Below are 70,573 nucleotides of genomic sequence, written 5' to 3'. Positions count from 1 at the left end.
TCTGAAGCTTGCTCTTGGGGAGAGAGGTTTATTGGAGGATTCAGGAATGCCCAAGCCTCGTGCTCTCAGGCGTAGCACGTGGCTGGGCTTAGGAGGGCGGGGGAGGGGAGAGAGAAATGGAGGGTTTAGGAGAGGGGAAGCCCCAGGGAGGGAGGGAGTCCAAGAGGGGAGGAGGGAGGAAATCCAAGAGGCCGCATGGCTGCTCGGAGCCCCCTTATCAGGGGCTCCCAGGTGGGCTGGGACAAGGCATGGGCCAATGGGGTTACAGACTCTGTTTTAGGGGCAGGTACAGAGGTGCGGGATGAACCACAATCTCTTGCGGGGTGGGATGGAACAGTCCATTTCACTCCAGGATTTATCCAAGGGTAGAAGTGACATTCGGCTAGCTAAGATAACAATCATATCTATCTATCCTCTGCAACAGGTGGAAGATGGGTTTGCTTTACAATTGCTCTCAGGGATGGAGTCCAGGATTTGGTAAAAGAACAGATAGTAAACAAGACGACAAAGCAAGTACAGCAATCTAACCCCAGGTCAACCCCACCTGAAGATTTTTATACAAAACTCAAATGTCAATTGGAAAAGGAAATAGAAATCCCTAGACAAGGGAAAAACCTGTTTGTGAATTTGGGGAATGATTAAGTAAAGAACTAAATGTAACCAACTGCTGGGTTTGTGGGGGGGCCCATAACAATTAAGGAATGGCCATGGAAAGGCAGTAGCCTAGGCCCTGTTGAACTCCTTAAATGGAAACAAACAAATATAAGAGGGGACAACTGACCAGGAGGGTGGATCTTGAGTTCAACAGTGATAGGAGAAGAGTGCCTTTGGCACACTGGGAAAAGTTTTCCTAATAGAGTAGGAAGTACCCCCTGTAAGAGGTATAGTTAGTAATGGGACTTTTACATGGTGGATCCCCGAAGAACCAACAGTGTACTGGTCACAGAGAAAAACTAATAAAAACTGTGAATACAATAATGAAGCTGGACTTTTTCTATGTAATGATACAGGCAAGAATCCCTATTCTGAAATCCCAAAGATATCCACATTTTGGGAAAATATATATCAACAAAGTAACGATTATTGGAGAGCACTAGATGGCCTATTCTGGATATGTGGGAAAAGAACTTACTCAAAAGTCCCCCTCCCCCTGGTGGAAAGGGAGTTGTACAGAAGCAAGGGACTTCATATAAAATCGGGAAAGCTGGACAGGACAAACACAGATGCGAACCAATATGGTTAATCATACATTCTCCCTTTACTGTTTATAAGATGGCAGTTTATATACACTTCAATATAGTTTACAATTGTGAGCACACTCTCATTGGAAAGCAAACAATTTTTGTCTTTGTCTTAAGGTGAGTAAAGTTTCACACTGCAGACCTATACTAATTCACACTCAGAAAGCCCATTACACTGTGCTTACACCTTAACATAATTTCTAACTGCACCACAGACTAATTTCTAATTGTGTCATAGGCTTCAAAGGCCTTGCCAAGACCCGTATCTGAGGCCTAGATTGGGGTAGCTCAACCTTCACTCTAAATATAAATTGTGTCCTCTCTGTCTCAGAAATTCTGCTACATTGTACTCTGGGAGTTATATAGCCAGGGTTTTTCATTTTACCAGGGCAGGATGGGGATGACTTTCAGGTACCAGTTTATGAAGCCTTGAAAAAAAATAAAAGGGAATTAATTAAAGGATCTCAAAAATGGGGGAATGAGGAATGGCCTCCAGAACAAATATTGGAAATGTATTGGCTAGCCACATGGGCACAAGATGGGAGTTGGGAATACCGAACCTCAATTTATATGCTAAATCATACTATAAGACTCCAAGCAGTTGTAGAAATAATAACTAACAAAACTCCTCTAACACTGGTATAGGAATGTGCCCCCTGTTGACGAAGTGAAAAAATTACCCTTTGTCTCCTTAAGAAGGGAAAAAGCCCAGATGTTTCTCTCAATTTGGTTAAAAGACACCTCATAGGACCTTGGGGACTTCACCTCAAACTTAACGATAGCTAATTGGACAGAAGCCAAAAAGTCCTGCCTAAACAAGTCACTAGAAAAAGAAGAGAACAAAAGAAGTAATCACTTTTGTGAAGTGTTTTAGCAGGAGCAAGAACCTCTTGCCCTGGCTCAGGATTTTTTCTGTAAAGAGCTTTGTTATTTTGCCTTTTATTAAAACTTTTTTGTTTCCAACACTGTCACAGAAGCCATCCTGCTACTTTTATGCCATCTGAGCTATCTCGGGTGTGGTACTTTTCTCTGAGAGCTTATGAGACCTGGCTTGAAGACATAAGTAGCACACTGGAATTCATATCAAACCAACAAAGGCAAACAAGAACTGTAGTGCACCAGAATAGGTTGGCCTTAGACTACTTATTAGCAAAAAAAGGGGGTGTCTGTGGAAAATTTAATACATCTGACTGTTGTTTGAAAATAGATGGTGTTATAAATGAGAATTTATTTAGCCAGATTAAAAATAAAAATAATTTTATTAGCGGTCAAATTCTATCTAGACAGCCACACAGAAAGGACAGAGCCGAGCCCAGGAATCGGCCCTGGGTGGGCAACAAGGAGTCAGCTTCAGCAGAGGTTTTCCCCTATACCCACACCCCTCCATCCTGGCACAGGTGGTTTTTATAGGGAAAATTCCACCTGAGGCCAAGATTTTAGTAATCAGTCCTTTCTTCTATTCGGAGTCCATATGTTAATAAGAATTTCTTTTTTGGTGATGAGGAGAAATAATTCAATGTCTGGAGTAGGTAAATTCTTGTTGGGAGTTTACGGGAAGGCTCCATTCACATGGATCTGTCTGAGTATTTCCATGATATCCATCTCGGACGATCAGCACCAATGATGGCCCATCTCCCACCTGGCCGAGCCACATCCTTTTACTTGTAAATCAGTTTCCAATATACACTCAGTCTTGCCTGCAAAAGGGGGGGGGGGGGGGGAAACTAATACAACGGGCATGATTTAACAAGTATCCAATACTTCATATTTCATACAAGGAATGGTGCGAATTATATTTACTATACATAACAATCCCCCACCTTCTATATTAATTCATTAATTGGCACCCTAATTTCTACCTCTATTCATTCTCAAGGTAGTGTACTGACTACCTTGAGACTGGCTTTTAGTCTACATTTGGGATATCTTGATAATTTTTGTAGTTTTGTTATTTTCCCTTTATTCACCTTTCAAATTTTGCTAGAGCCTCAGCCGCCCTACTGTGAGGAATTTCTTCTCCCAGTGTCATTATTTTTGGTATTTGATTTGTTTTTCCAAGGGCAGCTTCTGGGTCTGTGGGTAAAGCTGCTATTTGCATCCCCTGTACTACTGAATGGATGAGTCTTATAAAACAGGGGATGAGACGGGGTAGGAATATGACTCCTGCTTTTGAACATAAAATGAAGAAAATTATTTTCTTCCACCAAGCCCCATCAAACAAATGATCCCACCGTGATGCCTGGAGAAGTGAGTTCCGGTTTTGTACTGGAACATGGGCTACTTGTTTAATTTTTGTGGTTAGATTTCTAATGGTTTCTCCATAATCATCTATTTCTACACAGCACTGAGCTTCGTTAAATTTTCCACACTCACATCTCCTTCTCCAGCTAGTAAGTAATCAAGGGCTATCCTATTTTGATATACAAAAGCCCTCATTTGAGAGTGTTGCTGGGATAATAATTCAAGAGCACCTGAGGTGTGATTGGAGACAATCTCCACTACAGCCTCCAACCTTATTAAGTGATTCAGTAAATAGATGGGGGTTCGGTATCCCCACGACCCATCCTGAGCCCATGTGGCAGGACCATAATATTCAATGATTCTTTCAGCAGGCCATTCATCCTCTCCCCATGTTTGTTTTCCTCCGATGAGAGGGAATTTTTCCTTTAAGCCCTTTTTTTCTCGGTTCAGGGATTCATATAAGGGGGCTCCCAGTGAACTACTCTCTGACCTGGGTAGGGTGAAGAAAACAGGTCTGATTAGTCCTACTGTGCAGGATCCTTTCCAGCGTCGAGGTAATTCACTGTAGGCTTTTTTCCCACAGATCCAGTGTAATCCATCAGGTGCTTTCCATCTGATTGTTATGCTCTCAGGCTCCTCCCAATACTTTCTTAGTTCGCTGATTGACCGATAGGGGTTAGCTCCGGGGTTTTTGTACCAGCAGAGCCCAATTTTGTCACTCCATTCACAGTTATCTTTTTTCTCCTGGCTCCAGTACCCAGTAGGGCTTTCAGGCTTCCAGACTTTGATGTGGCTGGTGGAATTTATAAATAGGGTGGAAACACATGGAGCGTATCCTACAATTTCTGAGTATAACCCTCCCTCTCTGCTAAGGCAGAATGTTCCAATTACTCGTTGGTCTAGTATCCACCCCTCCGGTCTCTGAATTATTTTGGGGGTCTCACCAGTTTCCCATTTTAGTAGTTGCTCAGGAGTCAAACCCTCACCCCTCCAAGGCCATTTTTCTGCGGATTTTAGCCCCCCACAGATCCAGCAATTAGACAACCTCAGCTCTGTGGAAATTTCCTGCATTAGATCCACAAAGAGATTCTGATCTGAGGTAGGCAATCCCCATTTTGTGTATTGTTTTTCTAATTGATCATACTGTTCGCTTAGGGATTTTAGCCTTTCTTGTTCTATTCTCTTTTTCCTCATCTCAGCTTCTGGTCTTTTTACCTCTTGTATTACCTGTTTTATTTTATTTTCTGGGTCTACCCCTTCTTCATCCTTGGTGAAACAAAACGTTTTGTCATACTGCAGACAGATTCTGTCATCCTGGTCCCCTAAGAGGTTCAGAATGATTGGCTCAGTTTCTAGAGGTATCTTATTTTCATATTTCAGATTATTCCCCACCCAGTATGTTTTTCCCCCCATTACACACATACCAATTTTATTCGGATTGTAACACACTGGGTTAGCTTGGAAATAAGCAACAAAGATAGACTCCTGTCTTCCCCCAACCCATACAGTACGGTTACATTCACTACAAACCAGAATTGAGATTTCCCCTGTGCTCCTTCGATGCAGTTGATGAGGTGACTGTCCGTTTTCACGGTATGTTTCTGATTTCCCCTTTAATTTGTATACCCCTTGTTGAGTGTTTGTCTCAAGACATGGTTTATCAGGCTTACCCCTGCTGCAGTTCCATGAGGTGAGGGATAACATCTCTGGGTATTTAGCCCCAAGTTCCCCCTTGAGGCACGTGGCTAGGCTCAGGCTCACCAGTGTGAAAAACTGCATTGACTTGTTTGTTATGAAAAAGTATGAAATTAGGATAAAAGGGTGGGGGGGGCGGGTCGGGGCATGGAATTTGCAGGCTTGGGCAAGGCTGGTAACCGCAAACAAAGATTGTGAAAGATCTTGCAGGACTTGCTGGAACTGATAACCGCAGCGGAAGGAGACCAATCACCCCCACTTGTGAAACCAATTGTTGCAAGCCTGGTACAACGCAGAGAAGATATGAAGAAAGAAAAAAAAATATGAAAAGGGACTGAAGAGAAGGAAGGTTGTCAGCTTTTGGTGGAGCACAGACTCCCCAGCTGCACCCAGCGCTGTTTGCTTGCTATCGCTTGCTGTAATTAATAAAATTATTAATTGATCTTAAAAGGCTGAATCAAATTATTCGCCTCAATTTATAACAAATTTGGTGCCGTGACTCGGATCGGAACACCTGGGGGGGGGGGTGCCTCGCTAAGGAGGTGCCCCACTGCTTTTGCTTTAACAGTGGCCTTGCGGGGACACTCCTCCCCGGACTCCGACCGACGAACCTAAAATCCGATAGCAAGCAAAGAATTGCTGGTAACCCCCTTACTCTTTGTGCACAAAGCCCGGGCGAAGACACCGGATGGTGTAAGTATTTTCCGAAGGACCTGGTGTCCGGAGGAGGCCTGTTCTGGGAGAACGGGACCGCTTGGTTGGGGGTTGGAGACCCTGGAGTGTGACGAGTGTGGTGTATGAGAGGGGAGCCGGCAGCTCAGAATCCCCAATCAAGTGCGGACCTCATAGTAGTGCGGTTCCCATATCCGGCAACGGACTGGGCCACGAATTGAGGGAAGCAAGTGTGTGTGTGTTAGAAGGCACTCCAGAAGATGGGTCAGAGGAAAAGCAAGCCTGCTGAACCCATGGGTGGGGGAATGTTCTGGTTTGAAAGTAAAACCAGTGAGAGACTCCAAGTCAGAAATACAATTCATTGTGAAAAGGGGAAAAGGACAAAAATACATGCAATAATACAAAGGGAAAGTGTACTGACAAAGTCAGAACAGGGTGATGGATAGATACTGGAAAGGCGGGAAGAGAGGACAAGGCAGGAAAACTGGGGATAAACCAAGTTGTACATGGGGGTACAAAGGAATAAACCAATACATAATACAGGGATAATAAAACATACAAATAACGCAACTCCACACTGGCCAGCGTGCTGGTAGCAGTCCGAATTGGAAGAGCTGCAGTCATCTTGGGATGGCAGATGTAGTTGCTGTGTCTTCTCGGAGAACCTGTGAAAAGGCTCTCCTCTGTCTAGAAATCTCCACTTTTATCCAGGTGGGAATGCCTAGCTCCTCCCCTTGGGCAGAGCATCTCACAATGGGTTATTATGAGTCACAAGGTGTGTCCTTAATCACCTCCTCCTCCTGGACAGTGTTATCTCTAAGTCATGTGGCCAGGCATTGATGGGGCCATTAACAGCAGAAAAGGAAAACTGCCCCAAGGCAACTCCTACTCAGATGGTAATTGGAAAACGTTTTTTTTTTAATCTTGGACATTATCCACCCCTTTTCCTATTTCCATCTTCGTCATGATGAAACCTTACACATAGTTCTCACTTAAGACTAAGTTTCCCTGTGGTACACAATGGGTTTGCCCATCCTTCTGCATTACCCACCAAGTATAACCGGGTCCTTGAGCAAAAACAATCCCACGGATGGGTTTGTCTTTGCCTGGGGTGGGATTAATCCAAACAGTCTTTCCTAAAATACCTTTCATATGTACCACAGGGACTTTATCTCCATCCACTGTCTGCAAGGGTTCAGATTGGGCAGGACCAGCTCGATTAATGAACCCTCGGGTGTTGACTATCCAGGTAGCTTTTGCCAAGTTCAGTTCCCAATTCCTGAAAGTTCCCCCACCGAGTGCCTTTAGGGTGGTCTTAAGCAGTCCATTGCATCGTTCAACTTTCCCGGCAGCTGGAGCATGATAGGGGATATGATATATCCACTCAATCCCATGTTCTCTGGCCCAGGTGTTGATGAGGCCATTCTTGAAATGTGTTCCATTGTCTGACTCAATTCTCTCAGGGGTGCCGTGTCTCCACAAGACCTGTTTTTCTAGGCCTAAGATGGTGTTTCGGGCAGTGGCACGAGGCACAGGGTAGGTTTCCAACCATCCTGTGGTTGCTTCCACCATGGTCAGTACATAGTGCTTGCCTTGTCGGGTTTGGGGAAGCGTGATGTAGTCAATTTGCCAAGCTTCCCCATACCTGTATTTCAACCATCACCCACCGTACCACAGAGGCTTCATCCGTTTGGCCTGTTTGATTGCAGCGCAGGTCTCACAGTTGTGCATGACCTGTGAGATGTTGTCCATAGTAAGGTCCACCCCTCGGTCTCGTGCCCATCGGTATGTTGCGTCTCTCCCCTGATGACCAGAAGCGTCATGGGCCCAACGAGCTAGGAATAGTTCTCCCTTATGCTGCCAATCTAGGTCTACTTGTGATATTTTCACTTTGGCAGCTCGGTCTACCTGTTCATTGTTGTGATGCTCCTCAGTAGCCCGACTCTTGGGTATGTGTGCATCCACGTGTCGAATCTTCACGGTCAGCTTCGCTACTCGGGAGGCAATGTCCTGCCAGATCTCGGCGGCCCAGATGGGTTTCCCTCTGCGCTGCCAGTTAGCCTTTTTCCAGCGACTTAGCCATCCCCAGAGAGCATTAGCTACCATCCACGAGTCGGTGTAGAGATAGAGCCTCGACCACTTCTCTCGCTCAGCAATATCCAAAGCCAGCTGGACAGCTTTAAGCTCTGCAAGCTGACTTGATCCACCTTGTCCCTCAGTAGCTTGTGCCACTTGTCGTGTGGGGCTCCACACTGCAGCTTTCCATTTCCAGCTAGTGCCTATGATTCGGCAGGAACCATCCGTAAAAAGGGCATATTGTCTTTCAGTTTCTGGTAGCTCATTATATGGTGGGGCCTCCTCAGCACGTGCCACTTGCTCCTCTTCTTCAGAAGACAATCCAAAAGTCTCCCCCTCAGGCCAGTTTGTTATAATTTCCAGAATCCCAGGGCGATTCGGATTTCCAATACGGGCGCACTGAGTGATGAGGGCAATCCATTTACTCCATGTGGCATCAGTGGCATGATGTGTAGAAGGAACCTTTCCTTTAAACATCCACCCCAGCACTGGTAGTCGGGGTGCCAGAAGCAGCTGTGTTTCAGTGCCAATTACTTCTGAGGCAGTTTGAACTCCTTCATAGGCAGCCAAGATTTCCTTCTCTGTGGGAGTGTAGTTTGCTTCAGAGCCTTTGTAGCTCCGGCTCCAAAATCCCAGTGGTCGACCCCGAGTCTCCCCAGGCACCTTCTGCCAAAGGCTCCAGGACAAACCATGGTTCCCGGCTGCAGAGTAGAGTACGTTCTTGACCTCTGGTCCTGTCCTAACTGGGCCAAGGGCTACAGCATGAGCGATCTCCTGCTTGATCTGAGTGAAGGCTTGTTGCTGCTCAGGGCCCCAGTGGAAATCATTCTTTTTTCGGGTGACCAGGTAGAGAGGGCTCACAATCTCGCTGTACTCGGGAATGTGCATCCTCCAAAAGCCTATGGCACCTAGGAAAGCTTGTGTCTCCTTCTTGTTGGTAGGTGGAGACATAGCGGTAATCTTGTTGATTATTTCTGTCGGGATCTGACGACGTCCATCTTGCCACTTGACTCCTAGAAACTGAATTTCTTGAGCTGGTCCCTTAACCTTGCTTCGTTTAATGGCAAAACCAGCTTTCAGTAAAATCTGGATAATTTTTTCTCCTTTATCGAAGACTTCCCCTGCTGTGCTCCCCCATACAATGATGTCATCGATATACTGTAGATGTTCGGGAGCCTCGTTCTTTTCCAGTGCAGCCTGGATCAGTCCATGTCAGATGGTGGGACTGTGTTTCCACCCCTGGGGCAGTCGGTTCCAGGTATACTGCACTCCCTTCCAGGTGAAGGCAAACTGAGGTCTGCATTCCGTTGCCAAAGGAATGGAGAAGAAGGCATTTGCAATATCAATGGTCGCATACCACTTTGCTGCCTTGGACTCCAGCTCGTACTGAAGCTCCAACATGTCTGGCACGGCAGCGCTCAGTGGTGGTGTAACCTCATTCAGGCCGCGGTAGTGCACCGTCAGTCTCCATTCCCCACTGGACTTGCGCACTGGCCATATAGGGCTGTTGAAAGGTGAATGGGCCTTGCTGACCCCCCCTTGGCTCTCCAATTTACGAATCATCTCATGGATGGGGGTCACAGAGTCTCTGCTGGTACGATATTGCCAACGGTGCACTGTTGTCATGGCAATTGGTACCTGCTGTTCTTCAACTCTCAGCAGTCCCACAACAGAAGGGTCATCTGAGAGACCAGGCAAGGTATTCAGTTTCCGGATGTCTTCTGTCTCTACAGCAGCTATCCCAAAAGCCCAGCGATGTCCTTTTGGGTCTTTGAAATATCCATTTCTGAGATAGTCTATGCCAAGGATGCATGGGGCCTCTGGGCCAGTCACGATGGGGTGTTTCTGCCACCCGTTCCCAGTTAAACTCACTTCAGCCTCTAATACAGTAAGCTGCTGGGATTCTCCTGTTACCCCAGAAATAGAAATGGATTCTTCTCCTACATATCTTGATGGCATCAGGGTACATTGGGCACCAGTGTCAACCAAAGCTGTATATTTTTGTGGTTCAGATGTGCCAGGCCATCGAATCCACACGGTCCAATAGATCCGATTGTCCCTGTCCTCTACCTGGCTAGAGGCAGGGCCCCTCTATTCCTGGTCATGATACACGTTGCTCTCTTCTGGTAAATAGGTTCTTGAGGTTCCTTCAAGAGGATCAGTTATATCATTATTCTTATATTGTCTGGAACTCTGTGTTTGAGATACTGGAGCAGCATTGACTCTTTTTGTGTTAGGTGTTCTTTTTAGTTCACGTACTCGGGCTGCTAAGGAAGAGGTGGGTTTTCCATCCCACTTCCTCATGTCTTCTCCATGCTCCTGAAGAAAAAAACAGAGGTTTCCTCGTGGAGTGTATCCTCTCTCCTTGGCTTGGGTGCGCTGGCTCCTAATGGCAGAGATTCTTCTTGGTTCTGGTGAAATATGGTAGCCTTCTTCCTTAAGTTCCTTTTTTAGTTTCTTATGACTCTCTTCAATCAAGTCCCGGACTTGCTCAGCCAACCTTGTTTCCACGGATGAGACATGGGTACGAAATAGGGCAGTGACCGTATCCTCGTAAATTCTTAATTTATTGGCTAAGACGCCCACCCTGTCCTCGCCTTCTCTCCACTGCAGTGTTGCCAGGTAACGAGAGTACATCTCTGGTCCAAGCCGTGCAAATCTCAACCACATTTGTGATGTACACTGGACACAGTATGGGCTCTTAGGAAATCTCTCGTCTTCTGCGAAAATTATTTCCAACACAGCCAATTCCTTCAGGCATCGGATACCTTGTTCCATGGTATTCCATTTTCCTTGGAGCACCTGGAGGTCTTCTTTACAAAGGTATCTGTCCCTCACACTTGCGAGCAGTCGCCGCCAGAGGCTGAGAGTTTCTTGGGTTCTCCCAATCCCCTGGTCAATGACCACATCCCGGGATAGTGATCCCAGTTGCCTGGCCTCACTTCCATCCAGAATGGTGTCATTGGCTGCAGCGTCCCAGATGCGGAGAAGCCAGGTCAGGATGGACTCATTTGTCTGGCGGGTGAATTCTCTCCGCAGGTCACATAGCTCACCCAGGGATAGAGAGCGAGTGATGATCTTTGGTTCTGTCTCTTCCGCTGGGTGCGAGGGTCCTGCAGTGTCCTCATCAGTCACTATGCGGACTGATTTGCTCCTCAATTTCTTCTTCTGAACAGGGGCAACTACTATGGGTTCAGGCTGCTCTGGTTTGGTGATGGTTTGTGTGGAGATGCTGATGGCGCTTTCGGTTCCTTCCTCCTCTGTGCCGGTCTGTGTAGACATAGACACTTTTGCTTTGCTTTTTGTTTTTTCCTCCATGATAGTCTGCGTAGACACGGACACTGTTGTTTTCCTTTTGGTTCCTTCTTTCTCTATGGCAGCCTGCGTTGACATGGATGCTGTTGTGGTATTCTGTACAGGCACGGACACTGCTGCTTTGCTTCTTGTTTCCTCTTCCTCAAGAAGACGATGCACCCCACTATGTAGTGTTTTGTTTCTAAGCATGTTGCAGACTGTGCAGAGAAGACAAAGAAGAACTAACAACAACATTATGCTGTCCTTGGCATCCAGAGGGAACTTAACATTTTCAAAAACTGCTGTGTCAATCCTGAAAGGTTTGAAAACATCAATCTTTACCCCTCCCCCCAGGGGCTGGGTGAGGTTGCCAAGGCCCCAGATGTAGCAGCCTAGATTAGGACAAGCAAACAGAATTGAGTACATATTCCAAATCATGTTCATTGCCTCAGAGGTCATAATGCAATAGAAATAGTAGACCAATAAAGCAATTCTTATACCATACCCTGGTCTACACATGAGCATTACAATTGCCAAATAATTCCCCACATTCGGGAAAATATAGAGAGCTAGGTATAACACCCAAAAAAGCATGTTAAGCATCATAGTGAATAGGTACCCTCTACAATACAAGATTGTATTTCTGACTTCTCTCAGTACTTTCTTGCCCCACGCTGGGCACCAAAAATATGTTGTGGTGTGAAAGTAAAACCAGTGAGAGACTCCAAATCAGAAATACAATTTATTGGGAAAAGGGGAAAAGGACAAAAATACATGCAATAATACAAAGGGAAAGTGTACTGACAAAGTCAGAATACAACCTGGCCAGCGTGCTGGTAGCAGTCCGAATTGGAAGAGCTGCAGTCATCTTGGGATGGCAGATGTAGTTGCTGTGTCTTCTCGGAGAACCTGTGAAAAGGCTCTCCTCTGTCTAGAAATCTCCACTTTTATCCAGGTGGGAATGCCTAGCTCCTCCCCTTGGGCAGAGCATCTCACAATGGGCTGAGTCACAAGGTGTGTCCTTAATCACCTCCTCCTCCTGGACAGTGTTATCTCTAAGTCATGTGGCCAGGCATTGATGGGGCCATTAACAGCAGATAAGGAAAACTGCCCCAAGGCAACTCCTACTCAGATGGTAATTGGAAAACGTTTTTTTTTTTTTCATCTTGGACAGGGAATCCCTGTAAAACTTCCCCATATTCCAGAGGATAGTCCATTAGGCTTAATGATTAAATATTGGAATGCCTTTCCTTCTAGAAAGGGAAAAGATAAAGTAAAAATGGGTCATTACTGCATGGAAGTTTGGGGGGGGGAGAACAAATAAGAGGGGATCAGTTATATTGGCCGGTATTTGGGTCTTTTGAGGACTGGATCTGTCAGGCCTTAAATATTAACGTTAATTCAAAAGAACCCTTTAATCTAGAAGAAAGTTAATATGCAGCCCTCTCGATAAGAGGAGAGAAAAGGGCAAAATTATTTGCTCTCAATATCGAGAGGAAGAAAAAGAGGTCAAAAGAAATTGAATTACCTCCAGGTATTCCCCCTCCCTGCATACCGCCATCACCCCCACCTCTTCCATTGCCACCTCCACCGCCACAACTTTTATACCCCCCCCTCCCGGAACCTTCGCTAATCGACCACCCAGGTCCCTCGGCACCCACCCAAGAATTATCGGAGGATGAGGGACCGGAAGGTGAAAGTTTGGAGGAAAATATCCCTGAGGGTTCTCGGCGAGTAACCCGAAGCCAGACCCGACAAAAGGGAAAGCAAGAATTGGGTATATTTCCCCTTAGAGAGCATGGAATGGGAATGGTGCCTAACCCAAATGCTGCGCAACCAGGACAGCCTGCCCAGATTCTGGGAATAGGGTACATATCCGTCCCATTAAACTCAGGAGATGTTAGGGAATTTAAAAAGGAAATGGGACATTTGTTAGAAGATCCTTTAGGGGTGGCGGAATGGTTGGATCAATTTCTGGGACCTAATATTTATACTTGGGAGGAGATGCAATCCATGTTAGGGATTTTGTTTTCTGCAGAAGAAAGGAGAATGATTAGGGAAACGGGCATGAGAATCTGGGATGATGAACATCAACAGGGACCATTAGCAGATATTAAACGGCCCCTACAGAATCCCCAGTGGAATAATCAAGACCCGTTACACCGTACCCATATGGGCGATTTGCGAAATATAATAATACAGGGAATAAGGAAGGCTGTCCCTTGTGGACAGAATGTACAAAAGGCATTCAAGGAACAACAAAAGAAGGATGAAGATCCAACTGAGTGGTTGCAGAGGCTGAGAAAAGCCTTTCAGTTATATTCAGGAGTGGACCCTAACACTCCTGAAGGAGAAACACTGTTGAAAGTTCATTTTGTGGTAAACTCGTGGGTGGATATTCGAAAGAAGTTGGAAAAGTTAGAAGGGTGGCAAGCAAGGGGGCTGGATGAGTTACTGCGGGAGGCTCAGAAGGTTTATGTTAGGAGGGAGGATGAGAACTACAAGAAGCAGTCTAAGATTATGTTAGCAGCTGTAAGGGAAGGACAGAGGCAATCTCCCCAAGGAAGGGGTGGTGGTCACCCAGGAGGTTTGAGGGGAGCTGGTCGACAGGTGCATGAAGGAAGACAAGGTGGAGGAGATAGGATAGTTTGCTTTTACTGTGGGACAAAGGGACATATGAAGCGGGAATGCCGACAAAGTATGGCTGATGAAGAGCAGTTTAAGGAAGATTAGGGGTGTGAGGGGCTCTATCTGCTGGGGACAAGAGAAAGAACAGAGCCCCTGGTAAAATTAAAAATAGGTCCCCAGCAGCAAGAATATGAGTTCCTTGTGGACTCAGGGGCAGAAAGATCGACCGTCCAGACCCTTCCCCAAGGGTGTAAGATTTCATCTGAAATAATACAGATGATTAGAGCCAAAGGGGAACCCTTTGGAGTACCTATAATCAAGGATGTACTCTTAGAAAGTAACTCCAAATTAGGAATTGGGTCATTTTTATTAGTACCAGAAGCAGATTATAATTTACTGGGAAGGGATTTGATGATTGAATTGGGGATAGGGATAGAGATTAGTAAGGGAGAACTGACAGTAAAATTGTGTCCTCTCCGGGCTGAGGATGAGAAAAATATTAATCCAGAGGTTTGGTACACCCCTGATAGTGTAGGAAAATTAAATATTGAACCCTTTAAAGTAACTATTAGGAACCCAGAGATACCTGTCAGAATTAGGCAATATCCTGTATCTAAGGAGGGGAGGCAAGGACTGAAACCAGAAATAGAAAGGCTTTTAGAAAAGGGACTTTTAGAACCATGTATGTCCCCTTTTAATACCCCCATTTTACCAGTAAAGAAACCCAATGGTAGTTATAGGTTAGTACATGATTTACGGGAAATTAACAAAAGAACCGTTGAAAGGTTCCCCGTGGTAGCTAACCCACATACCCTTTTAAGTCAACTTGGCCCAGAAAACCAGTGGTATAGTGTAATAGATCTCAAAGATGCCTTCTGGGCTTGTCCCCTTAAGGAAACTTCTAGACATTATTTTGCTTTTGAATGGGAAGATCCAGATACACATAGAAAACAACAATTGAGGTGGACAGTCCTTCCCCAGGGATTTACAGAATCCCAAAATCTGTTTGGATAAGCTTTGGAACAAATACTGGCAGGTTACTCTTTATGGGAAGGGACGGTGTTACTACAATATGTGGATGATTTATTAATTGCAGGGAAAGAGGAGAAAAAAGTAAGGGAAGAAAGTATAAAACTCCTAAATTATTTAGGCCTTAGGGGACTTAAAGTCTCTAAGTCAAAATTGCAGTTTGTAGAAGAAGAGGTCAAATATCTCAGGCATTGGTTAACAAGGGAAACCAAGAAATTGGACACTGATAGAATCCAAGGAATACTTTCCCTACAGGCCCCACGGAACAAAAGACAAGTCCGACAGTTACTGGGACACTTCGGGTATTGCCGACAATGGATCGAAAATTTTAGTGGAAAAGTTAAATTTTTATATGAAAAATTAACTAATGATGGGTTATTGAAATGGAGCACCAATGATGAAGATCAATTAGAAGCATTAAAAACTGAACTAGTCAATGCTCCAGTCCTTAGCATTCCAGATTTGAAGAGATCATTTTACTTATTTATTAGTGTAAATGAGGGAGTAGCATATGGCGTATTAGCTCAGGATTGGGCTGGAAAAAAGAAACCAGTGGCATATCTCTCCAAACTTCTGGATCCCATTAGCCGGGGGTGGCCCACATGCTTACAGGCTATAGTGGCTGCTGCTCTCCTGGTAGAGGAAGCTGGGAAGATAACCTTTGGAAGTGAGCTAAAAGTCTTATCTCCCCATAACATTCGTGGAGTTTTGCAACAGAAGGCTGACAAATGGATAACGGATGCCAGACTCCTAAAGTATGAAGGCATCCTAGTCTCCTCTCCTAAGTTAAGTATAGAAACAACGAGCCTGCAAAACCCAGCCCAGTTTTCATATGGAGAACCAATTACAGAACTAACACATGATTGCCTCCAACAGATAGAGGAACAAAAAAAATTAAGGCCGGATCTTGAGGAAGAAGAGCTAGAGGAAGGGACTCGATTGTATGTAGATGGGTCCTCTCGAGTTCTGGAAGGGAAAAGGAAATCCGGGTATGCTATAATAGATGGGAAAATATTTAAGACAGTAGAATCTGGTCCCCTTAGCCCCAGCTTGTCAGCCCAAGCATGCGAATTATATGCGGTGCTTAGGGCTCTAAAATTATTGGAAGGAAAAAGTGGGACTATTTTCACTGATTCTAAATATGCCTATGGAGTAGTTCATACTTTTGGAAAAATCTGGGAAGAAAGGGGACTTATTAACTCACAGGGAAAGGGGCTGGTACATAAAGAATTGATTCGGCAGGTATTACAAGCTTTGAGAGGGCCAGAGAAAATAGCCATTGTCCATGTAAAAGGATATCAAGCAGGGATTGGAAATTCGATACGAGGAAACAATTTGGCGGACCAGGAAGCGAAACGAGCAGCCCTGATGAATCTAAAGCCATGGACAGGGCTTGCCACAAGGAGATAGGATTGCTGCACTTGTGGAGCTGACTTAGAAGATCCACCGTGTTGGGTTTGCTGGAAATACTATGGGATAGACTCAATAAAATGTGCCTGTGATACCCCTCGAAAGAAACATTGCTGGTTTCATGGACCTATTGATTACATACTAGCCTTCACTGTGCAAGAAAAGGAGAAATTAGGCCAGATGGGGATAAGAAAGAAAGAGGAAGGCAAATGGGTATTGCCCGACGGGCGGGAAGTACTCCCAAAAAGGATGGCAATGAGTGTCCTACAAGCAATCCATGAGAAAACCCACTGGGGTACACAAGCCTTGGTTGATCAATTTGCTATAAAATATATGTGTATAGGACTCTATAACCTTGCAAAACAGGTAACTCAACAGTGTTTAACTTGTCAAAAAGTGAATAAACAACAACTGAGAGAAAGACCAATGGGCTGCAGGGAGCTAGCACAAAGACCCTTCTCACACATACAAGTAGATTTTACAGAATTGCCAAAAGTGGGGAGATATAAATATTTATTGGTACTGGTAGACCATTTGACCCATTACGTGGAAGCCTATCCTACTGCCCGAGCCACCTCAAATACCGTAGTAAAAGTATTACTAGAACAAATTATTCCCCGATATGGATTAATTGAATATTTGGACTCAGATAGGGGACCTCATTTCACTTCTAAGGTCGCAAAAAATGTTTTAACGGCCTTAGGAACCCAGTGGAAATATCACACTCCTTGGCATCCACAGAGCTCGGAGAGAGTGGAAAGGATGAACGGGGAAATAAAAAAACAACTGACAAAATTGATGCTAGAAACCAAGATGTCATGGGTCAAATGTTTGCCTCTGGCTTTATTAAATATTCGAACTCAACCCCGAACTGATGTAGGAATCTCCCCATTTGAAATGCTATTTGGAATGCCTTATGATATGGAAGCCCCTACAGACCATCTGTGCTTGAAGGATTCCCAGATTAAGCATTATATCATAGAAATTATGAGCCGAAGGCAGGAATTGAGGGAAAAAGGGATGTTGACACAGAGGCCACCTTTAGACATTACAATACATAAAATCAAACCAGGGGACAACGTGCTCATTAAATCCTGGAAAGAAAATTCTTTAACCCCACGTTGGGAAGGCCCCTTTGTTGTTCTGCTTACCACAGGAACTGCGATACGGACAGCTGAGAAGGGGGGGATGCATGCCAGTCAAGTTAAACGGCCAATCACCACAGATGACCAGTGGAAAGTGACCAGCCTGCCTGGGGAATTGAAGGTTACCATTAAGAAAAACCGATGAACTCTGTGTGCACCATTCAAGTTGATCAGAAAGGGGAACAAAAGGAGTATGATTACCTGCTTGTTAGTGATTATTTGATAATTTGTAATAAGGTAGATTGTGATTATTATCCTTTTGTGTGCTTTGCGTGTAAAGTTTGCCAAGAACGGTGGTGGGTCCATTGCCAAAAGGGGAGGCCGCCAACTGGGGTCTGTACAGAATGTTATAAGGCTGAACGAAAGTTAACCAAAATTGTGTTAAAATTAGGGGAATTGGAAAATCAGTGGGTTCGTTTTGAGTCTGAGGATTGGTGGAAAATATACACCAAAGGAGTGCATCCAGGAAACTTTTGTTTCCATACTAACGAACCCACTCCATTTGTTGCCCAAATTATAAAAGGGTGTTGTCGGAGGGAACTAAAGGGGGTCCCGTGCGACCCACCCCCAGTCAAGGATAAAAATTGGGAACAGTACAAGGTTAGGCAGGAACAGGGGAAGAGACGCCCAGGTGAGTACTGCTGCTGCTGAGAAGATGGTTCACCTCGCAGGTCGAAGCACCCGAGTCGGCGAGCGAGGCAGAGGGGAAAAAGTCAGGTCCCCCCCAAATGGAATAATGCTGAAATGCTCCAACTATTGCCAACCAAGTACTAGGCTCCCCCAGACGACCGGTCTGATTGCCTCTGAAACACCAGAAAGGCAACAAACCCAAAAAGGGAAAACAGGATATTATGCAGTAAAAACAAGGTCAGGACCCCACCCTTATTGGCAGATTATAAGTATTTTAATGCTTTGTATCATACATAAAGGGCGGGGCGGGGGGGGGGGATTCCCCGGCTCTGCACCAGCCCTTTAAGTGGACGCTAACTGGAATAGATGGCAGGGTAATTCGGAGTCAGATAACATACGGACCCCCTAGTTTTACCCCACAGTTATGCGAACTAGCCCCTGTAGAGCCCTGTTTTAATAACGCGGGATTTTACATGTGTCCAGCATCAAACCCAGGGAAAGGGTATTGCAATTACCCTGGAGAATATTTCTGTGGGTACTGGGGGTGTGAAACAATAGCCTCAGACTGGCAAGCAGCAGGAGATAAATTTCTTAAAGTATCATGGGGACCCTATGGGTGTACACCTCCACAAAAGGATTCTAGTGGCGCCTTCTTGGGCGGCTGGAAAGGGAGTTGCCAATTTGTGCATTTAAACATAACTGAGCCGATAGACCCAGGATGGATGGTGGGAAGATCATGGGGCTTTCGATATTGGGAACCTGGAAAAGACATAAGGGAGCGTATTTACCATTAAAAAAGGGCCTGTACCAGCAGACACACAGGCAGTGGGCCCTAATCCTGTAATAGTTGGGGATTTAACAGCTAGGAACCTGATAACGGATAACCAAACTACAACTCCTACAACACCGCCAAGTGGGGATTCCCGGTTTAACACTCTCTGGAAATTAATGGAGGGAGTATATAAAGTCTTAAATGCTACTCAGACAGAATTAACAGAACACTGTTTGCTCTGCTTTGATATTAGGCCTCCATTTTACGAAGCTGTAGGGATATCTGAAAAGGCGAGACGTCTTAATGGTAGCAATCCCCTGCAATGTAATTGGAAAGATTCCCGGGGTAAAGGAATAACTTTGGCTTCAATAACAGGAAGGGGACGATGTATTGGCAGAGTACCCACACACCTGGAATATTTATGTGAGACTCTTACTAAAGCTAAACGGGAAGATACTCCAGCTAAATGGCTAGTTCCCGCTAAAAACACTAAGTGGATCTGCTCAAAAGGAGGATTGACCCCCTGTATTTCCTTAGAAATATTTAACAAAACCTCTGACTATTGTATACAGGTAGCTGTGATTCCCAAAATTATCTATCACCCCAACGAATATATGTATAATGTACAAAACATCCCAGAACACCACATACAAAAATGAGAGCCTTTCACCGCACTTACAGTGGCAGTTTTAATGCTTGCAGGTGGAGCAGGTGTCGGTACAGGAGTAGCCTCCCTAGTAAAACAAACAAAGGAATTTAATTCCCTGAGGATTGCTGTAGACGAGGATTTGGAACGTATAGAACAATCAATATCAGCATTGGAAAAGTCAGTAAGGTCCTTATCGGAAGTAGTTCTGCAGAATAGAAGAGGACTAGATCTGCTATTCTTACAACAGGGAGGACTGTGTGCGGCTCTCCGGGAAGAATGTTGTGTGTAGGCAGATCACACTGGGGTGGTACGAGACACCATGACAAAACTAAAAGCAGGACTTGAGAAAAGGAAAAGGGAAAGAGAGGCCCAGCAGAGATGGTATGAGACCTGGTTTAATCACTGCCCTTGGTTAACTACCTTGCTATCTACAATTGCGGGTCCTTTAATATTATTAGTGTTAGGATTAACATTTGGCCCATGTATATTCAACAAGGTAAATGAAATAGTAAAAAGAAGATTGGAAGCAGCACACCTGATGCTAATCAATGCCAAATATGAAACTCGCCCTGGAGATCCTGAAGTAGAAGAGACTTTGATTCTAGCCCACCAAGAAATTAAACTATTTGATGAACAAAATGATAAAAGATAAAATGGGGGACTGTGAAAAACTGCATCGACTTGTTTGTTCATCAAAAGTATGAAATTAGGATAAAAGGGTGGGGGGGGGGGTCGGGGCATGGAATTTGCAGGCTTAGGCAAGGCTGGTAACAGCAAACAAAGATTGTGAAAGATCTTGCAGGACTTGCGGGAGCTGATAACCGCAGCGGAAGGAGACCCATCACCCCCAGTTGTGAAACCAATTGTTGCTGGAACTGATAACCGCAGCGGAAGGAGACCCATCACCCCCACTTGTAAAACCAATTGTTGCTGGAACTGATAACCACAGTGGTGTGAGAACCCTGGCCTTGCTCTGGGGTCTCATGTGGTGGTGAAATTCCTCCTCCAACCCGTGCTTCCAAAGAAAAACTCCGCAGGCTTTTGCTGTTCGGTCTCAAGGCAGTTTATTGCTAGTTATCTAACAGATTATGTTCTTGGACTGCGGCTATTTGATCAGCGGCCTGGGTAGAGGCACACACACACACTTGACATCCTCTCTATCTGCTGTCTTCTTTGTCTCTCTCCCCGCCCAGGGCTGCTGCTATCTTTTATAAGATATATTACATATAACATGTTTACAATTATTCCCCAATACCTACTACCTACGTTGCCAAGTGTTTTTCTACTCTAAACCAATCTGTGAGTGCCAACATCACCAAGAACATGGAGGTAAGGAAAAAGAAGGAGGAAGAACAGGATCAGCCCACTTTCCTCCATCTTAGAACTTCTGACCCCCATGTACAAAGTGAAAACCCCCCTGTACATGTGTTAAAACCCCCCTGTACAATACTAAAAAAAATTCCCCTCTGTTTTGTAACTACTTTTACTTCCTATCTAACCATTTGTGATTGCTTGTTCCACCTCCAAAGTTGGTAATTCATTCCATGGCTCAAACTCAAAATCACAGCTGTTTTTCAGTTGTCTGCCAGGGTCTAGAATGCCTCTGACCAAGGCCTGGAACCTCTAAAAATGTCTGAAAGACATTTTGAGTTCCCACACAGTGGAAGGAAACCCATCACCCCCACTTGTGAAACCAATTGTTGCAAGCCTGGTACAACGCAGAGAAGATACGAAGAAAGAAAAACAAGTATGAAAAGGGACTGAAGAGAAGGAAGGTTGTCAGCTTTTGGGGGAGCACAGACTCCCCAGCTGCACCCAGCGCTGTTTCCTTGCTATCGCTTGCTGTAATTAATAAAGATATTAATTGATCATAAAAGGCTGAATCAAATTATTCGCCTCAATTTATAACACCAGGATTACTCCCACTGCTAGGATCCCTCTGCCGTTCCCAGCGCCCACTGGGGTGCCTCCAGCGGCAGGGCAAACTGTCGCTGTGGGACACGTGAAAGCACAACGCGGACCGCCTGCTGCTTGCAAGGTAAAAAGGGCTCTTTATTATCTGACTCTGTCTTTTATACCTTCCCAAGGGTGACATTGGATTGGAGAGTGAATGGGCCACCTCTCCAAAGACATTGGAGAAACCACTAGTACATCAAGTGTTCTCCACCCCCATAAAAGAATGTAAACAATACGTTGTTTACAGAAATTGTGTGGGAAAGTTCTCCAAAGGAATGTAAACTCAGAAGTCTTTAGGAAGTCTTAAGAATCAGGGTGACATCTGACCCTTTTTAGTTTAAAAGAAAAGAAAGAAAAATAAATAAATAAATAAATAAATAAGGTTCAATGTCCATTCACGGAGGAATCGTCAGAGTGATCACCCGCCATCATCCTCAACTGAGTCATCACTCGACGATCCATTCATTGGATGCCTTTCAGTTTGGTCACGGTTTCCATGTTGCCCGTTGATCGGGTTCTGTCTCTGCGGTTGCATATCAGGACGAACTCACTTCGAAGGTACCCAGCGCACCCCAGTATCTGTGGACACACAAGCATACCCGCGCCCCGAAGCGATAAGGTCATAGGGACCTTCCCATTGTTTGGTGACTAAATTCCGCACTGGAACTTTTGCTCGAGGCTGATGTGCCTCATCTGAAGCCTGCAACGAGAGATGATGATTTAAAATGACAGGGTTATTTGAATTCTGCTGCACCGTAAGATGATTGATGGTGTACAATGCTTTCTCCAACCGACTGTGTGGGGTCTCACCCTGCATTCCCCGTTTTTGTTTTTGAAGAACCCGCTTCAGAGTACCATGAGCACGTTCTACAATAGCTTGGCCAGTTGGAGAGTGGGCGATACCAAACTTGTGTGACACCCCCCACAACTGCAGGAACTGCCGCACCTGCTGCAATGCGTAAGCAGGACCATTGTCGGTTTTCACAGCAGAAGGTATGCCTAGAACGGCAAAGGCCTGCCTCCAGTGGGCAATGACATCGCGGGCCTTTTCTCCAGTGTGAGCGGAAGCCCACATTGCAGAGGAGAACGTGTCCACCGTGACATGCACATACTTGAGCCGGCCAAACTCAGCAATCTGGGTGACATCGGTCTGCCAAAGCTCCAGGGCCCTAAGGCCTCTAGGGTTTACCCCTGCTGGTAGAGGTGGAGCAAGTGCATGGCAGTCGTCACAGGACTCAACAATGCCACGAGCCTCTGTCGGTGTCAGCTGAAACTGCTTCTGCAGAGTATGTGCATTCTGATGGAAAAACCCATGCGATGCCTTGGCCTGCGCGAGTGTATCAGGCTGAGGTGCTACCCACGCTGGATTAGCCAACCTGTCAGCCCTCGCGTTACCTTCCGCCACAAACCCTGGTAAATTGGTGTGACTTCTCACATGCAGAACGTAAAACGGATGAACCCGGGCCTGAATAGCACACCACAAGGTCTTCAGTAAATGAAACAAGGCAGGGTTACTGACCTCCTTCAAAACTGAATGACCCAACCGCTGTGCGATGTCAGCCACATAGGCAGAATCCGTGACCAAATTGAAAGGTTCCTGGGAAAATCTCTCAAATGCCATAACAGCAGCCCTCAACTCAACCAATTGGGCCGACCCCTCCTGATGAGCTTTCAGAACCTGCCACTCAGATCCGTCCTTCCAAGTAACAATGGCCTTTCCTGTTTTCCCTGAACCATCAGTAAAGACGGTGGGTCCTTGCACGGGTTCCTGACTATTTTTGGGCCGCAAAGAGATCTGCGTAGATTTCGCCACCTGCAGTAGCTTGTGGCTGGGCAAATGATAAGTGATTTGCCCTGAAAAATTTTCCAGAGCACATTGCATGGACACACAGTGTGCAAAGCTCCAAAGTCCTCCCGGGATATTTGGAGTACGATCTTTGCAGGATCCGCACCCATCAATTGCAAACACCGTTGCCGGCATTTGATTATCAACCGAGCAATCAACTCAGCCAATGTCGTTGCCGTCTTCTGCGGCTGATGGGGCAGGAAAACCCATTCCAAAATGTGCAAGGGATCAGACCATTTGTCACTCCATTGACCAATGATACCTGTGGGATGCGAATCTGGAGTGGTAACGAACACAGTGACATCAACGGAAAGATCAATGCGATAAACCTGACGGGCAGAAACAGCCTGCTGAACCTCCTCCAGCACCTGACGTGCCTCAGGGGTCAATGTGCGACGTGATTTTAAATCAGGGTCTCCTTTCAACAGATCATACACAGGAGACAGTTGTGCGTCGGTTAGTCCCAAGTATGGACGTAACCAGGTGATGACACCCATCAGTTTTTGAACATCATTCAGTGTCTTCACCGAATGCACAAATTGCACCTCCTGGTGTTGGATTGTCCGTTCCAGAATTTTGACCCCCAAATACTTCCAAGGAGGTTGTTGCTGAACCTTTTCTGGAGCTACCTGCAACCCATGAGCATGCAAAGCATCGAGCAACCGAGGCTGAATCCTCAGCAGCTCCTCCTGAGTGGACGCAGCCACCAGGATCTCGTCCATATAATGATACAGACGTGCATCAGGGAACTGCTTGCGAACTCCAGACAAGGCACGAGCCACATACCATTGGCATATAACCAGGGAATTGCGCATCCCCTGTGGCAGAACTCTCCATTGATATCGCTGTGCGGGCTCATCATTGTCAACTGCTGGCACTGTGAAGGCAAATTTTGGTCTGTCATCGGGATGCAAAGGAATTGTAAAGAAGCAATCCTTCAAATCCACGATGAAGATTGGCCAGCCTGCAGGAAGCATGGTAGGCGATGGCATGCCCGCCTGTAATGTTCCCATGCCTTCCATGACAGCATTGACCTTCCGGAGGTCCTGTAACAACCTCCATTTCCCAGACTTCTTTTTGATGCAGAAAACAGGGGTGTTCCAGGGGCTCCTGGAAGGCTCCAGACGACCCTGGTCCAACTGTTCCTGCACTAAATTTTGAAGGGCGGTCAGTTTATCTTGAGGGAGGGGCCACTGGTTTTCCCAAACAGGTGTATCCACCAGCCACCGTATAGGAGGCATAGGACACTCCTCGCCCTTCGCTGCAGTGGTCCCCATCAAAAACCCATCCCGATGCGCACCCCCATGCAGACAAAACATCCCTCCCCCAGAGGTTAGCAGGAGAAGAAGTAACATGAGGCCTGATCCAAGCCGTCTGTCCCTCTGGGTTTGTGACCAGCACGGGCCGCTGGCTCACATAACATCGTGCTGTTCCTCCCAGGCCCGCGACAGACGTCTCCGCTGGATCCAGGGACCAATCTGGAGGCCAGGCGGCAAGGGAGAGAACCGTGACATCAGCGCCGCTGTCAAGGAGCCCGCGCAGGCGGATCTCTGACGGCGTCGCACCAGGGATGGACAGGGTACACAGCATCTCGGGACGGTCTTTAGTCAGGACAGCGGTCCAGTGAACTTGAGGCGGTCCAGTGGATCCAAAACCGCCATCCCCTCGTGACTGGTCAGCCGTCCTGCGAACAGAAGACTTAAAAGGCACAAGTTGAGCAAGCCGTGTCCCTTTTGGGATTGTAACAGGGGGGGTGAGCGTGGAGATCATTGCACAGATCTGCCCTGTGAAGTCTGCATCTATAAGACCCAGATGCACAATGATGCCCTGAAGGGTGGCACTAGACCTCCCCATAAGGAAGGCACTCATGCCCTCACCCAAAGGACCAAAGGCGTCCAGGGGAACCTTGTGCACCTTGCAAGAGTCTAAAACAACTGTTGCTGCTGTGCAGACATCCACACCTGCTGACCCGCAGGTGCTGGCTACGAGCTGGCTGAGCAGACCTCCATGGGCTCCGGGGTCTGGAGAGGAACTTTTGTCTGAGCGCGCCCCCCTTTCGCGCTCTGCTTCCCGTTTCCCGAGCTCGGGATTGCCTGGCCACTTGCATGAACAGTCGCCTTGCAAACATCTGATAGATGGCCTGGCCTTCCGCACCGGCCACACACATACAAGGGAAATTTTCCCTTCTGTGTTTTCTTCCCTCGTTTGGTGCTTGTCTGAGCAGCCCCTTGCGGCTGCTTCCAGACTGCCTGTGCAGCAGCAGCCCAAGAATCCACCTTCCGAACTGATGGGCCTATGTCTACACAGGCTGCTGCCATCTGTGAAATGGTAGCCCCTTCAGGAAGAGCCTGTATGACTCTTTTGCATTCTGCGTTACAATGGATCCTAGCAAATCTTGCAAGGACCATTCGCCTCAGCTCAGGTTCTACCACCTGCCGCTCTACAGAGGCAGTCAACCTCGATGCAAAGTCTATGAAAGGCTCGTCAGCCCTTTGAACAACAGTCAGAAAGGGCTCCATTGGAGCAGCCATTTCTAGGGCCTGGATTATAGCTGCCAAGCCTAACGTCCAGCATTGATCAAGCACAAGAGGATCGTATCCAGCCTGGCCCCGAGGATCAACATAATTGCCTGTGCCCATCAACATGTCAGCGTTAACAACACGCCTGGGATCCTGCTGCCCCCGTGTAGCATTCTTCCGCACTGCACTGGCCACTAGACTAACCCATTTGTCCTCAAACAGGTCAAACTGCACCGGGTTAAAAAGAGCCTGTGCCACAGCGCGAATATCAAAAGGCGTCAGCAGGTCAGTAACAAGTAGCCGAATCGTGTGCATAACCTCATCAGACCCAAGACCATGTTGTGCCACAGTGTCTCGGATTTCCTTCAACACCTTAAACGAAAAGGGCTGATGAGTGTTGTGAGTAACACCCCTGAGCACAGGGAAAGCCTGAAGACCCCCTGGCAAGGCTGCACCGTCCACTGTTTCATGTCCCGTGGACTCTGGGACAGTGACAGTTCCTGGGCTGCGAGGCGGTGCGACATCACTGGACACCACACCCCCTGCAGCATCAGCAGAGCCAGAGGAGCCTTCCCCGTGATCCGGCAGGCTCTGCGAGGGACCAAGGTCACACATCTCCTCAGCCTTATCGAGGACCTCCTGCCAGAACCGCCCATGGTTTCTCGGGCACACGGTCACCTGGCAAGGGGGGAGGGTCCACAAGGACGACGGGGAGGATCCATGGCCACGGGGAGTCACCGCTCTCCCGCCAGCCGCGTCAGCAGTCGTGCTAAAGGTGAAAACCCCAGCGCCCCACTGGGCTGCAGTCCCGGCCCCTGCGGCCGGCGGGGAAGACGGAGCCAACCCAGCCGGCGTCCCAGCAGTGCCATCCACACCATCAGCAGAGGACACTGTGGCGGACGCAGGCGGCAGCGCAGACCGCAACCCCAGCTCGGCACTCCTGTCCCCTGGGTCGGGGGAAGGGCGGGATGTAGAGGGAGACGCGGAGCGCGGAGAAACGTCACTGCGGGACGACACAACGGAGGCCGGCACGCCCCCAAGAAGCCTCAGACCCACAACCCGCAACCGCCCGGCGGGCACCGCCCCCATCAGGTGGGACCGGACGGGCTGCCCGCCTGCTGGGGCGGAGCCCGACGGAACAGAGACCAACGCCCTGTCCTTGGCGGCGCCCACCGCCTGCGCACGCCCAGCAGGCTGTGCAGGCTCAGGGACTGGAGCTGACTCATCCTCGGAAGATGAACCCGAAACCGATCCGGGCGAATCCGCCTGGGTCGTTTTCAGGGGAAACGTAACCCCACAATTCGGGCAATTCACCATCACTGAGCCAGATGCAACCCGAGGCGAGGGCTGGTCCACAAGCCCCCGTTCGCCCCCGAGCGCCGGGAAGGCACAAAGAGGAAGTGCTTTCCCCTTTGTCCCACCACGCCGGCGGCGCGGGGCAGGGCGGGGCGGTCGGACCCGTTCCACCGACCGGACGCTCGGAGCCAGCGGGCTGGGAGCCCGGGGCTCCCCAGAGGAGAAGCCGTCCTCCGACTCACTCTCCTGGGCACAAGGGGAATCCGGGCCACGCCCCAGGGACTCGGCCTCCCCAGCATCAGAGGTAGAAAAGTTTCTCAGAGAATCACGAGAGCCACCAGTGTCAGAGCCCTGCCAGATGACATCCAATCTCTTCCACAACATCATCAGCGGCCCAATGCCTACAAAACTATTATCAAGCAGGGCATCCATGAGGCGTTCTCCTATCGGAGCCCAATTTTCCCAGGAAAGAGCCTCGGCAAGACTGGGAAAGAATCCCTGTTCCCTTGCCCATAAAAACAGCCTCTCAAAATCATCCCAATAAAAAGGAACGCGTTTCCGCTTCAACACCTCCCTCCAAACGCTCAAAGCCACTGACTCCTCCCTGATGCTCTCAAAACTCTCCATTACCAACAATAGCGACAGGCAGAGCGCTAGACAGAGAGAGAAAAAAAAACCTCACCCGCGTGCTTTCAGCCTAAGCTGCAAATCACGTCGGGGTCACCAGATGTCGCTGTGGGACAAGTGAAAGCACAACGCGGACCACCTGCTGCTTGCAAGGTAAAAAGGGCTCTTTATTATCTGACTCTGTCTTTTATACCTTCCCAAGGGTGACATTGGATTGGAGAGTGAATGGGCCACCTCTCCAAAGACATTGGACAAACCACTAGTACACCAAGTGTTCTCCACCCCCATAAAAGAATGTAAACAATACGTTGTTTACAGAAATTGTGTGGGAAAGTTCTCCAAAGGAATGTAAACTCAGAAGGCTTTAGGAAGTCTTAAGAATCAGGGTGACAGCAAACCATCTTCTTGGCAGCGGGAATCTTTGTCTGTGGTTTCATGCTCAGGCTGAGCTGCATACCTGTTTAAAAATGCCTCCCTGGTGTAGTTCAGCAGAGCCTGCGTGTTGTCTAACTTATGACACTCAACAATAATAATTTTAGTTTTGCAAGTAATTTTTCCCTTAATCCGTTCTAATATGGGAAAACATCAGATTATTGAATTTAATTGAAACAATCTCAGCCTTGTGGCTATTACCAGAAAACGGATAGTCAGGCCTAACTCCTGCTAAAAGCACTCCCACATAACTCACTTAGTTGGAGCAGTCTAACAGTATTCATAGGGGAAGCATGCAAAGAGGATAATAGTTACACTCTGTCACAGAAAGTTTGATTGAGATGTTTTCAGTCATTTACTTTGCCGGCGCAGGTTTATCTTCATATCTCCGGGGCGGGAGGTGATTTTCCTCTTTAGTGCCTGGTCCTGGAGTTCGACTTTATCCTTGATGCGTGTGTCCACCCCTTTTCTGCAGTTCGTATAGCAGTATCTGTGGTCAAAAGAACAATTAAGGGTCGCTCCCAATGAGGCATTAATGGAGATTCCTTCCATGCTTTTACAAGCACTTTGTTCCCAGGTTGTATTTTATGTATTGAGAAGCTAAGAGGACTGTGCTGCATGATCACCCCCTGCTTTCGCAATTCTTCAAGATTCTTATGTAATGCTATTAGGTATGGTTGTATTTGTCTATCCTCTAATTTCGGATGCCCTACAGGCATACTGTGGGTATAAGGCATCCCATATAACATTTCAAAAGGTGAAAGTCCTGTTTCAGAGTGAGGCATAGTCCTTATATTTAATAAGGCCAACGGGAGGCATTTTGTCCATGACACTCTTGTTTTTGACATCAATTTGGCTAATTGGGCTTTTAGTGTTTGATTCATCCTCTCAACATGTCCTGAGCTCTGGGGGTGCCACTTGGTGTGGTATTCCCAACAAATGCCTAAAGCATCTGCCAATTGCTTATATAATTTTTGATATGAAATGTGTTCCCTGGTCTGAATCAATGCCGCTTACTAACCCATATCGCGGTATAATTTCTTCCAGTAAGATTCTTGACACTGTTTGGGCTGTAGCCCGAGAGCTTGGAAAAGCCTCTACCCAGTGGGTTAGTTTGTCCACTATGACTAATAGGAATTTGTATCTCCCGACCTTAGGTAGATCAGTGAAATCTACCTGGACCCTTTCAAAAGGCCGGTAAGCTGCTGGGCGACTCCCCATTATTAACCTTTGGGAGTTTGCTCGATTTATTTTTCTGTAAATTATACACCCCTGTACCTCTTGTTTAGCCAATTCGTATATACCTCTGCAGCCAAAGAATCTCAGGAATTGTTCTGCCAGAGCTCGGGCTCCCCAGTGTGTTTGTTGATGTAATCTTTTTAAAATTTTCCTGGTGTATTCCTTTGATAACAATTCCAGCCCATCTGATAACTTCCACTTACCTTCCTCTAACTGTCCCCCGATCTCTTGATAAGCCTTTATCTCTTTTTCAGAGGGGTGGTGGGGGAATTCTTGAGCTTTTCCTTTCCCAAGTTCTGGGGAACTTACTTTTAACAAAACAGCACTCTTTGCCTCTTTGTCGGCTAAATTGTTTCCCCGAGTCCTGAATTGCATCCGAGTTTGGTGTCCCTTTACATGGACCACAGCAATAGCTTCTGGTTCCCTAATGGCTTTTAGGATTTGTCTAATTATTTCTTCATCAATTAGCCCTTTTTCCCATGTGTTTAGCAGACCCCTTTCCTCCCATATTTTTCCAAAGGTGTGTACTACCCCAAATGCGTATTTGGAGTCAGTGAAAATTGTTCCCTTTTTCCCTTCAAGTCCCAGCAGAGCCCTGTATACTGCATACAGCCCACAGGCCTGAGCCAACCACCCTGCACTCAGGGGCCCGGATTCTACCACCCTTCCCGTCTTCCCGTCTATGACTGCATATTCTGACTTTCTTTTACCTTCCACAATTTTTGCAGAACCGTCCACAAACCATTTTTCCCCTTCTTTGAGTTCTTCTTCTTCTAAATCTGGTCGTATTTTGGTCTGTAATTCTACAATTTCAGCACAGTTATGGAGGGGGTCCCCTGGGACTGCCCCAAACAGGAATTGGGCAGGATTTTGTGCCGGGGTAGTCTTTAGCTCCAGGTCCTGGGAATGGGTTAGAATGGCTTCATATTTCAGAAGCCTGGCATCTGTCAGCCACTTGTCAGCTTTTTGCTGCAAGATGCTTCTTACATTATGGGGGAGTAGATGGTTAATGAAGCCCCGAACGTTACCTTTTTGGCTTCTTCTACTAATATTGCTGCTGCCACAATTGCTTGTAAGCAGGTGGGCCAGCCCCTGCTGACAGGGTCCAGAAGCTTGGATAGATATCCGACTGGTTTCTTGGCCCCTGCCCAGTCCTGGGTCAGAACCCTGTGGGCAGTGTGGTTACTAACATCCACAAAGAGCTGAAAGGGCTTTTTTATGTCAGGAGACTTAGTACTGGAGCTGCTATGAGGGTTTCTTTTAATCCTTGGTAACTCTCTTCGTGCTTTTTTAGTCCTCTTAAGTCTGTCTGTGGTAAGTTTGTCATATAAAAACCTTACCTTTTCACTGTATCCTTCGATCCATTGTCTGCAAAAGCCCAAAAGTCCCAGTAATTGCCTGATTTCTCTTTTTGTCTTAGGAGAAGGTAATGCAATTATTCCTGCCACCCGGTCTGGATCTAGTTTCTTTTTCCCTTTTGTCAGCCAGTGCCCCAAATATTTTACTTCAGGTTCAGTGAATTGTAATTTAGACTTTGAAACTTTCAACCCTTGTCCTCCCAGGAAGTTTAATAAAGCTATGGTTCCAGCCCTGACTTCTTCCTCCTTAGAGCCAGCTACCAATAAGTCATCTACATATTGTAATAGTTTGGTCCCAGGGACTGGCACAAATTCGCTGAGCACCTTTTCAAGGGCCTGACTGAAAAGATTTGGTGAGTCTACAAACACTTGAGGGAGGGAAGTCCATCTTAGTTGTTGTTTTCTGTGGGTGTCTGGATCCTCCCATTGGAAGGCAAAATAATCACGGCTTTCCTCAGCTAGAGGACAAGTCCAGAAGGCATGTTTTAGGTCAATCACACTACAGCATTTATCATTTGGGGACACATTGTTCAGCAAAGTATATGGATAAGAGGCTGTGGGAAATAGGGTTTTTGTTCTTTGATTTACTACTCTTAAGTCTTGTACTAGCCGATAATTACCATCTGTTATGAACAAAACAGCCTGGCTGGGACACTTGGCTCGAACTAAGTACTGACATTGAAATGTTAATTAGCTAATCGCTCCTGGGAATCACCTACACCCCCACCCAAACTAGGACTAGGATGCAAAATAAGCCAGTGGAATCATGGGAGGGGGTTTTGGGGATGAAAAACACCCCAAAATGAAAAAGAGGGGTACAGTGGAGAGGGCTGGATGGGTGTGCTGGTTGGGGAAAAGGGAACCCCATCCCTAGTCTGTGTTTAACCTGTCAATATGACCTGCAGAGGATCAGATTGGACTGGGCTGTGGGAAGCAGGCACAAGGAATCAGACACTCTACCTGGTGTTACCAGGAGGGCAGGAGTGGGATAGCTGCTGCTGGATCTCGGCAGAAGGCTCTGCACATCCCCCCCACCCTTCGGCTACCAGTGTGCCAGGAGGAAAGGAGAGAGGACGGTCTGCTGATTGGGACTGCAGATACAGACTGGACACCTCTTCACCTCTGGCTACCAGCGTGCCACGGAGACTCCAGGGACAGACTCTGCACGCCTTCTCACCCTTTGGCTACCGGAAGAAGCTACAACACCCCCCTTGCCGAGCTGACTTTTTAATAAAGAGCTGAACACTAATAAAGGCATAAAACCTGTTCATTTCAATTTGGGGGCTCGGTCCGAGATAGCCACACCCAAAGAGGAACCCTGGACTACTGGACAGCTCGACCACCGGCTCCAAGGGACCCTTGGGATTTGCTGGCTACTGGACCCTAGGATCAGCGTGAGACCAGACACGGAGAGGAGCAACGCGAAGGGACGACGGATTGGTGAGAAAAACCGGGAGACAGGCGAGTGAGTGAGTGAGTGAGTGAGACGGGGGCCGGCAGCTCGGACCCCCGAAGTGAGAGGGACCCGCTAGTACCGCGTTGCCGGACTCCTGCGAAGGGGCCGGCCGAGAACGGGAGGAAGTAAGTGGAATAGAGGAGTGACTGAGGTGTCTCCTTAGAGGTAAAGGCCCTCCTCTGGGCATGTGGAGATTCTATAGGGATAAAGTCCCTGGCAATCAGGGCGAGGGGGTTGTCCACAGCCGGGCAGGTGGGATGTCCCTGGCAGGTGGGGAAGAATGTCCTGGGAGGCAGAGGGCATATGTCCTGGCATGCAGGCAGGGGTCATATCCTGGCAGATACGGGGCATGTCCTGGCAGGCAGGGCATGTCCTAACAGGCAGGAAGCAGGTCCTGTCAGGCAGGAGGCAGGTCCTGGCAGGCAGGAGACAGGTCCTAGCAGGAAGAGGACATGTTCTGGTAGAAAAGGGGCATGTCCTACCAAGCAAGAGGCATGACCTGGCAGGAAAAGGCATGTCCTAGCGGACAGGGCATAGGTCCTGGAAAGTAAGAAGGCATGTCCTGGCAGGAAGGCAGGTCCTGGCAGGCAGGGGAATGTCCTGGAAGGCAGGGAGCAGGTCGTGGCAGGCCGGATGGGTGTTATGGCAGGCAGGAAGCATGTCCTAGCAGGCAGAGTAGGCAAGCAAGTAAAGAAGCAAGTACAAAGGCAAGAAGCCTAAGCCTATTAACAGACTTAGGCAAAGGGACTTGGCCGGAGTTCGACCGTAAGGCTCGGCACGACGTTCGACCTTACCTCGGCAGGGAGACCAAGCTTCCTAAGCCTAGTAAGAGAGTTAGGCGAGGGGACTTGGCCGGAGTTCTAGTGTAAGGCTCGGCAGGACGTTGGACCTTGTCTCGGCAGGGAGACCAAGCTTCCTAAGCCTAGTAGGAATCAGGCGAAGGGACTTGGCCGGAGTTCGAGTGTAAGGCTCGGCAGGACGTTTGACCTTACCTCGTCAGAGAGACCAAGCTCCCTAAGCCTAGTAGGAGTCAGGCGAAGGGACTTGGCCAGAGTTTGAGTGTAAGGCTCAGCAGGACTTTTGACCTTACCTCGGCAGGGAGACCAAGCTTCCTAAGCCTAGTAGGAGAGTTAGGCGAGGGGACTTGGCCGGAGTTCTAGTGTAAGGCTCGGCAGGACGTTCGAACTTACCTTGGCAGGGAGACCAAGCTCCCTAAGTGTAGTAGGAGAGTTAGGCGAGGGGACTTGGCCGGAGTTCGAGTGTAAGGCTCGGCAGGACGTTCGACCTCACATTGTCAGGGAGACCAAGCTCCCTAAGCATAGTAGGAGAGTTAGGCGAAGGGACTTGGCCGGAGTCCGAGTGTAAGGCTCGGCAGGACGTTCGACCTTACATTGGCAGGGAGACCAAGCTTGCTATGCGTAGTAGGAGAGTTAGGCGAGGGGACTTGGCCGGAGTTCTAGTGTAAGGCTCGGCAGGACGTTCGACCTTACCTCGGCAGGGAGACCAAGCTTCCTAAGCCTAGTAGGAGGCAGGCGAGGGGACTTGTTCGGAGTACGAGTGTAGAGCTCGGCAGGACATTAGACCGTACCTTGGCAGGGAGGCCAAGCTTCCTAAGCCTAGTAGAAGAGTTAGGCGAGGAGACTTGGCCGGAGTTCAAGTGTAAGGCTTGGCAGGACGTTCGACCTTACCTCGGCAGGGAGACCAAGCTCCCTAAGCCTAGTAGAAGAGTTAGGCAAGGGGACTTGGCCGGAGTTCGAGTGTAAGGCTCGGCAGGACGTTCGACCTTAGTTCGGCAGGGAGACCAAGCTTCCTAAGCCTAGTAGGGGAGTTAGGCGAGGGGACATGGCCAGAGTTTGAGTGTAAGGATCGGTAGGACGTTCGACCTTACCTCGGCAGGGAGACCAAGCTTCCTTAGCCTAGTAGGAGTCAGGCGAGGGGACTTGGCCGGACATCGAGTGTAAGGCTCGGCAGGACGTTCGACCTTACCTCGGCAGGGAGACCAAGCTTCCTAAGCCTAGTTGAAGAGTTAGGCGAGGAGACTTGGCCGGAGTTCAAGTGTAAGGCTCGGCAGGACGTCTGACCTTACCTCGGCAGGGAGACCAAGCTCCTTAAGCCTAGTAGAAGAGTTAGGCGAGGGGACTTGGCCGGAGTTCGAGTGTAAGGCTCGGCAGGACGTTCGACGTTACCTCGGCAGGGAGACCAAGCTCCCTAAGCCTAGTAGGAGAGTTAGGCAAGGGGACTTGGCCGGAGTTCGAGTGTAAGGCTCGGCAGGACGTTCGACCTTAGCTCGGCAGGGAGACCAAGCTCCCTAAGCCTAGTAGGAGAGTTAGGCGAGGGGACTTGTCCACAGTTCGAGTGTAAGGCTCGGCAGGATGTTCGACCTTACATTGGAAGGGAGACCAAGCTCCCTAAGCGTAGTAGGAGAGTTAGGCGAAGGGACTTGGCCGGAGTTCGAGTGTACAACTCGGCAGGACGTTCGACCTTACCTCGGCAGGGAGACCAAGCTTCCTAAGCCTAGTAGGAGAGTTAGGCGAGGGGTCTTGGCAGGAGTTCGAGTGTAAGGCTCGGCAGGACGTTCGAGCTTACCTCGGCAAGGAGACCAAGCTTCCTAAGCCTAGTAGGAGATTTAGGCGAGGGGACTTGTCCGGAGTACGAGTGTAGAGCTCGGCAGGACATTCGACCTAACCGTGGCAGGGAGACCAAGCTTCCTAAGCCTAGTAAAAGAGTTAGGCGAGGGGACTTGGCCGGAGTTCAAGTGTAAGGCTCGGCAGGACATTCGACCTTACCTCGGCAGGGAGACCAAGCTTCCTAAACCTAGTAGGAGAGTTGGGCGAAGGGACTTGGCCGGAGTTCGAGTGTAAGGCTCGGCAGGACTTTTGACCTTACCTCGGCAGGGAGACCAAGCTTCCTAAGCCTAGTAGGAGAGTTAGGCGAGGGGACTTGGCCGGCGTGAAAGTGTAAGGCTCGGCAGGACGTTCGACCTCACATTGGCAGGGAGACCAAGCTTCCTAAGCCTAGTAAGAGAGTTAGGCGAGGGGACTTGGCCGGAGTTCTAGTGTAAGGCTCGGCAGGACGTTGGACCTTACCTCGGCAGGGAGACCAAGCTTCCTAAGCCTAGTAGGAGAGTTAGGCGAGGGGACTTGGCCGGAGTTCTAGTGTAAGGCTCGGCAGGACGTTCGAACTTACCTTGGCAGGGAGACCAAGCTCCCTAAGTGTAGTAGGAGAGTTAGGCGAGGGGACTTGGCCGGAGTTCGAGTGTAAGGCTCGGCAGGACGTTCGACCTCACATTGTCAGGGAGACCAAGCTCCCTAAGCATAGTAGGAGAGTTAGGCGAAGGGACTTGGCCGGAGTCCGAGTGTAAGGCTCGGCAGGACGTTCGACCTTACATTGGCAGGGAGACCAAGCTCCCTAAGCGTAGTAGGAGAGTTAGGCGAAGGGACTTGGCCGGAGTTCTAGTGTAAGGCTCGGCAGGACGTTCGACCTTACCTCGGCAGGGAGACCAAGCTTCCTAAGCCTAGTAGGAGGCAGGCGAGGGGACTTGTTCGGAGTACGAGTGTAGAGCTCGGCAGGACATTAGACCGTACCTTGGCAGGGAGGCCAAGCTTCCTAAGCCTAGTAGAAGAGTTAGGCGAGGAGAGTTGGCCGGAGTACAAGTGTAAGGCTTGGCAGGACGTTCGACCTTACCTCGGCAGGGAGACCAAGCTCCCTAAGCCTAGTAGAAGAGTTAGGCAAGGGGACTTGGCCGGAGTTCGAGTGTAAGGCTCGGCAGGACGTTCGACCTTAGTTCGGCAGGGAGACCAAGCTTCCTAAGCCTAGTAGGGGAGTTAGGCGAGGGGACATGGCCAGAGTTTGAGTGTAAGGATCGGTAGGACGTTCGACCTTACCTCGGCAGGGAGACCAAGCTTCCTTAGCCTAGTAGGAGAGTTAGGCAAGGGGACTTGGCCGGAGTTCGAGTGTAAGGCTCGGCAGGACGTTCGACCTTAGCTCGGCAGGGAGACCAAGCTCCCTAAGCCTAGTAGGAGAGTTAGGCGAGGGGACTTGTCCACAGTTCGAGTGTAAGGCTCGGCAGGATGTTCGACCTTACATTGGAAGGGAGACCAAGCTCCCTAAGCGTAGTAGGAGAGTTAGGCGAAGGGACTTGGCCGGAGTTCGAGTGTACAACTCGGCAGGACGTTCGACCTTACCTCGGCAGGGAGACCAAGCTTCCTAAGCCTAGTAGGAGAGTTAGGCGAGGGGTCTTGGCAGGAGTTCGAGTGTAAGGCTCGGCAGGACGTTCGAGCTTACCTCGGCAAGGAGACCAAGCTTCCTAAGCCTAGTAGGAGATTTAGGCGAGGGGACTTGTCCGGAGTACGAGTGTAGAGCTCGGCAGGACATTCGACCTAACCGTGGCAGGGAGACCAAGCTTCCTAAGCCTAGTAAAAGAGTTAGGCGAGGGGACTTGGCCGGAGTTCAAGTGTAAGGCTCGGCAGGACGTTCGACCTTACCTCGGCAGGGAGACCAAGCTTCCTAAACCTAGTAGGAGAGTTAGGCGAAGGGACTTGGCCGGAGTTCGAGTGTAAGGCTCGGCAGGACTTTTGACCTTACCTCGGCAGGGAGACCAAGCTTCCTAAGCCTAGTAGGAGAGTTAGGCGAGGGGACTTGGCCGGCGTGAAAGTGTAAGGCTCGGCAGGACGTTCGACCTCACATTGGCAGGGAGACCAAGCTCCCTAAGCGTAGTAGGAGAGTTAGGCAAGAGGACTCGTCCGGAGTTCCAGTGTAAGGCTCGGCAGGACGTTCGACCTCACATTGCCAGGGAGACCAAACTCCCTAAGCCTAGTAGGAGAGTTAGGCTAGAGGACTTGGCCAGAGTAAGAGCGTAAGGCTCGGTAGGACGTTCGACCTTACCTCGGCAGGGAGACCAAGCTTCATAAGCCTAGTAGGAGAGTTAGGCGAGGGGACTTGGCCGGAGTTCGAGTGTAAGGCTCGGCAGGACGTTCGACCTTACCTCGGCAGGGAGGCCAAGCACCCTAAGCCTAGTAGGAGAGTTAGGCGAGGGGACTTGGCTGGAGTTCAAGTGTAAGGCTCGGCAGGACGTTCGACCTTACATGGGCAGGGAGACCAAGCTCCCTAAACCTAGTAGGAGCGTTAGGCGAGGGCTATTGTCAGGAGTTCGAGTGAAAGGCTCGGCAGGACGTTCGACCTTACCTCGGCAAGGAGACCAAGCTTCCTAAGCCTAGCAGGAGATTTAGGCGAGGGTACTTGTCCGGAGTACGAGTGTAGAGCTCGGCAGGACATTCGACCTAACCTTGGCAGGGAGACCAAGCTTCCTTAGCCTAGTAAAAGAGTTAGGCGAGGGGACTTGGACAGAGTGCAAGTGTAAGGCTCGGCAGGACGTTCGACCTTACCTCGGCAGGGAGACCAAGCTTCCTAAACCTAGTAGGAGAGTTAGGCGAGGGGACTTGGCCGAAGTTCGAGTGTAAGGCTCGGCAGGACTTTTGACCTTACCTCGGCAGGGAGACCAAGCTTCCTAAGCATAGTAGGAGAGTTAGGCGAAGGGACTTGGCCGGAGTTCGAGTGTAAGGCTCGGCAGGACGTTCGACCTTACATTGGCAGGGAGACCAAGCTCCCTAAGCGTAGTAGGAGAGTTAGGCGAGGGGACTTGGCCGGAGTTCGAGTGTAAGGCTCGGCAGGACGTTCGACCTTACCTAGGCAGGGAGACCAAGCTTCCTAAGCCTAGTAGGAGTCAGGCGAAGGGACTTGGCCGGAGTTCGAGTGTAAGGCTCGGCAGGACGTTTGACCTTACCTCGGCAGGGAGACCAAGCTCCCTAAGCCTAGTAGGAGTCAGGCGAAGGGACTTGGCCAGAGTTTGAGTGTAAGGCTCGGTAGGACGTTCGACCTTACCTCGGCAGGGAGACCAAGCTTCCTAAGCCTAGTAGGAGAGTTAGGCGAAGGGACTTGGCCGGAGTTCGAGTGTAAGGCTCGGCAGGACGTTTGACCTTACCTCGTCAGAGAGACCAAGCTCCCTAAGCCTAGTAGGAGTCAGGCGAAGGGACTTGGCCAGAGTTTGAGTGTAAGGCTCAGCAGGACTTTTGACCTTACCTCGGCAGGGAGACCAAGCTTCCTAAGCCTAGTAGGAGAGTTAGGCGAGGGGACTTGGCCGGAGTTCTAGTGTAAGGCTCGGCAGAACGTTCAAACTTACCTTGGCAGGGAGACCAAGCTCCCTAAGTGTAGTAGGAGAGTTAGGCGAGGGGACTTGGCCGGAGTTCGAGTGTAAGGCTCGGCAGGACGTTCGACCTCACATTGTCAGGGAGACCAAGCTCCCTAAGCATAGTAGGAGAGTTAGGCGAAGGGACTTGGCCGGAGTCCGAGTGTAAGGCTCGGCAGGACGTTCGACCTTACATTGGCAGGGAGACCAAGGTCCCTAAGCGTAGTAGGAGAGTTAGGCGAGGGGACTTGGCCGGAGTTCTAGTGTAAGGCTCGGCAGGACGTTCGACCTTACCTCGGCAGGGAGACCAAGCTTCCTAAGCCTAGTAGGAGGCAGGCGAGGGGACTTGTCCGGAGTACGAGTGTAGAGCTCGGCAGGACATTAGACCGTACCTTGGCAGGGAGGCCAAGCTTCCTAAGCCTAGTAGAAGAGTTAGGGGAGGAGACTTGGCCGGAGTTCAAGTGTAAGGCTGGGCAGGACGTTCGACCTTACCTCGGCAGGGAGACCAAGCTCCCTAAGCCTAGTAGAAGAGTTAGGCAAGGGGACTTGGCCGGAGTTCGAGTGTAAGGCTCGGCAGGACGTTCGACCTTAGTTCGGCAGGGAGACCAAGCTTCCTAAGCCTAGTAGGAGAGTTAGGCGAGGGGACATGGCCAGAGTTTGAGTGTAAGGATCGGTAGGACGTTCGACCTTACCTCGGCAGGGAGACCAAGCTTCCTTAGCCTAGTAGGAGTCAGGCGAGGGGACTTGGCCGGACATCGAGTGTAAGGCTCGGCAGGACGTTCGACCTTACCTCGGCAGGGAGACCAAGCTCCCTAAGCCTAGTAGGAGAGTTAGGCGAGGGGACTTGTCCACAGTTCGAGTGTAAGGCTCGGCAGGATGTTCGACCTTACATTGGAAGGGAGACGAAGCTCCCTAAGCGTAGTAGGAGAGTTAGGCGAAGGGACTTGGCCGGAGTTCGAGTGTACAACTCGGCAGGACGTTCGACCTTACCTCGGCAGGGAGACCAAGCTTCCTAAGCCTAGTAGGAGAGTTAGGCGAGGGGTCTTGGCAGGAGTTCGAGTGTAAGGCTCGGCAGGACGTTCGACCTTACCTCGGCAGGGAGACCAAGCTTCCTAAGCCTAGTAGGAGATTTAGGCGAGGGGACTTGTCCGGAGTACGAGTGTAGAGCTCGGCAGGACATTCGACCTAACCGTGGCAGGGAGACCAAGCTTCCTAAGCCTAGTAAAAGAATTAGGCGAGGGGACTTGAACGGCGTGAAAGTGTAAGGCTCGGCAGGACGTTCGACCTCACATTGGCAGGGAGACCAAGCTCCCTAAGCGTAGTAGGAGAGTTAGGCAAGAGGACTTGTCCGGAGTTCCAGTGTAAGGCTCGGCAGGACGTTCGACCTCACATTGGCAGGGAGACCAAACTCCCTAAGCCTAGTAGGAGAGTTAGGCAAGAGGACTTGGCCAGAGTAAGAGCGTAAGGCTCGGTAGGACGTTCGACCTTACCTCGGCAGGGAGACCAAGCTTCATAAGCCTAGTAGGAGAGTTAGGCGAGGGGACTTGGCTGGAGTTCGAGTGTAAGGCTCGGCAGGATGTTCGACCTTACCTCGGCAGGGAGACCAAGCTCCCTAAGCGTAGTAGGAGAGTTAGGCGAGGGGACTTGGCCGGAGTTCGAGTGTAAGGCTCGGCAGGACGTTCGACCTCACATTGGCAGGGAGACCAAGCTTCCTAAGCCTAGTAGGAGTCAGGCGAAGGGACTTGGCCGGAGTTCGAGTGTAAGGCTCGGCAGGACGTTTGACCTTACCTCGGCAGGGAGACCAAGCTCCCTAAGCCTAGTAGGAGTCAGGCGAAATGACTTGGCCAGAGTTTGAGTGTAAGGCTCGGTAGGACGTTCGGCCTTACCTCGGCAGGGAGACCAAGCTTCCTAAGCCTAGTAGGAGAGTTAGGCGAGGGGACTTGGCCGGAGTTCTAGTGTAAGGCTCGGCAGGACGTTTGACCTTACCTCGTCAGGGAGACCAAGCTTCCTAAGCCTAGTAGGAGAGTCAGGCGAAGGGACTTGGCCAGAGTTTGAGTGTAAGGCTCAGCAGGACTTTTGACCTTACCTCGGCAGGGAGACCAAGCTTCCTAAGCCTAGTAGGAGAGTTAGGCGAGGGCACTTGGACGGAGTTCTAGTGTAAGGCTCGGCAGGACGTTCGAACTTACCTTGGCAGGGAGACCAAGCTCCCTAAGCATAGTAGGAGAGTTAGGCGAAGGGACTTGGCCGGAGTTCGAGTGTAAGGCTCGGCAGGACGTTCGAACTTACATTGGCAGGGAGACCAAGCTCCCTAAGCGTAGTAGGAGAGTTAGGCAAGGGGACTTGGCCGGACTTCGAGTGTAAGGCTCGGCAGGACATTCGACCTTACCTCGGCAGGGAGACCAAGCTTCCTAAGCCTAGTAGGAGGCAGGCGAGGGGACTTGTCCGGAGTACGAGTGTAGAGCTCGGCAGGACATTAGACCGTACCTTGGAGGGGAGGCCAAGCTTCCTAAGCCTAGTAGAAGAGTTACGCGAGGAGACTTGGCCGGAGTTCAAATGTAAGGCTCGGCAGGACGTTCGACCTTACCTCGGCAGGGAGACCAAGCTCCCTAAGCCTAGTAGAAGAGTTAGGCAAGGGGACTTGTCCGGAGTTCGAGTGTAAGGCTCGGCAGGACGTTCGACCTTAGCTCGGCAGGGAGACCAAGCTTCCTAAGCCTAGTAGGAGAGTTAGGCGAGGGGACATGGCCAGAGTTTGAGTGTAAGGCTCGGCAGGACGTTCGACCTTACCTCGGCAGGGAGACCAAGCTTCCTAGGCCTAGTTGAAGAGTTAGGCGAGGAGACTTGGCCGGAGCTCAAGTGTAAGGCTCGGCAGGACGTCTGACCTTACCTCGGCAGGGAGACCAAGCTCCTTAAGCCTAGTAGAAGAGTTAGGCGAGGGGACTTGGCCGGAGTTCAAGTGTAAGGCTCGGCAGGACGTTCGACCTTACATTGCAGGGAGACCAAGCTCCCTAAGCCTAGTAGGAGAGTTAGGCGAGGGGACTTGGCCGGAGTTCGAGTGTAAGGCTCGGCAGGACGTTCGACCTAACCTTGGAAGGGAGACCAAGCTCCCTAGGCCTAGTAGTAGTCAGGCGAAGGGACTTGGCCGGAGTTCGAGTGTAAGGCTCAGCAGGACTTTTGACCTTACCTCGGCAGGGAGACCAAGCTCCCTAAGCCTAGTAGGAGAGTTAGGCGAGGGGACTTGCCCGGACTTCGAGTGTAAGGCTCGGCAGGACGTTCAACCTTACCTTGGCAGGGAGACCAAGCTCCCTAAGCGTAGTAGGAGAGTTAGGCGAGGGGACTTGTCCACAGTTCGAGTGTAAGGCTCGGCAGGATGTTCGACCTTACATTGGAAGGGAGACCAAGCTCCCTAAGCGTAGTAGGAGAGTTAGGCGAAGGGACTTGGCCGGAGTTCGAGTGTACGGCTCGGCAGGACGTTCGACCTTACCTCGGCAGGGAGACCAAGCTTCCTAAGCCTAATAGGAGAGTTAGGCGAAGGGACTTGGCCGGAGTTCGAGTGTAAGGCTCGGCAGGACTTTTGACCTTACCTCGGCAGGGAGACCAGGCTTCCTAAGCCTAGTAGGAGAGTTAGGCGAGGGGACTTGCCCGGAGTGAAAGTGTAAGGATCGGCAGGACGTTCGACCTCACATTGGCAGGGAGACCAAGCTCCCTAAGCGTAGTAGGAGAGTTAGGCAAGAGGACTTGTCCGGAGTTCCAGTGTAAGGGTCGGCAGGACGTTCGACCTCACATTGGCAGGGAGACCAAGCTCCCTAAGCCTAGTAGGAGAGTTAGGCAAGAGGACTTGGCCAGAGTAAGAGCGTAAGGCTCGGTAGGACGTTCGACCTTACCTCGGCAGGGAGACCAAGCTTCATAAGCCTAGTAGGAGAGTTAGGCGAGGGGACTTGGCCGTAGTTCGTGTGTAAGGCTCGGCAGGACGTTCGACCTTACCTCGGCAGGGAGGCCAAGCACCCTAAGCCTAGTAGGAGAGTTAGGCGAGGGGACTTGGCTGGAGTTCAAGTGTAAGGCTCGGCAGGACGTTCGACCTTACATGGGCAGGGAGACCAAGCTCCCTAAGCGTAGTAGGAGAGTTAGGCGAGGGGACTTGGCTGTAGTTCGAGTGTAAGGCTTGGCAGGATGTTCGACCTTACCTCGGCAGGGAGACCAAGCTTCCTAAGCCTAGTAGGAGAGTTAGGCGAGGGGACTTGGCCGGAGTTCGAGTGTAAGGCTCGGCAGGACGTTCGGCGTTACGTAGGCAGGGAGACCAAGCTTCCTAAGCCTAGTAGGAGGCAGGGGAGGGGACTTGGCCGGACTTCGAGTGTTAGGCTCGGCAGGACGTTTGACCTTACCTCGGCAAGGAGACCAAGCTCCCTAAACCTAGTAGGAGAGTTAGGCGAGGGGTCTTGTCAGGAGTTCGAGTGTAAGGCTCGGCAGGACGTTTGACCTTACCTCGGCAGGGAGACCAAACTCCCTAAACCTAGTAGGAGAGTTAGGCGAGGGGTCTAGTCAGGAGTTCGAGTGTAAGGCTCGGCAGGACGTTCGACCTTACCTCGGCAAGGAGACCAAGCTTCCTAAGCCTAGTAAGAAATTTAGGCGAGGGGACTTGTCCGGAGTACGAGTGTAGAGCTCGGCAGGACATTCGACCTAACCTTGGCAGGGAGACCAAGCTTCCTTAGCCTAGTAAAAGAGTTAGGAGAGGGGTCTTGGCCGGAGTTCAAGTGTAAGGCTCGGCAGGACGTTCGACCTTACCTCGTCAGGGAGACCAAGCTTCCTAAACCTAGTAGGAGAGTTAGGCAAGGGTACTTGGCTGAAGTTCGAGTGTAAGGCTCGGCAGGACTTTTGACCTTACCTCGGCAGGGAGTCCAAGCTTCCTAAGCCTAGTAGGAGAGTTAGGCGAGGGGACTTGGCCGGAGTTCAAGTGTAAGGCTCGGCAGGACGTTCGACCTCACATTGGCAGGGAGACCAAGCTCCCTAAGCGTAGTAGGAGAGTTAGGCGAGGGGACTTGGCTGGAGTTCGAGTGTAATGCTCGGCAGGATGTTCGACCTTACCTCGGCAGGGAGACCAAGCTTCCTAAGCCTAATAGGAGAGTTAGGCGAGGGGTCTTGGCAGGAGTTCGAGTGTAAGGCTCGGCAGGACGTTCGACCTTACCTCGGCAAGGAGACCAAGCTTCCTAAGCGTAGTAGGAGATTTAGGCGAGGGGACTTGTCCGGAGTACGAGTGTAGAACTCGGCAGGACGTTCGACCTTACCTCGGCAGGGAGACCAAGCTTCCTAAACCTAGTAGGAGAGTTAGGCGAGGGGACTTGGCCGGAGTTCGAGTGTAAGGCTCGGCAGGACGTTCGACCTTACCTCGGCAGGGAGGCCAAGCAACCTAAGCCTAGTAGGAGAGTTAGGCGAGGGGACTTGGCTGGTGTTCAAGTGTAAGGCTCGGCAGGACGTTCGACCTTACATGGCCAGGGAGACCAAGCTCCCTAAGCGTAGTAGGAGAAGTAGGCGAGGGGACATGGCTGGACTTCGAGTGTAAGGCTCGGCAGGATGTTCGACCTTACCTCGGCAGGGAGACCAAGCTTCCTAAGCCTAGTAGGAGAGTTAGGCGAGGGGACTTGGCCGGAGTTCAAGTGTAAGGCTCGGCAGGACGTTCGACCTCACATTGGCAGGGAGACCAAGCACCCTAAGCGTAGTAGGAGAGTTAGGCGAGGGGACTTGGCTGGAGTTCGAGTGTAATGCTCGGCAGGATGTTCGACCTTACCTCGGCAGGGAGACCAAGTTTCCTAAGCCTAGTAGGAGATTTAGGCGAGGGGACTTGTCCGGAGTACGAGTGTAGAGCTCGGCAGGACATTCGACCTAACCTTGGCAGGGAGACCAAGCTTCCTTAGCCTAGTAAAAGAGTTAGGAGAGGGGTCTTGGCCGGAGTTCAAGTGTAAGGCTCGGCAGGACGTTCGACCTTACCTCGGCAGGGAGACCAAGCTTCCTAAACCTAGTAGGAGAGTTAGGCGAGGGTACTTGGCTGAAGTTCGAGTGTAAGGCTCGGCAGGACTTTTGACCTTACCTCGGCAGGGAGTCCAAGCTTCCTAAGCCTAGTAGGAGAGTTAGGCGAGGGGACTTGGCCGGAGTTCAAGTGTAAGGCTCGGCAGGACGTTCGACCTCACATTGGCAGGGAGACCAAGCTCCCTAAGCGTAGTAGGAGAGTTAGGCGAGGGGACTTGGCTGGAGTTCGAGTGCAAGGCTCGGCAGGATGTTCGACCTTACCTCGGCAGGGAGACCAAGCTTCCTAAGCCTAGTAGGAGAGTTAGGCGAGGGGACTTGGCCGGAGTTCAAGTGTAAGGCTCGGCAGGACGTTCGACCTCACATTGGCAGGGAGACCAAGCACCCTAAGCGTAGTAGGAGATTTAGGCGAGGGGACTTGGCTGGAGTTCGAGTGTAATGCTCGGCAGGATGTTCGACCTTACCTCGGCAGGGAGACCAAGCTTCCTAAGCCTAGTAGGAGAGTTAGGCGAGGGGACTTGGCCGGAGTTCGAGTGTAAGGCTCGGCAGGACTTTTGACCTTACCTCGGCAGGGAGACCAAGCTTCCTAAGCCTAGTAGAAGATTAGGCGAGGGGACTTGGCTGGAGTTCGAGTGTAAGGCTCGGCAGGATGTTCGACCTTACCTCGGCAGGGAGACCAAGCTTCCTAAGCCTAGGAGGAGAGTTAGGCGAGGGGACTTGGCCGAAGTTCAAGTGTAAGGCTCGGCAGGACGTTCGACCTCACATTGGCAGGGAGACCAAGCTCCCTAAGCGTAGTAGGAGAGTTAGGCGAGGGGACTTGGCTGGAGTTCGAGTGTAAGGCTCGGCAGGATGTTGGAATTTACCTCGGCAGGGAGACAAAGTTTCCGAAGCCTAGTAGGAGAGTTAGGCGAGGGGACTTGGCCGGAGTTGGAGTGTAAGGCTCGGCAGGATGTTCGACCTTACCTCGGCAGGGAGACCAAGCTTCCTAAGCCTAGTAGGAGAGTTAGGCGAGGGGACTTGGCCGGAGTTCGAGTGTAAGGCTCGGCAGCACGTTCGACCTTACATTGGCAGGGAGACCAAGCTCCCTAAGCGTAGTAGGAGAGTTAGGGCGAGGGGGGGACTTGGCCGGAGTTCGAGTGTAAGGCTCGGCAGAATGTTTGACCTTACTTTGGCAGGGAGACCAAGATTCCTAAGCCTAGTAGGAGAGTAGGGCGAGGGGACTTGGCCACAGTTCGAGTGTAAGGCTCGGCAGGATGTTCGACCTTACATCGGAAGGGAGACCAAGCTCCCTAAGCGTAGTAGGAGAGTTAGGCTAAGGGACTTGGCCGGAGTTCGAGTGTACGGCTCGGCAGGACGTTCGACCTTACCTCGGCAGGGAGACCAAGCTTCCTAAACGTAGTAGGAGAGTTAGGCGAGGGGACTTGGACGGAGTTCGAGTGTAAGGCTCGGCAGGACTTTTGACCTTACCTCGGCAGGGAGACCAAGCTTCCTAAGCCTAGTAGGAGAGTTAGGCGAGGGGACTTGGCCGGAGTTCTAGTGTAAGGCTCGGCAGGACGTTCGACCTTACCTCGGCAGGGAGACCAAGCTTCCTAAACCTAGTAGGAGTCAGGCGAGGGGACTTGGCCGGACATCGAGTGTAAGGCTTGGCAGGACGTTCGACCTTACCTCGGCAGGGAGACCAAGCTTCCTAAGCCTAGTAGGAGAGTTAGGCGAGGGGTCTTGGCAGGAGTTCGAGTGTAAGGCTCGGCAGGACGTTCGACCTTACCTCGGCAAGGAGACCAAGCTTCCTAAGCGCAGTAGGAGATTTAGGCGAGGGGACTTGTCCGGAGTACGAGTGTAGAACTCGGCAGGACATTCGACCTAACCTTGGCAGGGAGACCAAGCTTCCTAAGCCTAGTAAAAGAGTTAGGTAAGGGGACTTGGTCAGAGTTCGAGTGTAAGGCTCGGCAGGACGTTCAACCTTACATTGGCAGGGAGACCAAGCTTCCTAAGCCTAGTAGGAGAGTTAGGCGAGGGGACTTGGCCGGAGTTCGAGTGTAAGGCTCGGCAGGACGTACGACCTTACCTAGGCAGGGAGACCAAGCTCCCTAGGCCTAGTCGGAGTAAGGTGAAGGGACTTGGCCGGAGTTCGAGTGTAAGGCTCAGCAGGACTTTTGACCTTACCTCGGCAGGGAGACCAAGCTTCCTAAGCGTAGTAGGAGATTTAGGCGAGGGGACTTGTCCGGAGTACGAGTGTAGAGCTCAGCAGGACATTCGACCTAACCTTGGCAGGGAGACCAAGCTTCCTAAGCCTAGTAAAAGAGTTAGGCGAGGGGACTTGGCCGGAGTTCAAGTGTAAGGCTCGGCAGGTCGTTCGACCTTACCTCGGCAGGGAGACCAAGCTTCCTAAACCTAGTAGGAGTCAGGCGAGGGGACTTGGCCGGACATCGAGTGTAAGGCTTAGCAGCACATTCGACCTTACCTCGGCAGGGAGACCAAGCTTCCTAAGCCTAGTGGAAGAGTTAGGCGAGGGGACTTGGCCGGAGTTCGAGTGTAAGTCTCGGCAGGACGTTTGACCTTACCTAGGCAGGGAGACCAAGCTCCCTAGGCCTAGTAGGAGTCAGGCGAAGGGACTTGGCCGGAGTTCGAGTGTAAGGCTCAGCAGGACTTTTGACCTTACCTCGGCAGGGAGACCAAGCTTTCTAAACCTAGTAAGAGAGTTAGGCGAGGGGACTTGGCCGGAGTTCTAGTGTAAGGCTCGGCAGGATTTTCGACCTTACATTGGAAGGGAGACCAAGCTTCCTAAGCGTAGTAGGAGAGTTAGGCGAAGGGACTTGGCCGGAGTTCGAGTGTATGGCTCGGCAGGACGTTCAACCTTACCTCGGCAGGGAGACCAAGCTTCCTAAGCCTAGTAGGAGAGTTAAGCGAGGGGACATGGCCGAAGTTCGAGTGTAAGGCTCGGCAGGACTTTTGACCTTACCTCGGCAGGGAGACCGAGCTTCCTAAGCCTAGTAGGAGAGTTAGGCGAGGGGACTTGGCCGGAGTTCAAGTGTAAGGCTCGGCAGGACGTTCGACCTCACATTGGCAGGGAGGCCAAGCTCCCTAAACGTAGTAGGAGAGTTAGGCGAGGGGACTTGGTTGGAGTTCGAGTTTAAGGCTCGGCAGGATGTTCGACCTTACCTCGGCAGGGAGACCAAGCTTCCTAAGCCTAGTAGGAGAGTTAGGCAAGGGGACTTGGCCGGAGTTCGAGTGTAAGGCTCGGCAGGACGTTCGAGCTTACCTCGGAGGGAGACCAAGCTCCCTAAGCCTAGTAGGAGAGTTAGGCGAGGGGACATGGCCAGAGTTTGAGTGTAAGGATCGGTAGGACGTTCGACCTTACCTCGGCAGGGAGACCAAGCTTCCTTAGCCTAGTAGGAGTCAGGCGAGCGGGACTTGGCCGGATATCGAGTGTAAGGCTCGGCAGGACGTTTGACCTTACCTCGGCAGGGAGACCAAGCTCCCTAAACCTAGTAGGAGAGTTAGGCGAAGGGACTTGGCCGGAGTTCGAGTGTAAGGCTCGGCAGGACGTTCGACCTAACCTTGGAATGGAGACCAAGCTCCCTAGGCCTAGTAGTAGTCAGGCGAGGGGACTTGGCCGGAGTTCGAGTGTAAGGCTCGGCAGGACGTTCGACCTTACCTAGGCAGGGAGACCAAGCTTCCTAAGCCTAGTAGGAGAGTTAGGCGAGGGGACTTGGCCGGAGTTCGAGTGTAAGGCTCGGCAGGACTTTTGACCTTACCTCGGCAGGGAGACCAAGCTTCCTAAGCCTAGTAGAAGATTAGGCGAGGGGACTTGGCTGGAGTTCGAGTGTAAGGCTCGGCAGGATGTTCGACCTTACCTCGGCAGGGAGACCAAGCTTCCTAAGCCTAGTAGGAGAGTTAGGCGAGGGGACTTGGCCGGAGTTCTAGTGTAAGGCTCGGCAGGACTTTCGAACTTACCTTGGCAGGGAGACCAAGCTCCCTAAGCGTAGTAGGAGAGTTAGGCGAGGGAGCTTGTCCACAGTTCGAGTGTAAGGCTCGGCAGGATGTTCGACCTTACATTGGAAGGGAGACCAAGCTCCCTAAGCGTAGTAGGAGAGTTAGGCGAAGGGACTGGGCCGGAGTTCGAGTGTACGGCTCGGCAGGACGTTCGACCTTACCTCGGCAGGGAGACCAAGCTTCCTAAGCCTAGTAAGAGAGTTAGGCGAGGGGTCTTGGAAGGAATTCGAGTGTAAGGCTCGGCAGGACGTTCGAGCTTACCTCGGCAAGGAGACCAAGCTTCCTAAGCCTAGTAGGAGATTTAGGCGAGGGGACTTGTCCGGAGTACGAGTGTAGAGCTCGGCAGGACATTCGACCTAACCTTGGCAGGGAGACCAAGCTTCCTAAGCCTAGTAAAAGAGTTAGGCGAGGGGACTTGGCCGGAGTTCAAGTGTAAGGCTCGGCAGGACGTTCGACCTTACCTCGGCAGGGAGACCAAGCTTCCTAAACCTAGTAGGAGAGTTAGGCGAGGGGACTTGGCCGGAGTTCGAGTGTAAGGCTCGGCAGGACTTTTGACCTTACCTCGGCAGGGAGACCAAGCTTCCTAAGCCTAGTAGGAGAGTTAGGCGAGGGGACTTGGCCGGAGTGAAAGTGTAAGGCTCGGCAGGACGTTCGACCTCACATTGGCAGTGAGACCAAGCTCCCTAAGTGTAGTAGGAGAGTTAGGCAAGAGGACTTGTCCGGAGTTCCAGTGTAAGGCTCGGCAGGACGTTCGACCTCACATTGGCAGGGAGACCAAGCTCCCTAAGCGTAGTAGGAGAGTTAGGCAAGAGGACTTGGCCAGAGTAAGAGCGTAAGGCTCGGTAGGACGTTCGTCCTTACCTCGGCAGGGTGACCAAGCTTCATAAGCCTAGTAGGAGAGTTAGGTGAGGGTACTTGGCCGGAGTTCGAGTGTAAGGCTCGGCAGGACGTTCGACCTTACCTCGGCAGGGAGGCCAAGCACCCTAAGCCTAGTAGGAGAGTTAGGCGAGGGGACTAGGCTGGAGTTCAAGTGTAAGGCTCGGCAGGACGTTCGACCTTACATGGGCAGGGAGACCAAGCTCCCTAAGCGTAGTAGGAGAGTTAGGCGAGCGGACTTGGCTGGACTTCGAGTGTAAGGCTCGGCAGGATGTTCGACCTTACCTCGGCAGGGAGACCAAGCTTCCTAAGCCTAGTAGGAGAGTTAGGCGAGGGGACTTGGCCGGAGTTCAAGTGTAAGGCTCGGCAGGACGTTCGGCCTTACCTCGGCAGGGAGACCAAGTTTCCTAAGCCTAGTAGGAGGCAGGGGAGGGGACTTGGCCGGACTTCGAGTGTTAGGCTCGGCAGGACGTTTGACCTTACCTCGGCAAGGAGACCAAACTCCCTAAACCTAGTAGGAGAGTTAGGCGAGGGGTCTTGTCAGGAGTTCGAGTGTAAGGCTCGGCAGGACGTTTGACCTTACCTCGGCAAGGAGACCAAACTCCCTAAACCTAGTAGGAGAGTTAGGCGAGGGGTCTTGTCAGGAGTTCGAGTGTAAGGCTTGGCAGGACGTTCGACCTTACCTCGGCAAGGAGACCAAGCTTCCTAAGCCTAGTAGGAGATTTAGGCGAGGGGACTTGTCCGGAGTACGAGTTTAGAGCTCGGCAGGACATTCGACCTAACCTTGGCAGGGAGACCAAGCTTCCTTAGCCTAGTAAAAGAGTTAGGAGAGGGGTCTTGGCCGGAGTTCAAGTGTAAGGCTCGGCAGGACGTTCGACCTTACCTCGGCAGGGAGACCAAGCTTCCTAAACCTAGTAGGAGAGTTAGGCGAGGGTACTTGGCTGAAGTTCGAGTGTAAGGCTCGGCAGGACTTTTGACCTTACCTCGGCAGGGAGTCCAAGCTTCCTAAGCCTAGTAGGAGAGTTAGGCGAGGGGACTTGGCCGGAGTTCAAGTGTAAGGCTCGGCAGGACGTTCGACCTCACATTGGCAGGGAGACCAAGCTCCCTAAGCGTAGTAGGAGAGTTAGGCGAGGGGACTTGGCTGGAGTTCGAGTGTAAGGCTCGGCAGGATGTTCGACCTTACCTCGGCAGGGAGACCAAGCTTCCTAAGCCTAGTAGGAGAGTTAGGCGAGGGGACTTGGCCGGAGTTCAAGTGTAAGACTCGGCAGGACGTTTGACCTCACATTGGCAGGGAGACCAAGCTCCCTAAGCGTAGTAGGAGAGTTAGGCGAGGGGACTTGGCTGGAGTTCGAGTGTAAGGCTCGGCAGGATGTTCGACCTTACCTCGGCAGGGAGACCAAGCTTCCTAAGCCTAGTAGGAGAGTTAGGCGAGGGGACTTGGCCGGAGTTCGAGTGTAAGGCTCGGCAGGACTTTTGACCTTACCTCGGCAGGGAGACCAAGCTTCCTAAGCCTAGTAGAAGATTAGGCGAGGGGACTTGGCCGGAGTTCAAGTGTAAGGCTCGGCAGGACATTCGACCTCACATTGGCAGGGAGACCAAGCTCCCTAAGCGTAGTAGGAGAGTTAGGCGAGGGGACTTGGTTGGAGTTCCAGTGTAAGGCTCGGCAGGACGTTCGACCTCACATTGGCAGGGAGACCAAGCTCCCTAAGCCTAGTAGGAGAGTTAGGCAAGAGGACTTGGCCAGAGTAAGAGCGTAAGGCTCGGTAGGACGTTCGACCTTACCTCGGCAGGGAGACCAAGCTTCATAAGCCTAGTAGGAGAGTTAGGTGAGGGGACTTGGCCGGAGTTCGAGTGTAAGGCTCGGCAGGACGTTCGACCTTACCTCGGCAGGGAGGCCAAGCACCCTAAGCCTAGTAGGAGAGTTAGGCGAGGGGACTTGTCTGGAGTTCAAGTGTAAGGCTCGGCAGGACGTTCGACCTTACATGGGCAGGGAGACCAAGCTCCCTAAGCGTAGTAGGAGAGTTAGGCGAGGGGACTTGGCTGGAGTTCGAGTGTAAGGCTCGGCAGGATGTTCGACCTTACCTCGGCAGGGAGACCAAGCTTCCTAAGCCTAGTAAAAGAGTTAGGCGAGGGGACTTGGCCGGAGTTCAAGTGTAAGGCTCGGCAGGACGTTCGACCTCACATTGGCAGGGAGACCAAGCTTCCTAAGCGTAGTAGGAGAGTTAGGCGAGGGGACTAGTCAGGAGTTCGAGTGTAAGGCTCGGCAGGATGTTCGACCTTACCTCGGCAGGGAGACCAAGCTTCCTAAGCCTAGTAGGAGAGTTAGGCGAGGGGACTTGGCCGGAGTTCGAGTGTAAGGCTCGGCAGGACTTTTGACCTTACCTCGGCAGGGAGACCAAGCTTCCTAAGCCCAGTAGAAGATTAGGCGAGGGGACTTGGCCGGAGTTCAAGTGTAAGGCTCGGCAGGACGTTCGACCTCACATTGGCAGGGAGACCAAGCTCCCTAAGCCTAGTAGGAGAGTTAGGCAAGGGGACTTGGCCGGAGTTCGAGTGTAAGGCTCGGCAGGACGTTCGACCTTACCTCGGCAGGGAGACCAAGCTCCCTAAACCTAGTAGGAGAGTTAGGCGAAGGGACATGGCCACAGTTCGAGTGTAAGGCTCGGCAGGACGTTCGACCTAACCTTGGAAGGGAGACCAAGCTCCCTAGGCCTAGTAGTATTCAGGCGAAGGGACTTGGCCGGAGTTCGAGTGTAAGGCTCAGCAGGACTTTTGACCTTACCTCGGCAGGGAGACCAAGCTCCCTAAGCCTAGTAGGAGAGTTAGGCGAGGGGACTTGCCCGGACTTCGAGTGTAAGGCTCGGCAGGACGTTCAACCTTACCTTGGCAGGGAGACCAAGCTCCCTAAGCGTAGTAGGAGAGTTAGGCGAGGGGACTTGTCCACAGTTCGAGTGTAAGGCTCGGCAGGATGTTCGACCTTACATTGGAAGGGAGACCAAGCTCCCTAAGCGTAGTAGGAGAGTTAGGCGAAGGGACTTGGCCGGAGTTCGAGTGTACGGCTCGGCAGGACGTTCGACCTTACCTCGGCAGGGAGACCAACCTTCCTAAGCCTAATAGGAGAGTTAGGCGAGGAGTCTTGGCAGGAGTTCGAGTGTAAGGCTTGGCAGGACGTTCGAGCTTACCTCGGCAAGGAGACCAAGCTTCCTAAGCCTAGTGGGAGATTTAGGCAAGGGGACTTGTCCCGAGTACGAGTGTAGAGCTCAGCAGGACATTCGACCTAACCGTGGCAGGGAGACCAAGCTTCCAAAGCCTAGTAAAAGAGTTAGGCGAGAGGGGCTTGGCCGGAGTTCAAGTGTAAGGCTCGGCAGGACGTTCGACCTTACCTCGGCAGGGAGACCAAGCTTCCTAAACCTAGTAGGAGAGTTAGGCGAAGGGACTTGGCCGGAGTTCGAGTGTAAGGCTCGGCAGGACTTTTGACCTTACCTCGGCAGGGAGACCAGGCTTCCTAAGCCTAGTAGGAGAGTTAGGCGAGGGGACTTGCCCGGAGTGAAAGTGTAAGGCTCGGCAGGACGTTCGACCTCACATTGGCAGGGAGACCAAGCTCCCTAAGCGTAGTAGGAGAGTTAGGCGAGGGGACTTGGCCGGAGTTCAAGTGTAAGGCTCGGCAGGTCGTTCGACCTTACCTCGGCAGGGAGACCAAGCTTCCTAAACCTAGTAGGAGTCAGGCGAGGGGACTTGGCCGGACATCGAGTGTAAGGCTTAGCAGCACATTCGACCTTACCTCGGCAGGGAGACCAAGCTTCCTAAGCCTAGTGGAAGAGTTAGGCGAGGGGACTTGGCCGGAGTTCGAGTGTAAGTCTCGGCAGGACGTTTGACCTTACCTAGGCAGGGAGACCAAGCTCCCTAGGCCTAGTAGGAGTCAGGCGAAGGGACTTGGCCGGAGTTCGAGTGTAAGGCTCAGCAGGACTTTTGACCTTACCTCGGCAGGGAGACCAAGCTTTCTAAACCTAGTAAGAGAGTTAGGCGAGGGGACTTGGCCGGAGTTCTAGTGTAAGGCTCGGCAGGATTTTCGACCTTACATTGGAAGGGAGACCAAGCTTCCTAAGCGTAGTAGGAGAGTTAGGCGAAGGGACTTGGCCGGAGTTCGAGTGTATGGCTCGGCAGGACGTTCAACCTTACCTCGGCAGGGAGACCAAGCTTCCTAAGCCTAGTAGGAGAGTTAAGCGAGGGGACATGGCCGAAGTTCGAGTGTAAGGCTCGGCAGGACTTTTGACCTTACCTCGGCAGGGAGACCGAGCTTCCTAAGCCTAGTAGGAGAGTTAGGCGAGGGGACTTGGCCGGAGTTCAAGTGTAAGGCTCGGCAGGACGTTCGACCTCACATTGGCAGGGAGGCCAAGCTCCCTAAACGTAGTAGGAGAGTTAGGCGAGGGGACTTGGTTGGAGTTCGAGTTTAAGGCTCGGCAGGATGTTCGACCTTACCTCGGCAGGGAGACCAAGCTTCCTAAGCCTAGTAGGAGAGTTAGGCGAGGGGACTTGGCCGGAGTTCGAGTGTAAGGCTCGGCAGGACTTTTGACCTTACCTCGGCAGGGAGACCAAGCTTCCTAAGCCCAGTAGAAGATTAGGCGAGGGGACTTGGCCGGAGTTCAAGTGTAAGGCTCGGCAGGACGTTCGACCTCACATTGGCAGGGAGACCAAGCTCCCTAAGCCTAGTAGGAGAGTTAGGCAAGGGGACTTGGCCGGAGTTCGAGTGTAAGGCTCGGCAGGACGTTCGACCTTACCTCGGCAGGGAGACCAAGCTCCCTAAACCTAGTAGGAGAGTTAGGCGAAGGGACATGGCCACAGTTCGAGTGTAAGGCTCGGCAGGACGTTCGACCTAACCTTGGAAGGGAGACCAAGCTCCCTAGGCCTAGTAGTATTCAGGCGAAGGGACTTGGCCGGAGTTCGAGTGTAAGGCTCAGCAGGACTTTTGACCTTACCTCGGCAGGGAGACCAAGCTCCCTAAGCCTAGTAGGAGAGTTAGGCGAGGGGACTTGCCCGGACTTCGAGTGTAAGGCTCGGCAGGACGTTCAACCTTACCTTGGCAGGGAGACCAAGCTCCCTAAGCGTAGTAGGAGAGTTAGGCGAGGGGACTTGTCCACAGTTCGAGTGTAAGGCTCGGCAGGATGTTCGACCTTACATTGGAAGGGAGACCAAGCTCCCTAAGCGTAGTAGGAGAGTTAGGCGAAGGGACTTGGCCGGAGTTCGAGTGTACGGCTCGGCAGGACGTTCGACCTTACCTCGGCAGGGAGACCAACCTTCCTAAGCCTAATAGGAGAGTTAGGCGAGGAGTCTTGGCAGGAGTTCGAGTGTAAGGCTTGGCAGGACGTTCGAGCTTACCTCGGCAAGGAGACCAAGCTTCCTAAGCCTAGTGGGAGATTTAGGCAAGGGGACTTGTCCCGAGTACGAGTGTAGAGCTCAGCAGGACATTCGACCTAACCGTGGCAGGGAGACCAAGCTTCCAAAGCCTAGTAAAAGAGTTAGGCGAGAGGGGCTTGGCCGGAGTTCAAGTGTAAGGCTCGGCAGGACGTTCGACCTTACCTCGGCAGGGAGACCAAGCTTCCTAAACCTAGTAGGAGAGTTAGGCGAAGGGACTTGGCCGGAGTTCGAGTGTAAGGCTCGGCAGGACTTTTGACCTTACCTCGGCAGGGAGACCAGGCTTCCTAAGCCTAGTAGGAGAGTTAGGCGAGGGGACTTGCCCGGAGTGAAAGTGTAAGGCTCGGCAGGACGTTCGACCTCACATTGGCAGGGAGACCAAGCTCCCTAAGCGTAGTAGGAGAGTTAGGCAAGAGGACTTGTCCGGAGTTCCAGTGTAAGGGTCGGCAGGACGTTCGACCTCACATTGGCAGGGAGACCAAGCTCCCTAAGCCTAGTAGGAGAGTTAGGCAAGAGGACTTGGCCAGAGTAAGAGCGTAAGGCTCGGTAGGACGTTCGACCTTACCTCGGCAGGGAGACCAAGCTTCATAAGCCTAGTAGGAGAGTTAGGCGAGGGGACTTGGCCGTAGTTCGTGTGTAAGGCTCGGCAGGACGTTCGACCTTACCTCGGCAGGGAGGCCAAGCACCCTAAGCCTAGTAGGAGAGTTAGGCGAGGGGACTTGGCTGGAGTTCAAGTGTAAGGCTCGGCAGGACGTTCGACCTTACATGGGCAGGGAGACCAAGCTCCCTAAGCGTAGTAGGAGAGTTAGGCGAGGGGACTTGGCTGTAGTTCGAGTGTAAGGCTTGGCAGGATGTTCGACCTTACCTCGGCAGGGAGACCAAGCTTCCTAAGCCTAGTAGGAGAGTTAGGCGAGGGGACTTGGCCGGAGTTCGAGTGTAAGGCTCGGCAGGACGTTCGGCGTTACGTAGGCAGGGAGACCAAGCTTCCTAAGCCTAGTAGGAGGCAGGGGAGGGGACTTGGCCGGACTTCGAGTGTTAGGCTCGGCAGGACGTTTGACCTTACCTCGGCAAGGAGACCAAGCTCCCTAAACCTAGTAGGAGAGTTAGGCGAGGGGTATTGTCAGGAGTTCGAGTGTAAGGCTCGGCAGGACGTTCGACCTTACATTGGCAGGGAGACCAAGCTCCCTATGCGTAGTAGGAGAGTTAGGCGTGGAGACTTGGCCGGAGTTCGAGTGTAAGGCTCGGCAGGACGTTCGACCTTACCTCGGCAGGGAGACCAAGCTTCCTAAGCCTAGTAGGAGGCAGGCAAGGGGACTTGTCCGGAGTACGAGTGTAGAGCTCGGCAGGACATTATACCGTACCTTCGCAGGGAAGGCCAAGCTTCCTAAGCCTAGTAGAAGAGTTAGGCGAGGAGACTTGGCCGGAGTTTGAGTGTAAGGATCGGTAAAACGTTCGACCTTACCTCGGCAGGGAGACCAAGCTTCCTTAGCCTAGTAGGAGTCAGGCGAGGGGGCTTGGCCGGACATCGAGTGTAAGACTCAGCAGGACGTTCGACCTTACCTCGGCAGGGAGACCAAGCTTCCTAAGCCTAGTGGAAGAGTTAGGCTAAGGGACTTGGCTGGAGTTCGAGTGTAAGGCACGGCAGGACGTTTGACCTTACCTCGGCAGGGAGACCAAGCTTCCTAAGCCTAGTAAAAGAGTTAGGTAAGGGGACTTGGGCGGAGTTCGAGTGTAAGGCTCAGCAGGACGTTAGACTTTACCTGGGCAGGGAGACCAAGCTTCCTAAGCCTAGTAGGAGAGTTAGGCGAGGGGATTTGGCCGGAGTTCGAGTGTAAGGCTCGGCAGGACGTTCGACCTTACATTGGCAGGGAGACCAAACTTCCTAAGCCTAGTAGGAGAGTTAGGCAAGGGGACTTGGCCGGAGTTCGAGTGTAAGGCTCGGCAGGACGTTCGACCTTACCTAGGCAGGGAGACCAAGCTTCCTAAGCCTAGTAGGAGTCAGGCGAAGGGACTTGGCCGGAGTTCGAGTGTAAGGCTCGGCAGGACGTTCGACCTTACCTAGGCAGGGAGACCAAGCTCCCTAAGCCTAGTAGGAATCAGGCGAAGGGACTTGGCCAGAGTTTGAGTGTAAGGCTCAGCAGGACTTTTGACCTTACCTCGGCAGGGAGACCAAGCTTCCTAAGCCTAGTAGGAGAGTTAGGCGAGGGGACTTGGCCGGAGTTCTAGTGTAAGGCTCGGCAGGACGTTCGAACTTACCTTGGCAGGGAGACCAAGCTCCCTAAGCGTAGTAGGAGAGTTAGGCGAGAGGGGTTGTCCACAGTTCGAGTGTAAGGCTCTGCAGGATGTTAGACCTTACATTGGAAGGGAGACCAAGCTCCCTAAGCGTAGTAGGAGAGTTGGGCGAAGGGACTGGGCCGGAGTTCGAGTGTATGGCTCGGCAGGACGTTCGACCTTACCTCGGCAGGGAGACCAAGCTTCCTAAGCCTAGTAGGAGAGTTAGGCGAGGGGTCTTGGCAGGAATTCGAGTGTAAGGCTCGGCAGGACGTTCGAGCTTACCTCGGCAAGGAGACCAAGCTTCCTAAGCCTAGTAGGAGATTTAGGCGAGGGGACTTGTCCGGAGTACGAGTGTAGAGCTCGGCAGGACATTCGACCTAACCTTGGCAGGGAGACCAAGCTTCCTAAGCCTAGTAAAAGAGTTAGGCGAGGGGACTTGGCCGGAGTTCAAGTGTACGGCTCGGCAGGACGTTCGACCTTACCTCGGCAGGGAGACCAAGCTTCCTAAACCTAGTAGGAGAGTTAGGCGAGGGAACTTGGCCGGAGTTCGAGTGTAAGGCTCGGCAGGACTTTTGACCTTACCTCGGCAGGGAGACCAAGCTTCCTAAGCCTAGTAGGAGAGTTAGGCGAGGGGACTTGGCCAGAGTGAAAGTGTAAGGCTCGGCAGGATGTTCGACCTCACATTGGCAGGGAGACCAAGCTCCCTAAGTGTAGTAGGAGAGTTAGGCAAGAGGACTTGTCCGGAGTTCCAGTGTAAGGCTCGGCAGGACGTTCGACCTCACATTGGCAGGGAGACCAAGCTCCCTAAGCCTAGTAGGAGAGTTAGGCAAGAGGACTTGGCCAGAGTAAGAGCGTAAGGCTCGGAAGGACGTTCGACCTTACCTCGGCAGGGAGACCAAGCTTCATAAGCCTAGTAGGAGAGTTAGGTGAGGGGACTTGGCCGGAGTTCGAGTGTAAGGCTCGGCAGGACGTTCGACCTTACCTCGGCAGGGAGGCCAAGCACCCTAAGCCTAGTAGGAGAGTTAGGCGAGGGGACTTGTCCGGAGTTCAAGTGTAAGGCTCGGCAGGACGTTCGACCTTACATGGCCAGGGAGACCAAGCTCCCTAAGCGTAGTAGGAGAGTTAGGCGAGGGGACTTGGCTGGACTTCGAGTGTAAGGCTCGGCAGGATGTTCGACCTTACCTCGGCAGGGAGGCCAAGCTTCCTAAGCCTAGTAGGAGAGTTAGGCGAGGGGACTTGGCCGGAGTTCGAGTGTAAGGCTCGGCAGGACGTTCGGCGTTACCTAGGCAGGGAGACCAAGTTTCCTAAGCCTAGCAGGAGGCAGGGGAGGGGACTTGGCCGGACTTCGAGTGTTAGGCTCGGCAGGACGTTTGACCTTACCTCGGCAAGGAGACCAAACTCCCTAAACCTAGTAGGAGAGTTAGGCGAGGGGTCTTGTCAGGAGTTCGAGTGTAAGGCTCGGCAGGACGTTTGACCTTACCTCGGCAGGGAGACCAAACTCCCTAAACCTAGTAGGAGAGTTAGGCGAGGGGTCTAGTCAGGAGTTCGAGTGTAAGGCTCGGCAGGACGTTCGACCTTACCTCGGCAAGGAGACCAAGCTTCCTAAGCCTAGTAGGAGGCAGGCAAGGGGACTTGTCCGGAGTACGAGTGTAGAGCTCGGCAGGACATTCGACCTAACCTTGGCAGGGAGACCAAGCTTCCTAAACCTAGTAGGAGAGTTAGGCGAGGGGACTTGGCCGGAGTTCGAGTGTAAGGCTCGGCAGGACGTTCGACCTTACCTCGTCAGGGAGACCAAGCTTCCTAAACCTAGTAGGAGAGTTAGGCAAGGGTACTTGGCTGAAGTTCGAGTGTAAGGCTCGGCAGGACTTTTGACCTTACCTCGGCAGGGAGTCCAAGCTTCCTAAGCCTAGTAGGAGAGTTAGGCGAGGGGACTTGGCCGGAGTTCAAGTGTAAGGCTCGGCAGGACGTTCGACCTCACATTGGCAGGGAGACCAAGCTCCCTAAGCGTAGTAGGAGAGTTAGGCGAGGGGACTTGGCTGGAGTTCGAGTGTAATGCTCGGCAGGATGTTCGACCTTACCTCGGCAGGGAGACCAAGCTTCCTAAGCCTAATAGGAGAGTTAGGCGAGGGGTCTTGGCAGGAGTTCGAGTGTAAGGCTCGGCAGGACGTTCGACCTTACCTCGGCAAGGAGACCAAGCTTCCTAAGCGTAGTAGGAGATTTAGGCGAGGGGACTTGTCCGGAGTACGAGTGTAGAACTCGGCAGGACGTTCGACCTTACCTCGGCAGGGAGACCAAGCTTCCTAAACCTAGTAGGAGAGTTAGGCGAGGGGACTTGGCCGGAGTTCGAGTGTAAGGCTCGGCAGGACGTTCGACCTTACCTCGGCAGGGAGGCCAAGCACCCTAAGCCTAGTAGGAGAGTTAGGCGAGGGGACTTGGCTGGTGTTCAAGTGTAAGGCTCGGCAGGACGTTCGACCTTACATGGCCAGGGAGACCAAGCTCCCTAAGCGTAGTAGGAGAGTTAGGCGAGGGGACTTGGCTGGACTTCGAGTGTAAGGCTCGGAAGGATGTTCGACCTTACCTCGGCAGGGAGACCAAGCTTCCTAAGCCTAGTAGGAGAGTTAGGCGAGGGGACTTGGCCGGAGTTCAAGTGTAAGGCTCGGCAGGACGTTCGACCTCACATTGCCAGGGAGACCAAGCACCCTAAGCGTAGTAGGAGAGTTAGGCGAGGGGACTTGGCTGGAGTTCGAGTGTAATGCTCGGCAGGATGTTCGACCTTACCTCGGCAGGGAGACCAAGTTTCCTAAGCCTAGTAGGAGATTTAGGCGAGGGGACTTGTCCGGAGTACGAGTGTAGAGCTCGGCAGGACATTCGACCTAACCTTGGCAGGGAGACCAAGCTTCCTTAGCCTAGTAAAAGAGTTAGGAGAGGGGTCTTGGCCGGAGTTCAAGTGTAAGGCTCGGCAGGACGTTCGACCTTACCTCGGCAGGGAGACCAAGCTTCCTAAACCTAGTAGGAGAGTTAGGCGAGGGTACTTGGCTGAAGTTCGAGTGTAAGGCTCGGCAGGACTTTTGACCTTACCTCGGCAGGGAGTCCAAGCTTCCTAAGCCTAGTAGGAGAGTTAGGCGAGGGGACTTGGCCGGAGTTCAAGTGTAAGGCTCGGCAGGACGTTCGACCTCACATTGGCAGGGAGACCAAGCTCCCTAAGCGTAGTAGGAGAGTTAGGCGAGGGGACTTGGCTGGAGTTCGAGTGCAAGGCTCGGCAGGATGTTCGACCTTACCTCGGCAGGGAGACCAAGCTTCCTAAGCCTAGTAGGAGAGTTAGGCGAGGGGACTTGGCCGGAGTTCAAGTGTAAGGCTCGGCAGGACGTTCGACCTCACATTGGCAGGGAGACCAAGCACCCTAAGCGTAGTAGGAGAGTTAGGCGAGGGGACTTGGCTGGAGTTCGAGTGTAATGCTCGGCAGGATGTTCGACCTTACCTCGGCAGGGAGACCAAGCTTCCTAAGCCTAGTAGGAGAGTTAGGCGAGGGGACTTGGCCGGAGTTCGAGTGTAAGGCTCGGCAGGACTTTTGACCTTACCTCGGCAGGGAGACCAAGCTTCCTAAGCCTAGTAGAAGATTAGGCGAGGGGACTTGGCTGGAGTTCGAGTGTAAGGCTCGGCAGGATGTTCGACCTTACCTCGGCAGGGAGACCAAGCTTCCTAAGCCTAGGAGGAGAGTTAGGCGAGGGGACTTGGCCGAAGTTCAAGTGTAAGGCTCGGCAGGACGTTCGACCTCACATTGGCAGGGAGACCAAGCTCCCTAAGCGTAGTAGGAGAGTTAGGCGAGGGGACTTGGCTGGAGTTCGAGTGTAAGGCTCGGCAGGATGTTGGAATTTACCTCGGCAGGGAGACAAAGTTTCCGAAGCCTAGTAGGAGAGTTAGGCGAGGGGACTTGGCCGGAGTTGGAGTGTAAGGCTCGGCAGGATGTTCGACCTTACCTCGGCAGGGAGACCAAGCTTCCTAAGCCTAGTAGGAGAGTTAGGCGAGGGGACTTGGCCGGAGTTCGAGTGTAAGGCTCGGCAGCACGTTCGACCTTACATTGGCAGGGAGACCAAGCTCCCTAAGCGTAGTAGGAGAGTTAGGGCGAGGGGGGGACTTGGCCGGAGTTCGAGTGTAAGGCTCGGCAGAATGTTTGACCTTACTTTGGCAGGGAGACCAAGATTCCTAAGCCTAGTAGGAGAGTAGGGCGAGGGGACTTGGCCACAGTTCGAGTGTAAGGCTCGGCAGGATGTTCGACCTTACATCAGAAGGGAGACCAAGCTGCCTAAGCGTAGTAGGAGAGTTAGGCTAAGGGACTTGGCCGGAGTTCGAGTGTACGGCTCGGCAGGACGTTCGACCTTACCTCGGCAGGGAGACCAAGCTTCCTAAACCTAGTAGGAGAGTTAGGCGAGGGGACTCGGACGGAGTTCGAGTGTAAGGCTCGGCAGGATTTTTGACCTTACCTCGGCAGGGAGACCAAGCTTCCTAAGCCTAGTAGGAGAGTTAGGCGAGGAGACTTGGCCGGAGTTCTAGTGTAAGGCTCGGCAGGACGTTCGACCTTACCTCGGCAGGGAGACCAAGCTTCCTAAACCTAGTAGGAGTCAGGCGAGGGGACTTGGCCGGACATCGAGTGTAAGGCTTGGCAGGACATTCGACCTTACCTCGGCAGGGAGACCAAGCTTCCTAAGCCTAGTGGAAGAGTTAGGCGAAGGGACTTGGCCGGAGTTCGAGTGTACGTCTCGGCAGGACGTTCGACCTTACCTCGGCAGGGAGACCAAGCTTCCTAAGCCTAGTAGGAGAGTTAGGCGAGGGGTCTTGGCAGGAGTTCGAGTGTAAGGCTCGGCAGGACGTTCGACCTTACCTCGGCAAGGAGACCAAGCTTCCTAAGCGTAGTAGGAGATTTAGGCGAGGGGACTTGTCCGGAGTACGAGTGTAGAACTCGGCAGGACATTCGACCTAACCTTGGCAGGGAGACCAAGCTTCCTAAGCCTAGTAAAAGAGTTAGGTAAGGGGACTTGGTCAGAGTTCGAGTGTAAGGCTCGGCAGGACGTTCAACCTTACATTGGCAGGGAGACCAAGCTTCCTAAGCCTAGTAGGAGAGTTAGGCGAGGGGACTTGGCCGGAGTTCGAGTGTAAGGCTCGGCAGGACGTACGACCTTACCTAGGCAGGGAGACCAAGCTCCCTAGGCCTAGTCGGAGTAAGGCGAAGGGACTTGGCCGGAGTTCGAGTGTAAGGCTCAGCAGGACTTTTGACCTTACCTCGGCAGGGAGACCAAGCTTCCTAAACCTAGTAAGAGAGTTAGGCGAGGGGACTTGGCCGGAGTTCTAGTGTAAGGCTCGGCAGGATTTTCGACCTTACATTGGAAGGGAGACCAAGCTTCCTAAGCCTAGTAGGAGAGTTAGGCGAAGGGACTTGGCCGGAGTTCGAGTGTACGGCTCGGCAGGACGTTCGACCTCACATTGGCAGGGAGACCAAGCTCCCTAAGCGTAGTAGGAGAGTTAGGCGAGGGGACTTGGCCGGATTCGAGTGTAAGGCTCGGCAGGATGTTTGACCTTACTAATGCAGGGAGACCAAGATTCCTAAGCCTAGTAGGAGAGTAGGGCGAGGGGACTTGGCCACAGTTCGAGTGTAAGGCTCGGCAGGATGTTCGACCTTACATTGGAAGGGAGACCAAGCTCCCTAAGCGTAGTAGGAGAGTTAGGCGAAGGGACTTGGCCGGAGTTCGAGTGTACGGCTCGGCAGGACGTTCGACCTTACCTCGGCAGGGAGACCAAGCTTCCTAAGCCTAGTAGGAGAGTTAGGCGAGGGGTCTTGGCAGGAGTTCGTGTGTAAGGCTCGGCAGGACGTTCGACCTTACCTCGGCAAGGAGACCAAGCTTCCTAAGCGTAGTAGGAGATTTAGGCGAGGGGACTTGTCCGGAGTACGAGTGTAGAGCTCAGCAGGACATTCGACCTAACCTTGGCAGGGAGACCAAGCTTCCTAAGCCTAGTAAAAGAGTTAGGCGAGGGGACTTGGCCGGAGTTCAAGTGTAAGGCTCGGCAGGTCGTTCGACCTTACCTCGGCAGGGAGACCAAGCTTCCTAAACCTAGTAGGAGTCAGGCGAGGGGACTTGGCCGGACATCGAGTGTAAGGCTCGGCAGGACTTTCAACCTTACATTGGCAGGGAGACCAAGCTTCCTAAGCCTAGTAGGAGAGTTAGGCGAGGGGACTTGGCCGGAGTTCGAGTGTAAGGCTCGGCAGGACGTTCGACCTTACCTAGGCAGGGAGACCAAGCTCCCTAGGCCTAGTAGGAGTCAGGCGAAGGGACTTGGCCGGAGTTCGAGTGTAAGGCTCAGCAGGACTTTTGACCTTACCTCGGCAGGGAGACCAAGCTTTCTAAACCTAGTAAGAGAGTTAGGCGAGGGGACTTGGCCGGAGTTCTAGTGTAAGGCTCGGCAGGATTTTCGACCTTACATTGGAAGGGAGACCAAGCTTCCTAAGCGTAGTAGGAGAGTTAGGCGAAGGGACTTGGCCGGAGTTCGAGTGTACGGCTCGGCAGGACGTTCAACCTTACCTCGGCAGGGAGACCAAGCTTCCTAAGCCTAGTAGGAGAGTTAAGCGAGGGGACATGGCCGAAGTTCGAGTGTAAGGCTCGGCAGGACTTTTGACCTTACCTCGGCAGGGAGACCGAGCTTCCTAAGCCTAGTAGGAGAGTTAGGCGAGGGGACTTGGCCGGAGTTCAAGTGTAAGGCTCGGCAGGACGTTCGACCTCACATTGGCAGGGAGACCAAGCTCCCTAAACGTAGTAGGAGAGTTAGGCAAGGGGACTTGGCCGGAGTTCGAGTGTAAGGCTCGGCAGGACGTTCGAGCTTACCTCGGAGGGAGACCAAGCTCCCTAAGCCTAGTAGGAGAGTTAGGCGAGGGGACATGGCCAGAGTTTGAGTGTAAGGATCGGTAGGACGTTCGACCTTACCTCGGCAGGGAGACCAAGCTTCCTTAGCCTAGTAGGAGTCAGGCGAGCGGGACTTGGCCGGACATCGAGTGTAAGGCTCGGCAGGACGTTTGACCTTACCTCGGCAGGGAGACCAAGCTCCCTAAACCTAGTAGGAGAGTTAGGCGAAGGGACTTGGCCGGAGTTCGAGTGTAAGGCTCGGCAGGACGTTCGACCTAACCTTGGAATGGAGACCAAGCTCCCTAGGCCTAGTAGTAGTCAGGCGAGGGGACTTGGCCGGAGTTCGAGTGTAAGGCTCGGCAGGACGTTCGACCTTACCTAGGCAGGGAGACCAAGCTTCCTAAGCCTAGTAGGAGAGTTAGGCGAGGGGACTTGGCCGGAGTTCGAGTGTAAGGCTCGGCAGGACTTTTGACCTTACCTCAGCAGGGAGACCAAGCTTCCTAAGCCTAGTAGGAGAGTTAGGCGAGGGGACTTGGCCGGAGTTCTAGTGTAAGGCTCGGCAGGACTTTCGAACTTACCTTGGCAGGGAGACCAAGCTCCCTAAGCGTAGTAGGAGAGTTAGGCGAGGGAGCTTGTCCACAGTTCGAGTGTAAGGCTCGGCAGGATGTTCGACCTTACATTGGAAGGGAGACCAAGCTCCCTAAGCGTAGTAGGAGAGTTAGGCGAAGGGACTGGGCCGGAGTTCGAGTGTACGGCTCGGCAGGACGTTCGACCTTACCTCGGCAGGGAGACCAAGCTTCCTAAGCCTAGTAGGAGAGTTAGGCGAGGGGTCTTGGAAGGAATTCGAGTGTAAGGCTCGGCAGGACGTTCGAGATTACCTCGGCAAGGAGACCAAGCTTCCTAAGCCTAGTAGGAGATTTAGGCGAGGGGACTTGTCCGGAGTACGAGTGTAGAGCTCGGCAGGACATTCGACCTAACCTTGGCAGGGAGACCAAGCTTCCTAAGCCTAGTAAAAGAGTTAGGCGAGGGGACTTGGCCGGAGTTCAAGTGTAAGGCTCGGCAGGACGTTCGACCTTACCTCGGCAGGGAGACCAAGCTTCCTAAACCTAGTAGGAGAGTTAGGCGAGGGGACTTGGCCGGAGTTCGAGTGTAAGGCTCGGCAGGACTTTTGACCTTACCTCGGCAGGGAGACCAAGCTTCCTAAGCCTAGTAGGAGAGTTAGGCGAGGGGACTTGGCCGGAGTGAAAGTGTAAGGCTCGGCAGGACGTTCGACCTCACATTGGCAGTGAGACCAAGCTCCCTAAGTGTAGTAGGAGAGTTAGGCAAGAGGACTTGTCCGGAGTTCCAGTGTAAGGCTCGGCAGGACGTTCGACCTCACATTGGCAGGGAGACCAAGCTCCCTAAGCCTAGTAGGAGAGTTAGGCAAGAGGACTTGGCCAGAGTAAGAGCGTAAGGCTCGGTAGGACGTTCGTCCTTACCTCGGCAGGGAGACCAAGCTTCATAAGCCTAGTAGGAGAGTTAGGCGAGGGGACTTGGCTGGTGTTCAAGTGTAAGGCTCGGCAGGACGTTCGACCTTACATGGCCAGGGAGACCAAGCTCCCTAAGCGTAGTAGGAGAGTTAGGCGAGGGGACTTGGCTGGACTTCGAGTGTAAGGCTCGGCAGGATGTTCGACCTTACCTCGGCAGGGAGACCAAGCTTCCTAAGCCTAGTAGGAGAGTTAGGCGAGGGGACTTGGCCGGAGTTCAAGTGTAAGGCTCGGCAGGACGTTCGACCTCACATTGCCAGGGAGACCAAGCACCCTAAGCGTAGTAGGAGAGTTAGGCGAGGGGACTTGGCTGGAGTTCGAGTGTAATGCTCGGCAGGATGTTCGACCTTACCTCGGCAGGGAGACCAAGTTTCCTAAGCCTAGTAGGAGATTTAGGCGAGGGGACTTGTCCGGAGTACGAGTGTAGAGCTCGGCAGGACATTCGACCTAACCTTGGCAGGGAGACCAAGCTTCCTTAGCCTAGTAAAAGAGTTAGGAGAGGGGTCTTGGCCGGAGTTCAAGTGTAAGGCTCGGCAGGACGTTCGACCTTACCTCGGCAGGGAGACCAAGCTTCCTAAACCTAGTAGGAGAGTTAGGCGAGGGTACTTGGCTGAAGTTCGAGTGTAAGGCTCGGCAGGACTTTTGACCTTACCTCGGCAGGGAGTCCAAGCTTCCTAAGCCTAGTAGGAGAGTTAGGCGAGGGGACTTGGCCGGAGTTCAAGTGTAAGGCTCTGCAGGACGTTCGACCTCACATTGGCAGGGAGACCAAGCTCCCTAAGCGTAGTAGGAGAGTTAGGCGAGGGGACTTGGCTGGAGTTCGAGTGCAAGGCTCGGCAGGATGTTCGACCTTACCTCGGCAGGGAGACCAAGCTTCCTAAGCCTAGTAGGAGAGTTAGGCGAGGGGACTTGGCCGGAGTTCAAGTGTAAGGCTCGGCAGGACGTTCGACCTCACATTGGCAGGGAGACCAAGCACCCTAAGCGTAGTAGGAGAGTTAGGCGAGGGGACTTGGCTGGAGTTCGAGTGTAATGCTCGGCAGGATGTTCGACCTTACCTCGGCAGGGAGACCAAGCTTCCTAAGCCTAGTAGGAGAGTTAGGCGAGGGGACTTGGCCGGAGTTCGAGTGTAAGGCTCGGCAGGACTTTTGACCTTACCTCGGCAGGGAGACCAAGCTTCCTAAGCCTAGTAGAAGATTAGGCGAGGGGACTTGGCTGGAGTTCGAGTGTAAGGCTCGGCAGGATGTTCGACCTTACCTCGGCAGGGAGACCAAGCTTCCTAAGCCTAGGAGGAGAGTTAGGCGAGGGGACTTGGCCGAAGTTCAAGTGTAAGGCTCGGCAGGACGTTCGACCTCACATTGGCAGGGAGACCAAGCTCCCTAAGCGTAGTAGGAGAGTTAGGCGAGGGGACTTGGCTGGAGTTCGAGTGTAAGGCTCGGCAGGATGTTGGAATTTACCTCGGCAGGGAGACAAAGTTTCCGAAGCCTAGTAGGAGAGTTAGGCGAGGGGACTTGGCCGGAGTTGGAGTGTAAGGCTCGGCAGGATGTTCGACCTTACCTCGGCAGGGAGACCAAGCTTCCTAAGCCTAGTAGGAGAGTTAGGCGAGGGGACTTGGCCGGAGTTCGAGTGTAAGGCTCGGCAGCACGTTCGACCTTACATTGGCAGGGAGACCAAGCTCCCTAAGCGTAGTAGGAGAGTTAGGGCGAGGGGGGGACTTGGCCGGAGTTCGAGTGTAAGGCTCGGCAGAATGTTTGACCTTACTTTGGCAGGGAGACCAAGATTCCTAAGCCTAGTAGGAGAGTAGGGCGAGGGGACTTGGCCACAGTTCGAGTGTAAGGCTCGGCAGGATGTTCGACCTTACATCGGAAGGGAGACCAAGCTCCCTAAGCGTAGTAGGAGAGTTAGGCTAAGGGACTTGGCCGGAGTTCGAGTGTACGGCTCGGCAGGACGTTCGACCTTACCTCGGCAGGGAGACCAAGCTTCCTAAGCCTAGTAGGAGAGTTAGGCGAGGAGACTTGGCCGGAGTTCTAGTGTAAGGCTCGGCAGGACGTTCGACCTTACCTCGGCAGGGAGACCAAGCTTCCTAAACCTAGTAGGAGTCAGGCGAGGGGACTTGGCCGGACATCGAGTGTAAGGCTTGGCAGGACATTCGACCTTACCTCGGCAGGGAGAACAAGCTTCCTAAGCCTAGTGGAAGAGTTAGGCGAAGGGACTTGGCCGGAGTTCGAGTGTACGTCTCGGCAGGACGTTCGACCTTACCTCGGCAGGGAGACCAAGCTTCCTAAGCCTAGTAGGAGAGTTAGGCGAGGGGTCTTGGCAGGAGTTCGAGTGTAAGGCTCGGCAGGACGTTCGACCTTACCTCGGCAAGGAGACCAAGCTTCCTAAGCGTAGTAGGAGATTTAGGCGAGGGGACTTGTCCGGAGTACGAGTGTAGAACTCGGCAGGACATTCGACCTAACCTTGGCAGGGAGACCAAGCTTCCTAAGACTAGTAAAAGAGTTAGGTAAGGGGACTTGGTCAGAGTTCGAGTGTAAGGCTCGGCAGGACGTTCAACCTTACATTGGCAGGGAGACCAAGCTTCCTAAGCCTAGTAGGAGAGTTAGGCGAGGGGACTTGGCCGGAGTTCGAGTGTAAGGCTCGGCAGGACGTACGACCTTACCTAGGCAGGGAGACCAAGCTCCCTAGGCCTAGTCGGAGTAAGGCGAAGGGACTTGGCCGGAGTTCGAGTGTAAGGCTCAGCAGGACTTTTGACCTTACCTCGGCAGGGAGACCAAGCTTCCTAAACCTAGTAAGAGAGTTAGGCGAGGGGACTTGGCCGGAGCTCTAGTGTAAGGCTCGGCAGGATTTTCGACCTTACATTGGAAGGGAGACCAAGCTTCCTAAGCCTAGTAGGAGAGTTAGGCGAAGGGACTTGGCCGGAGTTCGAGTGTACGGCTCGGCAGGACGTTCGACCTCACATTGGCAGGGAGACCAAGCTCCCTAAGCGTAGTAGGAGAGTTAGGCGAGGGGACTTGGCCGGATTCGAGTGTAAGGCTCGGCAGGATGTTTGACCTTACTAATGCAGGGAGACCAAGATTCCTAAGCCTAGTAGGAGAGTAGGGCGAGGGGACTTGGCCACAGTTCGAGTGTAAGGCTCGGCAGGATGTTCGACCTTACATTGGAAGGGAGACCAAGCTCCCTAAGCGTAGTAGGAGAGTTAGGCGAAGGGACTTGGCCGGAGTTCGAGTGTACGGCTCGGCAGGACGTTCGACCTTACCTCGGCAGGGAGACCAAGCTTCCTAAGCCTAGTAGGAGAGTTAGGCGAGGGGTCTTGGCAGGAGTTCGTGTGTAAGGCTCGGCAGGACGTTCGACCTTACCTCGGCAAGGAGACCAAGCTTCCTAAGCGTAGTAGGAGATTTAGGCGAGGGGACTTGTCCGGAGTACGAGTGTAGAGCTCAGCAGGACATTCGACCTAACCTTGGCAGGGAGACCAAGCTTCCTAAGCCTAGTAAAAGAGTTAGGCGAGGGGACTTGGCCGGAGTTCAAGTGTAAGGCTCGGCAGGTCGTTCGACCTTACCTCGGCAGGGAGACCAAGCTTCCTAAACCTAGTAGGAGTCAGGCGAGGGGACTTGGCCGGACATCGAGTGTAAGGCTCGGCAGGACTTTCAACCTTACATTGGCAGGGAGACCAAGCTTCCTAAGCCTAGTAGGAGAGTTAGGCGAGGGGACTTGGCCGGAGTTCGAGTGTAAGGCTCGGCAGGACGTTCGACCTTACCTAGGCAGGGAGACCAAGCTCCCTAGGCCTAGTAGGAGTCAGGCGAAGGGACTTGGCCGGAGTTCGAGTGTAAGGCTCAGCAGGACTTTTGACCTTACCTCGGCAGGGAGACCAAGCTTTCTAAACCTAGTAAGAGAGTTAGGCGAGGGGACTTGGCCGGAGTTCTAGTGTAAGGCTCGGCAGGATTTTCGACCTTACATTGGAAGGGAGACCAAGCTTCCTAAGCGTAGTAGGAGAGTTAGGCGAAGGGACTTGGCCGGAGTTCGAGTGTACGGCTCGGCAGGACGTTCAACCTTACCTCGGCAGGGAGACCAAGCTTCCTAAGCCTAGTAGGAGAGTTAAGCGAGGGGACATGGCCGAAGTTCGAGTGTAAGGCTCGGCAGGACTTTTGACCTTACCTCGGCAGGGAGACCGAGCTTCCTAAGCCTAGTAGGAGAGTTAGGCGAGGGGACTTGGCCGGAGTTCAAGTGTAAGGCTCGGCAGGACGTTCGACCTCACATTGGCAGGGAGACCAAGCTCCCTAAACGTAGTAGGAGAGTTAGGCAAGGGGACTTGGCCGGAGTTCGAGTGTAAGGCTCGGCAGGACGTTCGAGCTTACCTCGGAGGGAGACCAAGCTCCCTAAGCCTAGTAGGAGAGTTAGGCGAGGGGACATGGCCAGAGTTTGAGTGTAAGGATCGGTAGGACGTTCGACCTTACCTCGGCAGGGAGACCAAGCTTCCTTAGCCTAGTAGGAGTCAGGCGAGCGGGACTTGGCCGGACATCGAGTGTAAGGCTCGGCAGGACGTTTGACCTTACCTCGGCAGGGAGACCAAGCTCCCTAAACCTAGTAGGAGAGTTAGGCGAAGGGACTTGGCCGGAGTTCGAGTGTAAGGCTCGGCAGGACGTTCGACCTAACCTTGGAATGGAGACCAAGCTCCCTAGGCCTAGTAGTAGTCAGGCGAGGGGACTTGGCCGGAGTTCGAGTGTAAGGCTCGGCAGGACGTTCGACCTTACCTAGGCAGGGAGACCAAGCTTCCTAAGCCTAGTAGGAGAGTTAGGCGAGGGGACTTGGCCGGAGTTCGAGTGTAAGGCTCGGCAGGACTTTTGACCTTACCTCGGCAGGGAGACCAAGCTTCCTAAGCCTAGTAGAAGATTAGGCGAGGGGACTTGGCTGGAGTTCGAGTGTAAGGCTCGGCAGGATGTTCGACCTTACCTCGGCAGGGAGACCAAGCTTCCTAAGCCTAGTAGGAGAGTTAGGCGAGGGGACTTGGCCGGAGTTCTAGTGTAAGGCTCGGCAGGACTTTCGAACTTACCTTGGCAGGGAGACCAAGCTCCCTAAGCGTAGTAGGAGAGTTAGGCGAGGGAGCTTGTCCACAGTTCGAGTGTAAGGCTCGGCAGGATGTTCGACCTTACATTGGAAGGGAGACCAAGCTCCCTAAGCGTAGTAGGAGAGTTAGGCGAAGGGAC

Source organism: Lonchura striata, chromosome W, assembly GCF_050655825.1.
Source record: "Lonchura striata isolate lonStrDom1 chromosome W, ASM5065582v1, whole genome shotgun sequence".
Taxonomy (NCBI): domain Eukaryota; kingdom Metazoa; phylum Chordata; class Aves; order Passeriformes; family Estrildidae; genus Lonchura; species Lonchura striata.
The sequence above is the reverse complement of the archived record's forward strand: the minus strand, read 5'-3'. Positions refer to the sequence as shown.